The sequence below is a fragment of the Ipomoea nil genome, unplaced genomic scaffold (assembly GCF_001879475.1).
Source record: "Ipomoea nil cultivar Tokyo-kokei standard unplaced genomic scaffold, Asagao_1.1 scaffold2805, whole genome shotgun sequence".
In the NCBI taxonomy this organism is placed as follows: Eukaryota; Viridiplantae; Streptophyta; class Magnoliopsida; order Solanales; family Convolvulaceae; genus Ipomoea; species Ipomoea nil.
This window is the reverse complement of record NW_017619233.1, coordinates 802,868-874,956: the sequence shown is the minus strand read 5'-3', so window position 1 is coordinate 874,956 and position 72,089 is coordinate 802,868. Positions and strand designations below refer to the sequence as shown.

The following is a 72,089-nucleotide window of genomic DNA, read 5'->3' as shown; positions in this document are numbered from 1 at the left end:
TAGTATACCTCCCCAAGAAACTTCCCTAAGTCCTGTATTCTCATATTTGAAGTAAAATTGTTTGAATGATCTATAATATGGTTATAAACCTGTGGATAAGGCTTTAAATTTGGGTAAACTAGAACTTCGATTTACTTTATGTGCTTTATAGCTTTAGAAAGACACGAGCGGAGCAATAACCGAATGAGTAAACTAACATGCTTAATCTATCCTTAAAAGGCACTAAATTCACCTAAAAGACACTATAACATGCGTAATAGGCATATAATTCAGACCTAAAGGCACTAGATTCATACTTAAAGAACATGTTTTTCTAACATATGCATAATTATAACAATCAAATAATTAATGCAATAAACAGTAGTACATGCTCAGATTATGAATATTATAACTCATGCTCCACAATTAAATTGTAATACTGAATATAATTTAAACTGAAATTCAATATTAAATTAAAATTCAAACAAATTGAGACATAATAATTTGTTCAAAGGAATTATAATTTAATATCAACTTTAGGCCAAAAAAAATCAATTGGATAAAACCCATTAGAAGAAGCCAAATATGATGAATAATAATAAAAATTTCAAGAAGCCCAAATGAGTACAGGCCCAGAACCAATTTTTTTTTTTTTTATAATGGAGCCTAGGTCTGGCCGATTTGGGCCAGACCCGGCCCATTAAACCACTTAAACCATCATCTTCTTCATCTGCTACTGCTTTACACAAAACAGAGAACAGAAGTGGAGAAGCCGGACGCGGAAACGGAGAAGCAGTAGCGGAGAAGCCGGGAGGACCCGACTCCACCACCACCGCCGGACCGCCGCCACGCCGTGCCCCTATCTCCGCCGCCGGCCACCACCGATGGAGGCAGCCTGTGGCGTCACCACCGGGAGCAACCCAATTCCGCCACCACCGCCGTCCTCTGCGGACAGTCAGCCGATGCCACCAGGACACCGTCCATCACCGGCGAACACAATCCGGCGAAGACGTCCATTACAGGCGAACAAACACGGTAAGAACAATAGCAGCCCGGACGGGAAAAAAATAACCAAGTGTAATTTTTTTTTTTTTAAATTCTAAATGCGGAAAATATTACACAATATTTCCAGCAGCCCAACATAATTGCACATTACATATGTATTCTAAATTATACAAAGAAAGTATAGCATATGTAAATGACTGTATTATGCAATTGAATCAAAGGCTAGGCAGAGATAAATTGGCACTGATACCAAATGTAAGCACATAATCCACGTGATAATTAATAAATACGTGGCTATTAAAACAGAGTTTAGATCACCAATCTCCAGCCATAGCTTTAGATCTTGATTACAAGGGACTCGTGGTCTGATGAACAGAAGTTCCTCGGGCTGCTGTAGAATCTCCGTAGGTTTTAGTTGTGTTTCTCTCACTTCTCTCAGTGACTCTAGATAGGTGTATGATACGTCAACCGGGCAGTGAGAGGACTTGGGAGTCTAAATAACCTACATCCCATCAATGTAGGTAACTAATTACCTAATGCTGACTAAGTTCTAATACTTAGTCAGCCTATTGATTTGCATCACTTAAATATTATTGTTATTATATAATAAAATTAATAATAATAATAATAATAATAATAATAATAATAATAATAATAATAGAAAAGGAAAACGTTACAGCCACAGCCGTATCAATCTGGTATTTCATTGAAGGTAATGATGGCGCAATCCCCTTCCAAACAAGATCGTTACGGGTATTCCATATGATCCAAAGACGCGCCACCAACCGCAACATATCCATAACTTGAAAAGAGCAAAGTGCAGAATTTAGGATCTCTGGGCATGTAGCATTCGATAAAGAGACACCATTCCATAGCTGAGAAGTCACCTTACAATCACAAAAAAGGTGATCAATCATCATCTCATGATCATGAACACAGAAAGGGCATCCTCCTCCCGCCCAAACATGCTTAGTGATCAAAATCTCACGAACTAGGAGGACATTCCTCATACATCTCCATATAAAATTTTTTACCTTAGGAGGTACAAGTAATTTCCATAACTTGTTCCATTCTACGAAGATGAGTTACGGATCAGCCGGAAATCGATGCTTCGTTAAGATATGATAAACATGGTGTACAGAATATTTGCCATTAAAATCATCCCTCAAATACCATTCATCATTGAAGTCAAGTGATAGGTGTAGCTTGGGACATCTGATGGTTCGAAAATATCGTGTATAACCTCCAGATCCCAGCAACCCCGCCACCTTTGCATCCTTCCGCTCCTCTATCATGGGAGTTGCTAGCGTCGGATTACCCTTGTCCGCCAGCCAAGGTGAAACCCAGATTACAGTGTCTTTCCCATTCCCAATCCGTCTAGCCAAACCCTCCTGCAGAACTTCTTTCCCGGCCAGTATTGATCTCCAAATATAACTTGGGTTGTTACCCATCCTGCATCTAAAAAATTAGAAGAAGGAAAGTATTTTGTCTTTAAAACCTTGTTGACCACTGATTCTGGAGTAGTCATTAAACGCCAACATTTCTTTGCTAGTAGGGCTAAGTTGAAGTCGATCATGTAATTTTCTGAAGCCCATACCACCACTGCATTTTGGAGAACAAAGACGAGACCAACTTAACCACGAAATCCCTCTGCTAGCAGTGTTAACAGTTTCCCACCAAAAGCGATTCATTAGTCGTTCCACACTGTCACATGCATTCATAGGCAACAAAAAGACAAACATGGTAAAAATTGAGAGAGCTTGGGCAATACTTTTTAGGAGAACCTCTTTTCCTACTTTTGAAATGAACTTATTCCGCCAAGAATTTAAACGTTCTCTCACCTTTTGTTAACTTTTTATTAGTTTTAATGAAACCACACAAAATTTGAATTTAAAGTAATAAAAAGAGTTAATAACTGAAATGGTTCATCGACTATGTCATAATTACTAATTTGGTCCTCGATTATTTCTCTTATCTAATTAAATTCTTAACTATGCAATTTTTACTCAATTTAATCATCCGTTAATTTATTTGTTTGTTGTCTGTCAGAATTAGAGTAAAATTGTAATTTTACAAGCTTTCTACCTTCTCTCCATTTAGCGATGCCAAACGATGCAACGGTACTTCATGGCTTTCATCTTAAGCTATTGGGACCGTGCATGACTCTCTGGCGACCCCGGACTCACTCTGAGCTAGTCTGTAACATATTTAAGTTATTGAGTAAAAATTACATAGTTAAAGACTTAATCAGGAGGACTAAATTGGTAATTACGTACGGCATAACCATTTTGGTTATTAACTCTAAGGGGGCGTTTGATTCACGGAATCTTTGATTACCCCAGGTAATAGGATTACCTGGGAGTAAGTAACGTGAGATTTTAGGAATGTAAGATTAGCTGATGTGTTTGGTTAAAGTTGCAGTAATGTAACATTAACTTGTTTGGTTGAAGGATATATTTTAGGGTATATTACATCAATTACTTAAATTCCCTCATATAAATTTGATAAGAGTCTAAAAGTTTATAATTTCACCTTGCATTTAAGCTTATTTTCCTTGTTACTTGTTATAATTTTGCCCAAAGTGTCCTCATTTGATTCATTTGTGTGCTTATGAGTAATTCTTGATGATTTAGATGAATTGAGTGATTTTTGGAGCATTTCGGATGCATGTAGAGTCAATGGGAGACAATGAGAAGCTATGAAGATGGGGAAACACCTTTTAGAGAGCCAAATTATGGCGTGTTTATTGGTCTTGGTCATTTGGACAAACAAAGGCAAAAGTGGAGCAAAAGAGCAAGAAGTTGAAATTCCCGCACAAATCGTCCACTGCTCGGTTTTTTGATCATATCTCTGCGTAGGATTGTCCAAATCAAGTGATTTTTATGTCATTCGAAAGCTAACTTGAAGGGTTACAACTTTGATGAAGACCACAAACGTTAATTCAAAGTTTTTGTGGGTGAAAACTTGCGTAAAAGATGAATGCAGTGCACAGGCAGTGCACACTGCCTGTGGCCACGGGTGTGGCCACGGCCGTGGCCACACCCGTGGCCACTGGGCAGTGTGCCCTGCATTTATGGCCACGGGTGAAGCCACGCCCGTGGCCAGCCCTCTGCAACTTTTTGCAGCGCGTTTTGACCCCTTTTAAGAGGATTTTTCCACCCCAAAACATATCTTTCATTTCCCTTTCATTTCTCTAGTTAGGGTTAGTTTAGAATAGCTTAGATTAGTGTATATTTGTGTTTCCTTTCCATTTCCAAGCTCATGAACATTGCAAATCTTGGATTTCAAGACTTCAATAGATAAGTTTTCTTATTCATCTCTTCTCTTTACTTTTCATCTATGCTTTCAATTTCTCTTTTAATATTGTGTATATATTGTTATATTATGAGTAGCTAAGTGTTTTGGGACTAGGATTTTGTTTGATTTCTTGTTATTGATGCCTATTTGAGTTGTATTGCATAAAGGGGATTATTTGGGTGATCTAAGGTTGTTGTGTGATATGGGCTTGTTGAGAAATTTGTGTATGATTGTTGGATCCCAATTATATGCTTGATTTGGAGTGTGTTTGTTGCTACGAGAGTAGAGCTTGTACACTAGCCACACATTCACACACTTAATGCCCAATACGAGAGTATTTCGGGTGTTATGGAGAATTTTTGCCTTGTGTTCTTGTTTGGGCATTCTTGGGTTGAATTACCACGAGAGTGGAGTTTAATATGAGGTTGCAAGTCCAAATAGCTACGAGAGTGGTATTTGGACACTTTTGTGCATCTCACTTACCCTATGCCTTGTTTAATTCCCTAATCTTAGTGTAATATTTGGCATCTTAGCTTGAATCAACCAAATCCCGGTCCTTTGTTTTGCTTGTCTTATTTGTTGTTAGTCTAATCATATCAAACCAACTCCTTACCAATAGGTCTAACTTCTAAAAGAATAGTTCTAGCTTGTGTTTAGCTTCACTTTGCATCAATACCTAACATTACAAGAGCCATCTCCAGTGGAACGATATCTAAACTCTATATTGTGATTTGATACTTGATGGATGCTTGAAAAACGTCCTCATCAAATTTGGCGCCGTTGCCAGGGATGGCTTGGTTTTGATTGTTTTGTGGTAGTTAACATTAGTGAATGACTAATCTAGGAGACTAGACCAATTTTTTCATCTATGTTTTTATTTTCTTTTTATTTGCCTTATGTGCTCAAGTGCTAATTGCTCAATTATGTATGTATATGAGTTTCAAGGATCCTTACCACCATTCCAAATTCCTCCTCATTGATATGAAATGAATTGGAATATGAGTCAAACATATGGAGGAATGGAACAACTAGAACCACATCTCAATCTTGCCTACATGAATCAAGAAGCTTTTCAAGGAGGAACACCATCATTTACTATGCCACAACCTTTATGGTGTACCATTTGTGGAGGAGCACATGATGCCGAAAATTGCTATATATTGGCTCCTAACTACCAACATTTGTGTCAATTTCAAGAGCCCTCTTACCAAGAGCCTCAACAAGGATATCAATCCCTAAATCAAAAGCCCGAGATGATGTCCAAGTTGATGAGTTTGATAATGTAAACGTCTTCACGAATGGATGAGTTACAAACTCAATCAGAAAACATGATGGCTCAAGACAAAGTTGGGCAACTCAAGAGCCGATTCAAGATTCATTGTCCAATGAAGAGGTTCAACAAGAGTTTCCCTTATCTAATGAAGGGGATGAGGTTGATGGAGATGAGAATGTAAGGGAAAATCTTGAAAATGAAGTGCTTGAGGAGTGTCTTGAATCCAACCATTTGAATGAGAAAGAAGACAAGATTGAGACTCAAATTGAGATTCAAGATGATGGTAGCAAGGAATTTTTGCAAAGCACCCCATTTGAAGAAGAAGTAAATGAGAGTGTAGTTGATAACATACAAGGTGAATTTGATGAATGCTCTCCAATGGATGATACTCTCATTAGTGAAGACTTTAGAAGAGTGTGGGAACCGGGAGGAGTTGATGTTCTTGAAAGTGGAGGCCCGCATTGGCCTATATTTGAATCAAAGGATTCCCACTTCTTATTGGTGCATGAGAAAGATCCAAGACTCTCCTTATTTGCAAATGAAAAGGAAAGTCAAGAAGAGAAAAGAAGTGGAGACCAAGGAAATGATCAAGCTCTTGAGTATTATCAAGACCCAATCTTTAGGAAGAAGACCCCATTTGATTTATGGATCAAAAATGGATTTGAGGAAGAGATATTCTTGGAGTTTGATTTGTATGAGCTTAGTGTCTTAAACTTTCAAGTGGTGAAGATGAGCTTAAGGGAATTTATTGATGGCCACCACTTGAAGAAATACCTAGAAGCAAAGGTTGATAGAAAGATGGGAATTTTTCTCCTCCAATCCATTGATGGTTGAACACTTGAGAGGTTGAGTCGAGCTAGCGACGTTAAACTTAGCGCTTCATGGCAGGCACCCCATGTTATCTTTCACTTTATTGCATTTTATCTTATTTTTTCTTTATATTTTGAATTTTGATTTATTATGCTTTCATGTGTACATTCCCTTGACTCTAGGAGTGACACTAAGGAGTATGCTCAATTCCAAGAAGGCTTCATGATGATTCTTTGGCACAAGAAGATTCATTAGGGGAGTCTCATCTACCTTCTCTACTTTCTTAAAATGTGTTTAGTGCTTTATTTAATGTAGATAGTAGAGATTGTGCTCCTTGTGCTTATTGTGCCACTATTTCCTCCCCTCGTGCTTTATTTTCTTTCACATCGAGGACGATGTAGCCTTTAAGTGTGGGGGAGGGGATAATCTTGGTGTTTTTTTTTTTTTTTAAATGAACTTTTTGAAACCTTGCTTGGATGACTCATTGTGCTTTGTGTTGAATAAATTGCCTTTATATACTTGAATTTGTGATTACTCCCCTTTGTTGGTTTGTGGTTTGCTTGGTGGAACTTGTTACAATGCAACTTGTGATTGATGAGTCAAGGTGTAACACATGATTGATCTATTCCCTTGCCAATGACCTTGTTAACCACCTAATAATTGAATAAATTCTTGATCTTGTGTGTTGTGCATTGCTAGTGAAGGCTTATGTGAGATTCCGGTAATGGTTGTTTTGCTAGAACTTGCCTCATTACTCTCTAAGTGAAATCTAAGATTTGCATGTTTTGAAATGATTTAGGCCATTTTTGTTTAGCCCAAGCCTTTAAGCCTACCTTTGTACACATATGTTTACCCCTAGTTATCCCCGTTGAGCCTTTTTTATTTTTTCAATAAGTGCTAAGCACCTAATCCCCTTTGTGTTTGTTCTTCTTGTGTTAACCCTTGTCATTTAACCCTTAAACCTTAGCCAAAATGTTTCCCTCCACCCTTGAGAGAATAGTGCACTTGTTCTTTTTGTTGGAAGTGATTCTTTTTCTTTTTGGAGCTTGTTTTGTTAGCAACTCTCTCTATAATGTTATCTAAGTGTGATGGTCTAGATTTATTAAAAAAGTTTCTTTGTTGATTTGAAAAAAAAAAGAGAAAAAAATGATGAGAAAAAAAATGTCATGAAAATGTTGAAAAGAGATGAAGAAATGAAAAAAAAAAAAAAAAAAAAAAGTTCAATGAAAGTTGGATAGTTTGCTTTGAAATTTGTTCTCAACCTCCACAACTTTAGAGTGCTGCTTTGTGTTCAGATGTTAGTTGCTCCTTAGTTCTTTGATGCCATATCTCTTCCAATCTCAATTGTGAATAAGTGTGAAGTTCTCTCTTTTGTTCGATTTCCTTACCCGTTCTTTGTAAACCATTCACCCTTAGCCCCATTACAAGTCTAATAAAAGTCCTACTTGATCTTAGCATGCAATCTTAGAGTTGAACTAGTGGGAGTATGAAGGGCAAGCCTATGGAATCTCATTCAAAGCCAAGTTTTGCATAATCTCAACTTAGTATTTGTGCACACTTGATCCTCACATTCTATAATAATTTTGGTGCTTGGTTATTGGCTTGAGAATGGAACTTGTGTGGAATACAAAGATGATTCTTGAAACAAGTTGTGTTGTGTCGAGTTGGATTGGGGTTTGTTAAGTTGTGCAAAGTGGGAGTATGATCAACTTCGGTGCTATATTGGTGATTTAGTTCTTGTTTTTGCTTGAGGACAAGCAAAGGTTTAAGTGTAGGGGAGTTGATAAGAGTCTAAAAGTTTATAATTTCACATTGAATTTAAGCTTATTTTCCTTGTTACTCGTTATAATTTTTCCCAAAGTGTCCTCATTTGATTCATTTGTGTGCTTATGAGTAATTCTTGATGATTTAGATGAATTGAGTGATTTTTGGAGCATTTCGGATGCATGTAGAGTCAATGGGAGCCAATGAGAAACTATGAAGATGGGGAAACACCTTTTAGAGAGCCAAATTATGGCGTGTTTATTGGTCTTGGTCATTTGGACAAACAAAGGCAAAAGTGGAGCAAAAGAGCAAGAAGTTGAAATTCCCACACAAATCGTCTACTTCTCGGTTTTTTGATCATATCTCTGCGTAGGATTGTCCAAATCAAGTGATTTTTATGTCATTGGAAAGCTAACTTGAAGGGTTACAACTTTGATGAAGATCACAAACGCTAAATCAAAATTTTTGTGGGTGAAAACTTGCATAAAAGATGAACGCAGTGCACAGGCAGTGCACACTACCTGTGGCCACGGGTGTGGCCACGCCACACCGTGGCCACTGGGCAGTGTGCCCTGCATTTCTGGCCACGGGTGAAGCCACGCCCGTGGCCACACCTGTGGCCAGCCCTCTGCAACTTTTTGCAGCGCGTTTTGATCCATTTTAAGAGGATTTTTCCACCCCAAAACATATCTTTAATTTTATCTTTCATTTCCCTTTCATTTCTCTAGTTAGAGTTGGTTTAGAATAGCTTAGATTAGTGTATATTTGTGTTTCCTTTCCATTTCCAAACTCAAGAACATTGTAAATCTTAGATTTCAAGACTTCAATAGAGAAGTTTTCTTATTCATCTCTTCTCTTTACTTTTCATCTATGCTTTCAATTTCTCTTTTAATATTGTGTATCTATTGTTATATTATGAGTAGCTAAGTATTTTGGGACTAGGATTTGGTTTGATTTCTTGCTATTGATGCCTATTTGAGTTGTATTGCATAAAGGGGATTATTTGGGTGATCTAGGGTTGTTGTGTGAAATGGGTTTGTTGAGAAATTTGTGTATGATTGTTGGATCCCAATTATATGCTTGATTTGGAGTGTGTTTGTTGCTATGAGAGTAGAGCTTGTACACTAGCCACACATTCACACACTTAATACCCAATACGAGAGTATTTTGGGTGTTAAAGGGAATCTTTGCCTTGTGTTCTTGTTTGGGCATCCTTGGGATTGAATTGTCATGAGAGTGGAGTTCAATGTGAGGTTGCAAGTCCAAATAGCTACGAGAGTGGTATTTGGACACTTTTGTGCATCTCACTTACCCTATGCCTTGTTTAATTCCCTAATCTTTAATACAATATTTGGCATCTGCTTGAATCAACCAAGTCCATGTCCTTTGTTTTACTTGTCTTATTTGTTATTAGCTTAATCATATCAAACCAACTCCTTATCAATAGGTCTAGCTTCTAAAAGGATAGTTTTAGCTTGTGCTTAACTCCACTTTACATCAATTCCTAACATTACAAGAGTCATCTCCAGTGGAACGATATCTAAACTCTATACTGTGATTTGATACTTGATGGATGTGTGAAAACCGTCCTCATCAAAATTGAAAGGTGTAAATTGCAAGTCTTTTTTTTTTTTTTCATAATTCAAAATTTAACAAGATGCTTCTTCTTTTTTTTTTTTCATAATTCAAAATTTAACAAGATGCTTCTTCTTCTTCTTCTTCTTCTTCTTCTTCTTCTTCTTCTTCTTCTTCTTCTTCTTCTTCTTCTTCTTCTTCTTCTTCTTCTTCTTCTTCTTCTTATTATTATTATTATTATTATTATTATTATTATTATTATTATTATAATAATAATAATAATAATAATAATAATAATAAATATTATTATAATAATAATAAATATTATTATTAATAATTATAAATTAATAATTATAAATATGCAATTCAATAATAATAATAATAATAATAATAATAATAATAATAATAATAATTAATGGAATGCTACTGTAAATATGCAATTAATAATTATAAATATGCAATTCAATAATAATAATAATAATAATAATAATAATAATAATAATAATAATAATAATAATAATTAATGGAATGCTACTGTAAATATGCAATTCAATAATAATAATAATAATAATAATAATAATAATAATAATAATAATAATAATAATAATGATGATGATGGAATGCTACTGGAAAGATGCAATTCAATAATAATAATAATAATAATAATAATAATAATAATAATAATAATAATAATAATAAAAAAAAAAGATGCTTCATTTCACAATCCATCCAGATTACATACTACTTCACTTCACAATCTATCCAGATTACAAACTACTTCATTTCACAATCTATCCAGATTACAGACCACTTCATTTCACAATCCATCCAGCAAAATAACAGCCCCATATACAGCCCTACAAACTATCCAATTACAGACATCCAACAAATTAAAATTTACATTAACATAGCATATCCATTATCTGCACCAAGGTTGTAAAACTCGGCCACCTAGCCGCCTAGGCGCTAGGCGGCACAAAGCCTTGGAGTTTTGGCCTAAAGGCGGCCAAAACTCGGCCGGCCGCCTAGGCGGCCAACTCGGCCCTACTCGGCCAAACTCGGCCCTACTCGGCCGAGTCGGCCAACTCGGCCAACTCGGCCCACTCGGCTAAGTCGGCCGATTTCGTCCGATTTTGTCCGATTTTGTCCTATTTTGACTAATTTTGTTCAATTTTGACCGATTTCGTTCGATTTCGTCTTTCATCAATTATTGATTTTAATATTATTATGATTTTATGATTTATAAATTATCATTATTTCATTTATTTGGACGTGTTATTTGATTGAAAGTTGAAAACAGGCTCATTAAAATTGTCAAACTACAAGTCTGTCACTATTTTTTTTAATTTTTTTGGTGCCCGTCTATCGCCACCTAGATTCCGCCTAGGCGCCGCCTAGACCGCCTAGGCGCTGCCTGGCCGCCCGACTAGCGCCTAACGCCAATGCAACCTTGATCTGCACACAAAATAACATCCCCATATCCATATTAATTCGCAAAAAAAAAAAAAAAAAAAAAAAAAAAAAAAAAAAAAAAAAAAAGCTACAAGGACAACAAGCAGTTTACACACCATCTCCACCATGAAAATCAAAGGTTGGATGCTATGCATTGATCTCAGATAGTTGTTTCACGACATAGTGGCTCCTAAGCTCCTTTGACAAAGCAAAGAACGTATCAAGCTTGTGTGCATCTTTCAGAATATGTTCACCAACATTCATGACCTCTTCTGTAGAAAATCCTGGTAGTTGCATTTTCTCTTCAAAGATCTTCATCTTCATAGTGTTGTTCTCATATTCATTCTGAAAATAGGTACTTCAATCTCTATAGGGTCAATTGACATTTCAGACCTAATGAAATTGTGGAGAATGCAATAAGCAGATATAATCCTACATTGAGTTTTGATTGGGTAAAATGATGTATCTCTTAAAATACTCCATCTAGCCTTTAGTATGCCAAAACACCTCTCAATGCAATTTCTTGCTTGAGAGTGTTTCATATTGAAGTATTCCTTAGCTGTTGCAGGTTGGTATCCTTGTCTCCATTCATTTAGGTTATATCGTTGACCTCTATATGGTGCCAAAAATCCATCACCATTTGTGTATCCAGCATCACACAAATAGTAATTCCCTATATATTCAATTTTAAGAATTCATTAATATTTAAATCCAAATAACATAATTTAAAACCTATGATGAGATTAATTACCTTGAGGAACCTTTAAGCCATTCTTCCTACTAATCGCATCCCTCAAAACTCTATCATCAGCAGCAGATCCTTCCCAACCCGGTAATACATAGATAAAATATATGTCTGGTGTGCAAACACCTAATACATTGGTAGCAATTTCACCTTTCCTTGTTCGGTATCTAGGTCTATCAACGGTTATACATTGGTAGCAATTTCACCTTTCCTTGTTTGGTATCTAGGTCTATCAACGGTTTCAACATGGACCTTTATAAAAGTGCCATCTAATGCTCCCAAACAACCCTGAATCCCAATAACTTAATTAATACTTGGTTTAATTTATTTTTAAGTAGATAAAAAAAAACTTAGTACTTAATTAAAATTCATACCTTAAACCACTTCCACCTATCATCCGTTGAATTATCAGGTATAGGCTCAGGCTTTCTTAACATTATGTCGAGTAGCCTTAAAACAGAGTTCAAAACAGCATGAAATTGCCTGCTAACAGTCTCACCAGACCTTGCTATTTGGCGTTTGAGTACTATATTCTTAATGTTGTACCCAATTATATGAAGAAAGGATATTACCATCTCATGTACTGTCATATTCCTATTATCTTTCAACTTACCATGAGTCTTTAACAAATAACATCATTTTGTTAAAGCTCTTCTATCTATTCTGCAATTTTCAACACACTGGACATCACTGTCAAAGACCATTCTATTTAAATTTAAAGACCTAATATTTTGTATATATGTTCTTTGATGAAGATATGTAATGGTCTTTTTAAACCTTCTTGTCCGTCTCCTAACTAGTAAAGCCAAATCAAGGAATAGAAGAATATTAAAAAGGTTGTCCATCATTTGTAGTTGCAAAATGAGGATATTCTTCTGTCTTAGCGACAATCGTGCCATAACACCCTATAAAAACAGTATCATTAAAATAAATTAACTCAATAATAACATAACTAATTATATTAGTTGCAAAAAAAAAAAAAAAAAAAAAAAAAAGTGAGAATATGAAACAAATTATATACACTGCTATAATCATTCTTTCCACACTGCTTTGCAACAAAAAATGACAAATAACTAATTATATATATATACACACACACACACACTGCTGCAATCATTCTTTCCACACTGCTTTGCAACTATATATACATTGATGCAATCATGATAAAGGCTACAACCATATATACACTGCTACAACTATATATTTTATACAAATTGATAAAGCTACAAGCATATATACGCTGCTACAATCATGATTAGGTAGATGGTTGTAGCATTTAGTTGGCATTTGGTGAGGAAGCCGTATGACTCTTGTGTGTTGTAGACCATAATTTAGTCCTGAATTTTGTATCTTTTTGCAATAATAAATGCATATAATGTTTTCTTAATTAAAAAAAAAAAAAAAAAAAAAAAAAACTATGAAGGGACATCAGATTGCACTAAGCGAAGAAGAAATGAGCAAATTTTACACGAGTAAGCAAAGTTATTCGAATACCTAGGGTAGATCAACAATTGATTTTCAAAAAATCTAGGATTTGCAAATACATAAATTGATAGAAGAAAAATAGTTCATACGCACAAATATATGAAAAACGCATAACAAATTAAGCTTTAGATTACAAGAAAAAAAAAACGTACCTTTGAAGACCTTCAATGAAGAGAAAAATGGAGAAGCGATGCAATAGGATGGAGTTTCGCAGCTTGGTGGAGAGTCTCTCGTCTGATGGAGCGTCTCTCGTCTGATGAGTCTGATGAATCTTGTGAATAAAAGAAGAATAAACAAGGATACTTTTGGAATATTGAAAAGTAATCTCACATTACCTAATAAAAATTCGGTAATTAGATTACCTCCAACATTACCATATTTGTGACGTGACAATAATATTGCATTACCTTCCCTCGCAGATTACCAGGGTAATCCAAGATTCCGTGAACCAAAGCCCCTTAATAAAAATTATATATATATATATATATATATATATATATATATATATATATATATAATCTTACCCCCATTTGTTGGGAAATCCTACCCAAGTTTTTACCTCTGCAAAAATCATCAAGAAAAAAAAAAAAAAAAAAAAAAAAAAAAAAAAAAAAAAAAAACTACTGATGCTGAAAGTAGCATGCCACCTTAGTGGAAAAAAACCTTCGAAGGGTTTACATTCTCCGTCTGGAAAATCTTTCAATGGCGAATCATAGATTTCTCCGAGGTGTGAGGTGGTGGCGCAAATTGACCAAAAGAGAGTGGGCAGTCTTCTCTGCTGCGCTCGCCACCGTCATCCTCACGGTATCCTTCGTCTCTCACTCTCACAGTGGCAGATACGTCAGTCTTCCTGCTAATCATGTGGTACCCTTTACTCCTTTAAGCAATGCCCACAAAAAAGCTGCCTGTAATTTCTTCTTCCCAAAAGGATTCTTACTTTATGCCCTCTTCTCTTCTTCTTATTTAGTTATATTTGTTTTTTGGGGATTGGGGGTGAGCTTATTGTTTATTGAAATTGCAGTTTGTTTGGATGGAAGTGTTCCGGGTTATCATTTCCAGCAGGGTTTTGGATCTGGGTCTGATAATTGGCTTCTTCACATTGAGGTTGGTTTTTTTTTTTTTTTTTTTTTAATGATTCGTGAAGAAAGAATTTTGGCCCTGTCTTTTTCAAGCTAAATAAAAAGATGGGGAAGAACTATTGGTTTACTTCATTTTTTATAGATCATATCTCTAATCATATCAAATAAAATTTGGCTCTTTTCATTTAATCAGTCATCTAATGTCATTATTTTGCTAATTACTGAAGTTTTCAATTTGGTGATTCTGAATTGTTAGTTTCTTCCTCTCTTAATACTTTGTATTGGTTTTTCTCTCACAGGGTGGAGGTTGGTGTGATTCAATAGAATCATGTTCTTCAAGGGCAACAAGAGCATTAGGTTCTTCAATGATGATGGAACATGAAGTTTTGTTTTCTGGGATTATGAGCCACGAACCTTCACAAAATCCAGGTAGTTGTCTTTTTGACTGGTTTCTAGCATATATGAACTTCCTGATACATGGTCTTACTCCACAAATTATGCTCTTATGTCAATGCTATGGCATTACTCTTTCCTAGAATTTATGATTGGTTGTTTTAGCATATAAAGGGATGCTTTTACGAGGGATAATTCCAATAAGCATACGGTTATGGCTTCTTAGAAGCTCAGAAAGAATATACCTTTTATCTGTTAGTTCTAGGCTTCTAGCCATGACAGTTTTGGTACACATGTTTAATTCCTGCCAATTTTCATCCTCGACTATTATTTTAGTACCAATTTTCATCCACAACTATTATTTTAGTGCCAAAATTTATCAAGCCAGTCACACATCCGTTTAAGACATGCCGAAATCTAAAAATTTTTAGGGTATTTTCGTCCTTTTCAACTTAAGATCCCAATTTGAGCATGAATAAAGAGATTTTAAGTCCTAAGATCGATCCTAATTCGCAATTCTCCTCCTCATCCTACCCTAATTTGAGGAGAACTGCAAATTGGGATCGATATTTGGGCTTAAATTCCTTTATTCATGCTCAAATTGAGATCTTAATTTGAAAAGGACGAAAATACCCTTCATAAATTCATATTTCAGCATTTCTTAAATGAAGGGGTGACCGGCGCGATGAATTTTGACACTAAAACAATAGTCGTTGATGAAAATTGGTAGTTTAACAATAGTCGTGAATGAAAATTGATAGGAATTAAACATATGGACCAAAATTGACATTTTGTTAATACTCGTGGGACCAAAATTGGTATTTGCTCTTTTCTGAAACTATGCATCTGCCTGAGCTCCTTGTAACAATTGCATGTTTGGACTTTGAATTACATTATTAAGGATTCATTCTTTGATATCTGATCCACTCTCCCTTCTTCAGATTTCTTCAACTGGAACAAAGTGAAGATACGATATTGTGATGGTGCATCTTTTGCTGGGCATCCTGAGAGTGAGCTTAAAGTAAGTACAAGAAGCTTTCTGGGAACTATGTTGACTATGTCCATCATGCCTCATGTAGATAAGAGTGGAAGATAAAGCAACCTTTAGGTACATATGTTTACTATCATTTATTGCAGAATGGGACAAAGCTCTTCTTCAGAGGACAACTTATCTGGGAAGCACTTATGGATGAATTCTTGTCGATAGGACTTTCCGAGGCTAAAAAAGTAGTACACTTTATATTTCAGTTTCTGTTACTGTATATCATAATTGCGTTGTTCTTCATTTTTTGACAAAATCGCATACTTTTTTTTATCTCCCCTATTTCTGAGTGAATAAAGAAATGTGGTGTTCTTATTTCATACATTGCATAAATTTGCAGGCTTTTCTTACAGGATGTTCTGCTGGAGGTCTGGCAGCCCTCATACATTGTGATAACTTCCGGGAGATTTTGCCTAAGAATACAGATGTCAAATGCCTTGCTGACGCAAGTTTCTTTCTCAATGAGTATGTTCTTGTACCTTTATGTATAGGTTTAAACCCTAAACCGGACCCCACTGCCTTGGGGATTGTGAGAGGAGGTAAATCGCGGGATGTGCCTCAGTGTCGTAGGGTCTGAATGTTTGCTTTTTGCCCCAAGACAAACATAATATTTCTTAATTCTAACTGTTAGATTTGTTTGAGCATATAAATCCCTTTGTTTCTTGCTAATGATTCTTTACGTGCCATCTTTCTTAGGAAGGATGTTGCAGGAAATCCAACCATTGAGAATTTTTATCGTGATGTTGTTAACCTCCAGGTTTTGCTAAAACATTACAGAAGCTGTCTTCATTTAATCGCATCTTTATGTGCTTTTTGAAGAAGTAGGTTATACCATGGTCCACATTATTAATATTATACTGTTCTGTGATCGTGTTTTGGTTCCAGGGTGTAGCGAAAAGTTTAAACAAGGATTGTGTGTCACGAACTGATCCTTATAAGGTGCAACTTTTAGCCCACACTTCTTCGATATTCTGGTGTGGTTCTCTCCTATTTTTCAGTTCCGTGACCCTTTTTTGAATTTGTTTTTTATTATATGTAATCATAGTGCTAACTGTCATTTCAGTGTTTCTTCCCTCAAGAATTTATTAACAACATTAAGACTCCAGTTTTCCTTGTCAACCCATCATACGACTTTTGGCAGGCAAGCTTTTTCCTTGTCTCTGAATTTATGCATTATTACATTTACAACCCAATAAATTATTCTTAGTTTTCATTTAAATTTTTAGATACGGCATATACTGGTTCCTGAGAAATCGGATCCTCATGGCAGCTGGCGGAAGTGCGCGCTAAATATTAACTACTGTAATTCTAGCCAACTTGAAGTGCTGCAAGGTGATGAATCCTGCTTTTCAATTTTCATTAGCGAATAGTGACCATTATATATGGTGGAACTAGGGTGGGTATAATTTGAGACCTGCAACCCAATTTGTTAGCAGGGTTAGAATGCACCCGATTGGTGTTTGGTTCAGATATTTGATATATTGAAATTATATGTGGGTTTGGAGGTCGTGGGTGGAAATGTCATCCATGCCCAACCAGTGTTGTAAAAATCGGCCTAGGAGGCCCCGCCTAGGTTGAGACTATTTCAGCCCTAGACGGCTTTTAGTCCGCTGTCGGCCGGCTGACTAGGCACCTAGGCGGCGAGTTGGGTGCCTAACTTGGTTGAGTCGGTGCCCAACTCAGCCGAGTGGTTTTTTTTTGCCTGCTTGACTACTGTTCTATATTCCTCCGGTCATGTATTCAACTAACCATCTAACATATGTAGTTAATTAGTTTGGGGGATTATAACAGTCTAACAACTCCCAACCTGAGTGGGAAAAGTGGGGATAATATATTCGGATTACTCGGCTGCCTAGGCGCTCGCTAGGCTCCCCCGAGCACCCGATTAGCGCCTAGCACCTTCTGCAACATTGCACCCGACCTGAAACTAGTATTTAACTTAAATGGGAAAAGATAAAGCATATTGAAAATCTTTTAACAAAATACTAGATAGTATGGGGATTTCTCTGTAAGTGGGGGTGAAAGAGGAGGGCATCTAGCAAATACTCCATTGGGATGCAAATGTGATGTGTTGGGCGGGGGCCAGTAAGGGTCAAATCCAGCACCATGTGGCTAGGGAGGTTGCTGGGTAGAGGCCGGTGAAGGGCCAAGTCCAGGACCCCGCCTCTCATTAGGTTTTTACAACTAATAAATTAAATTAGGCTTTCTCAGTCTTTCCCTCACGAAATTTTCCTTGTGGTTGCAACAGGTTTCCGAAATTCATTGCTAAGCACTCTAGGTGAATTTCAGAAAAACGCAGAAGGGGGCATGTTTATAAACTCTTGCTTTATACATTGCCAAACGTGGATCACCGATACATGGCATTCATCCACTTCTCCGAAAATCAACAGTCGAGTAAGTAAGCTATTCTATGAAGTTTCTTCACTTCACCACAACGAACCACTGCTGACTATCTTTCGTAATTTCCCTTTAACCAGACAATCGCAGAGTCCGTTGGGGACTGGTATTTCAACCGTAAACCAGTAAAATATATCGATGTTCCATTTCCAGGAAACCCTACCTGCTATAACATGGATCTAACTAGCCGGCCATAGGCTGCCTATTCTTAGTGTCGCCCACCAGCTCGTGTCTTGCTGGTAAAGTGCTAAAGTTTACGCTTTTTTATGTTCTCTCAGAGTGTGATTTACATGTGTACCGGAATTCATGTACAGTATCAGATGACACGGTTTTTAAATCCATAGAATACCCAAAGACTGGACTCGAGGCCGGGGAAATAGTTTGTTCAGATTAGAGAATAATTAACAGTATTTTGTGTTTGAATTTTCACAATACCAGCTGAAAGAAAAGGTGGTTTGTTTGGTGAATTTTGTGTTTTGTCAATCACAAATGATGTCAGATTTTTGGTTTCTTTCTTCCAACTTGGTTTTAAGGGGAAGGGAGACTTATTAATTCAAAATCTTCAATTGGGAAAATGTCCTTTTTCCCAGGATTATATATTTATAGCGTTTTTTCTTCATAAGTTATTCACGTAATCACATTAGCCTTATTTTATTATTATTATTTTTTTTATATATCCAACAATTGTTGCTTATATACAAAAATCAGAATAAATACGAAAAAAGAATATATACCATTTGTAAATATTATAATTATAATTTTAAGCTAATATTTGTAACAAAATTAAGACTTAAACACAAATAATTTATTAATATTAATTAATTATAATAATTATAATATTAATGATACTAGCATTGACTTGAATCACAATTATAATTATAATACTTATGAATGGTGTTTGCTTTTTTCTCCCTATTTATTTTGATTCTCACATATAAGTAGAAATGACTGTGATTCAGTTTTGATTATGAACTGTCGGTTCATGGTTCCTGTTTCAGTTTGAACTATTGCTTTGAACTTTTTTAAAAATTCTATTTTTTATTTTAACAGTCTAAATTCAACAATTAATTTTTTTCCCAGTTTGAAACTGGAACTAACAATTTCGGTTCGCGATTTTAATACACTAAAACCCAAACATTGGATTCCGGTTCTGAATCGTAACTAGGACCTTTTGGCTTAGTTGCTACAATATCTGATTCGATTTGAAATTTGAAATGAACCATGACAAATTATATTGTGCACCGCGGTGCACGCCAGATACTACAGTGTGTCTAAACCGACATTGTCAAAACGACGTCGTTTTATTTAATGAAAAGAAACAGAATATTCGCAAAAAATAACTCTGTTCTTCAGTTTCATTTTGTATACATTGCAGTTTCAGTTCAACACAACTACAATTTCATTTTGATATAACTACAGTTTCATTCAATATTTATACACTCAAATATGTGAAAATGTTATTTAATTTTATTTTATATACACTATAATTTCATTAAAATACAACTACATGATCATTTGAATATAATTACAGCTTCATTGTACGATATATACTCAAATATGTGAAATGTTATTCAGTTTCATTTTATATATACTGTAGTTTCATTTCACCACAACTACAGTATCATTTTGATATAACTGTAGTTTCATTTGATAATATAAAAATAATATGTGAGCCAGTGTCGATTTAGACACACTGTAGTGTTTGACGTGCGGTGCATAATCGATTATGCACCGCGGTGCACGATATAACGACCCATGAACCATGGTCATCCCTACATATATAAAATAATTTGTTAAACAAGAAAAATAATAAAATACTTGTTTTTAAAAGTAAAAATGTTTATTTAACATAAAAGAGGGAAAAATTGTCACTTTTAAAATAATTGAGGTGTTAATATGAATACATAAATAAGTCAAGGAGAAAAAGCATAATAAACATATAATTCCGGGAAAAAATAATTTCCATTTTTAATTGTAGTGCCTTTTTTATTAATTAAATTTTCTTTCATTCACAAAATTAATTTGAATGCTTAACTGTAAAAACTAAAAAGCAAAATCTCATAACCTATTCTCGAGGAGGACAGAGGCACGGAGAGCTGTTGCCGCCGGCCGAAGACCGCCGCCTGTCATTCCACACTTCCACAACGCCCGACAGGTCAGAACGCAGAGCCTCCAATTTCATGTTAAATGAAGAAGTTAGATTAATGTATTGGTTAAATTGGGAACTTAATTTGCGTTTAATCAATAAATGTTGTTAAGTAGAGCTTAAATTGGTTAAATAGATACATTTTAAGCGGATTAAGAGAAGTTGGTACCAGAATTCAGCAATAAGAGTAGTGCTTTCTTGTATTTTTTTTTTCTTTTCTTTACACTATGCTATATATTTTTCTGTTTATATGCATTTTTTAGTCATCTTTAGGGTTTAATTCAGTTTTTATGCTTCTATTCTTGTATAAATCTGGGTTTGTGAAAATTTTCCAACATTTTGTAGTCATGTTGGGATTAGGATTTAAGTCCTTTAGACTAGGAAGGATTTTCAGGTTCACTTGTTCTATTGTTTGAAAATGGAATTAGTATATGCTAAAAATCAAGCTTCTATGAAAAGTGGAGCATATTTAGTGTTTGCTATTCTGCCACCATTGAATTGGGAGCTAATTATTGTGACCGTCTATTGGAGATTTTATACTTGTTTGTGCTTAATTGCTCGGAAATATAAATTTCTTGTTAGATTGTTAATTTGTTAGGAAATATGATGCTAGGCATTAGAAAACAATTTCGTAGTTCTTCATGACTATTGAGTGTATTTTGATTTGTGTGTTTTGTATTTCGTGTTTTTTTTTTTTTTTTTTTTTACTACAGAAGTATCAACATATCATATAAATGAGCCAAATATTTGAACTTTGATGAATTGAGAGAACTTAAAAGCCGGATCTTTAAATCCAGACCACTTACTAAAAGAGTAAAAGGTGATGAGAGAATAATTACATCTAAAATCATGTGGACAGATGTTATGAAGCTAAAACTGAAGCTAACGGCACATATTTTCTGTTCTTTCTTGTTCCCTTTCATTTTTGCTCTTAATTGTAATGTCAAATCATATTGCAGCAAGGATTTAATCTTATATGCACCTATTAAATTACAATTAGTTCAAAAATTTAAGTAGACACCTGACCCTCCACAGCTTCGCCGGCGATCGAACAGCCGGCCTTATCTCTCTAAGAAAATTGTATGGTTAGAGGTGAGATTTGCGTGGACAGAAAGAAAATTGAAGTTTTTGTGGGGAAGACCGGCGTTGTGATATCTTTTCTAAGCAATTTCATGTAACTTATCTGTCTGCATTTTAGCAAGATGAGTGAAATGTTGGGCGGAAGCGATCCTTCAGTATCGACGGAAACAACGAAGGGGAGTAGTGCTTTAGATGCGAGCCGAATTGCAGAGGTAAAATCGTGGCTAGTTTCCCAATTCGACGCTGTTGGGAAGGACGTCCCTGCTTTCGAGTACACTGCACGAAGCGTTGCGCATTTGCACAATATTGCGACCATTTCTCAAGCCAAAAATCAAGCCGCTGGGATTGTAGCCAATGATTTCCGTCAAAAAGCTGCCGAGTATAGGTCTCAAGGTACTAGGATCTACCATCTCAATGTTTTTGGATGATTTTATGCCGCCCTATCCCTATTTTTTCTTATATATAGTTTGATCTATTGTGCATCGGCCTAAACTAAACTTTTCCACGGGCTGGTGTGGCGAACTGAATCTGTCATGATTGTAGCTGCGAGGATAAGAGAGGTATTAGAAGATGTGGGATTGGCCCAAGAGAGTTTGACCCCGAATGTGGTTTCATCTGCACAAGTGCTTGCCAGTATGGCAAATTTGTTGAATATTAGAGACACTGAATTGAGTAGGTGGGTTGGCTTTGTTGTTTTACATCTTCTTTGCCTTTCTATTTGTTTGGGGTTTCATAGTCTTACAAAAGAAAAAAAAATTGTAGCTTTCTTGTAGCAATGGCAGATCTTTCTCTTAGGAAAACAGCAGTAGAAGAGAAGAGGGCTAAAGTGCAACAGGAATCCAAAGTTCTGCTTGATTACACTCGGAAGGCAATAGCAAGATTGACTTACTTGAAAAGGTAAATCTAGAAACAGTCAGATTGAGGGCTTTTGATCAATACTTGAGGCAAATATATGTTTTTGAATGTCAGAAAGGTTAACCGGTATCTGATTTTTCTATTACTGCTTTTTAATTATTTACTTGGTAGAACGCTTGCTCAGCTTGAAGATGACATTGCTCCTTGTGAAGCACAAATGGAAAATTGGAAAACGAATCTGACAATTATGGATTCCAAAGAGAGGCAATATTTTCAACAGTATTCTAATTACAAGGTAACTCCATTTAGAGATCAAAGGCCTAATTTTTCCAACCATCTCTGGCTTGATTTATCCTATTTTTTGTTAAGGAAAAAGTTGTATGAACTCTGCATTTTTAGCCAAATGCTTTGTCTGTATACATCATTTACACTATCAAATCCACAGTTGGGGCTTATTTTTAAAGAAAAGTATTCCGTTTGCTTGGTACTCTTATGTGCAGGCAATGCTCAACCGTGTTGGCTATACCCCAGAGATAAGTCATGGAGTGCTGGTCGAAATGGGCGAGCACAGAAGGGATTTGGAGAACAAAACAAAACCAATTCTTGATACTTTGAGAAGCTACCAAGACCTGCCTCCGGTAAGATCGACTGAATTCTATCTGAACCTTTTAAATTGGCTTGTTCGCCATTGAATTCTGGAGCTTATGATGTAGGATAAAGCCTTGGCTGCATTGGCAATTGAGGAGAAGAAAAGGCAGTATGGTGATGCTGAGAAGTACCTTGAAGATGTATTGCAGTCAGCTCTTGCTGCTACAGATTGAAAATGAAAGCCAGTTCTTGAAAGCTTCTGTAGTTCTGTTGTCAGGATTACATCCTAGTTTTTACTCTATTAGGAACATTAAGGCAAGTTCTATTTGGCCCAATTTTATTTTTATTTTTTAAATTGGCCCAAGTTCGTTGCTGTATTCACTCCTTTTTTTTTTTTTGGTGCGTTTTCATATAATGATGTACCAAGCTTGGAGAAAGTTGTTAATAGGATGAGCTCGATCCACAATTAATCTATTAATTTTTTTTAGAGTAAATCTATTAATTTATTGTTTTACTATTGGATCTCATGAGAACACTCACGGGAAAAAATTAAGAATAAATCTCAATCTTATATATGTAAAAATTCGATGATTATGATCAGATTTTTGAAAAATGGTGATATTTTTGTAATTATCATTAATTTTATTAAGCAAACTTGAACTGTTGAACACTTATATGTGCAATATTTAACAACTAAATATGTAAACATGATAAATTTTATAGGAAAAATGGTCAAATAGACCACCCAACTGTACCCAATAATTCAATTAGGCCACTGAACCTAAAAAATAAACAATTGGGTTCTTAAACCTAAAAAATAAACAATTGGGTCCCTAAACTAACCAATTTAAACCTAAAAAATAAACAATTGGGTCCCTAAACTAACCAATTTCAAACAATTCTTCTAATTTGAAGGTTTTCAACAGGTCATCCTTCAAAATTAATTATTTTTTAAAAAATAAATTTTTAAAATTAATTATTTAAATTTAAAAAAAAAAAAAAAACAAAAAAACCAGGACTGGCCGGAGACGGTTGTCGCCGGTCGGAGTCTGTTTTTTTTTTTTTTAAATAATTATTTTTTAAAATTTATTTATTTAAAAAAATAATTAATTTGAGAGGATGACCTGTTGACCTGTTAGAAACCTTGAAATTGGAAGAATTGTTTGAAATTGGTTAGTTTAAGGACCTAATTGTTGATTTTTTAGGTTCAGTGGCCTAATTGCATTATCCTGTGCAGTTCGTTGACCTATTTGACCCTTATTCTAATTTTATAAAAGGGAAAATGACACTTTTTCCCCCTGTGTTATATGCTTATAGCACTTTTTTCCCCTGAGTTATTCATGCATTCATATTTGTCCCCTCAATTATTATAGAAGTGGCGGTTTTTCCCCCTGATAATATTAAATGGACATTTCTACCCTTAAAACAAATATTTTATTTATTTCTCTTCTTCACCAAATTATTGCTTATACGTAGGGATGACCACGGTTCGGTTCGAACTGAACCAAACACTATAGCAATCAAATTAAAAATTTTCGGTTATGATTCATAACATAACCCAATATTTGGGTTTCCATTTATTAAAATCATGAACTGGAAAAAATGGATCCTGAACCGTCGTGAACCGCAGGTTCAAATCGGAACAACTACTAGTAATAGCTTAAATTAGAATTATAATATTTGCAAATTAGCAAATAGTGTATGTTTTTTTTTTTTTTTTCGCATTTATATTGACTCTCACATATAAGTATATATATAATCGCGATTTGAGTTTTATTTTGAACCGTCGGTTCACGATTTTGGATCCAATTTGAACGGTTGGTTCAAACTTTCTTTTAAAATTTTATTTTTTTTATTTTTAAAATATTCTAAATTTAACACTTAATGTATTTAATTTTTTCAAATCGTGGTTATAATTTGTTGGAGAAGAAAAATAAATGAAATATTTATTTTAAGGGTAAATATGTCCATTTAATATATCAGGGGGAAAAACTGCCACTTAAATAATTTAGAGGGAAAAAGTACTATAAGTATATAACAAAGGGGGAAAAAGTGCCATTTTCCCTTTATAAAATAATGAAAAAGTTAAATTTTAAATCTAAAACGTAAATAGTAAAAAGCAGTTAAATCCACCAGAGGTCCTTTGTCTTTGGTGACAATTCCAAATTTAGTCACATATTATTGTTTTTGTCATTTAACATCCAATGCTATTATTTTTTGGACACTTTTAGTCATTCTCATGATTTTTCTTATTTTTTGTAAGGGCATTTTTGTCTTCTTTCTGCTGAAGCTGTAGAGAAAAATTGGGGAAGAATGAACTCAATGAAAAGGGTATTTGGTTTCATTCTGCTAAGGAACATTTAATATTTTTAGATTTGACGATATAAACCTTATATTTGACATCCATTTAACATAAATTATAACGGAGGACTATTTGTGGTAAAAAATGAAAGTCAATGTATACTTTTTGGTCGAATTGAAGGTCGAGGACTAAAATGAGTACTACCCCTATAGTCAGAGGACCATTTGTGATATTAACTCTTAAGTTTAATTATCAATTACAAGTTAACTCTAAAGGACGTTTGGTTCGAACATTGAAATTGGAATTGAATACTTCATAATTATTGTAATGAGTTTAAATAGAAGAAGTCTTTTTTGTTAGGGAATAAATAAGAATTAAAATCAAAATAAATAAATTAAATTAAAATAAACATATATATATATATATATATATATATATATATATATATATATACACATACACATGTTTTAATATAATAATGTTCCATATTGAATAATATGATAGACAGATAGTAAAAATAACAAACAAACATATTAATAAGTATCAAATTTGATAATATGGTACAAAAGTTGATCTTAAATCACAATTTAAATAAATTTGCGCTGAAATTGAGGAAGTAACTTTGTGGGTCCCACCGGTTTTGTATCCAAACACTGAAACACTCAAACCCTTTTGCCTAAACTAAACCTAAACCATGTGGGGTTGGAAAGAAAAGACCAAATTACCATATATATATATGTTACCAATTTCAACTTTGGATTTTGTCAAAATCCTCAAATGTCAACCCTCACTTGTTTGGTTGTTTCATTCTGTTTTTAATGAATTTCCATGGGAATTGAAGGATACAATCCTCAGATATTTTGGCTCTTTTTACGTGGACCGACCATCACAATCAGGCATATATCAACTCCCAACTTCCCCCTGCAGCCAAAATAAATAATATAATAAAGTAAATACTACTCCTATGCTTATTTGGTGAAAGTGATAGTGAGATAGTCGAATAAATAAGACCAACTCCTTATTCAAAAGTGGTTCAAATCCACATGTTATACATTTAATTAATTTCTATTCAAAAAAAATTATATGATCAAACACACTCTATAAGAAATTAGAAAGTGGTCCGCACGAGCTTAGTTCAATGGTTCAGTAAGTATTTGAGATAAGAGATCTATGTTCGAATCTCAGCGGCGGCAATGTGAGGATTATGTCAAAGTGAGCACGCAGATCCCTTGTGCGCACCGACATTTAGCCCTATCTACTGAGTCATTGAGTCACCGTGATTTACATCCTCTCAAATGCTCTGTCGGGCCGAGTGTGGAGGCCTTTGGGTTGGAGATTCAACCTTTTGAGATAAGAAATTAGAAAGTGATATTTAAATTGATGAGCGAGCTAACTTTTGTGTAGTGAAGTTAGTGTCTTAATATGCGTAATTGAGTATATCATATCATTTGGTGCTCTAATTGCGATGTCATTACTTGTTACCAACTTAGTGGAGGTCTAGAACAAGCACAAACGATATACGACCTCACCAAATACCAAAACTGAATGAAATATTTTGATTTGATATCATGACCAAACTAAAACCAATTAAGCTTGAAGGTTCAGTTTTAATGAAGTTTGAACACTGTGTGAAAAAGAATTCTACCAAATTTTAAACAGTAATACAAAAACTTTCATCCACAAATTTTTTACATGACTTTTTGCGACCCTTATATAAGAGTTGCATATTATGGAGTTGTAAAAAGTCTTAAGCTTTCCGCAACGCTTGTTGAAGGGTACACTATATAACGTTACAAGATATCTCATTGGATCATGAAACTTGGAGGTCATACCAAAACCTCAAGCAACATTCAAATGCTATTAGGTCAGAATGTATGACTTTGTTGAGCTCCCAAGGACCAAGGTGAAGTAGGTTCAAATTCAACTGGGAAATGGATTGGCTTAGCGTAGAGTAGTGATGCTAAAAAACGCGTAGGCAGCTAATGCCAATAGGTATATATCATTATCGAGTTTAATTGACCACTTCCATTCACCAACTACTGCTTCCCATACAAGAGAGGGGATACAAAATTATTATAAATTTTGAAATCTATTTTCTTGAAAAATTTATATAATGATGCAATATAATGTCACACCTGACAAACACCTCAATTACCACATAGATAACCAACACTTACAAAAAAAAATTTATATGAAAAATTAGACAACACATAATATCAAGTTAAAGATTCTGATCTGACCATTTATTTCAATTAAACTCGAGACATACTATCAAGTTAATTAAACACATATTTGGGGTTTAACTTTTGCCAAGCTTGATGTGCAACTTGGGTGTTTGTGAAGCATGAATAAATTTTGTATGCAAACTTTGGGCAATATTTATTTTATAGATAAATCTTGTATGAGATTATCTTACGTAGGACACACTAGACTAACTATTATTTTATTTTGTATTGTGAATCGAGTTTATTTGTAAGAGTTATATATATATATATATATATATATATATATATATATATATATATATATATATATATATATATTTAGGTTCTCGTACGGGTGAGGGCTTCAGGTGCGGTTGTGCAGTTTAATCTGAGCCATCCATCTCGCTTTAATCAACGTCCAGGATTATCAAAGTTTAAAAAAAAAAATGCGGTGGCAATTTTGTAATTTTTGCATCTAGGTCAAAATTAAGGTGAGCGGATTTGTGCTTAATGTGCGTGTGTTTTGTGCTTAATGTGCGTGTGTTTTGTGCTTAATGTGCGTGAGGTTTGTGCTTAATGTGCATGGGGATGTGCTTAACGTGTATAGTTGTTAAAACTTAAAGTCTGTGAGTGAATACTTAAAGTGCGTGAGTTTTGTGCTTAATGTGTGTGGATCTTGTACTTAATGTCAGTAGTTGTTGAAACTTGAAGTCTGTAAGTTAATATTTAAAGTGAGTGGGTTTTGTGCTTAATGTGCGTGAGGTTGTGCTTAATGTGTGTGTGTTTTGTACTTAAAGTGCGTGAGTTTGTGATTCAGATCTAACACTTAAGGTGCACCTTAGCTTATACTTCTTTGTTCCAGGCACGCGTTTTTTTTTTTTTATTTTTTATTTTTTAATTTTCATTGATTTGAGCCATTGATCTAAATTTGATCAACTGCTCAGATTTAACAGCACAACTGCACGGGAAGCTATACCCGCACCTGAACCCTTCCATATATATATATATATATATATATATATATATATATATATATATATATATATATATATATATATATATATATATATAGGGAAGGGATCAGGTGCATTTGTGGCTTTCTGTGCGGTTGATTAATGTGGGTGAGTTTTATACTTAATGTGCGTGAGTCTTGTGCTTAATGTGCCTGAGATTTGTACTTAATGTGCGTGAGTGTGTAATGTTAATGTGCGTGAGTTTTGCACTTAATGTGCCTGAGTATTGTGCTTAATATGCGTGAAGCTTGTGCTTAATGTGCGTGACTTGAGTTCAGAATTACGAGCTGAGAAGGAAGCAGAACAGAAAGAGAAGGTGGGTGAAGCTTTTCTGATTGTGTGTGAATGGGTGGATATATGTAAACGCACATATGGCTTTTCTGATTTTATGTTTTATCTGTATAGGAGGGAGAGAGAAAAGATTGAGAATGAAGGAAAGAAAGAAGGGTGGTGGCAGCGAAGCTGCTAATGAGAGCGAAAATGTTTCAATCTGTGAGAGCATAAAAGACATTGTGAATGAGGCTGAAACAAAGGAGACTGGGGAGGAGGGTGGTAAGAAAACTCAAAAGGCCCCCCAGTATGCAAAGAAAAACAAGACAAAATCTATTCCTCCACCACTTCGAAACAAAAACAAGAAGAAAATGCAGCAATGGATGTGCATAATTTTCACAGCAGTGGATGAAGAACATACTCACGCACATTAAGCACACAACTCAAGCACCTTAGGCACAAGACTCACACACCTTAAGTACAAAACTCACGTATATTAACATTACACACCCACGCACATTAAGTACAAATCTCAGACACATTAAGCACAACACTCACGCACATTGAGTACAAACCTCACGCACATTAATCAACCGCACAACTGCACGGGAAGCATTCATCCGCACGGGAACCTTTCACTATATATATATATATATATATATACTATATATATATATATATATATATATATATATATATATATATATATATATATATATATATATATATATATATATATATATACACACACACACACACATACACAAACACACACACAAACACACTCTTGTGAGAACTGGCGCATAAGAGAAAACTATGAACCAATTATAGTTGTCCATCTAGAAAGAGCTAATGGATCATAAGCAATTACGGAAAAATGCGCTGACATTTTTGTAAATAACTTCAATTTTAAAATGAAATTAATAGCACTATAAAGTGTAACTTGTAAGAAATATTATTTTCCCTGTCTTTATTGATTTGTTTTCACGCTCATATATACAACTTTGAGTAACGGTCCTAATGCCTAAATAAGGCAGAGAATAATACAACAAATTTATAATATTCTAAGAATAATATTGTTTACAGATTTATTTAATTATCATATTTCAATACAACCCGTAATCGAAACAGGAGATTTATGCACATTGAGACTATCTTGAAAGTCATCAAAGAGTTGTAGTGGGAGTCCTTTAGTGAAAATATCGGCAATTCATAGCGTGAAGGTATGTGTAGGACACGTACTTGACCTCGAACGACATTTTTACGAACAAAATGTATATCAATTTCAATATGTTCCGTGTGTTGGTGTTGTATGAATAAAGAGTGATTTGAAATGCTGTGAGCGAATCCCAATGTAGCTACATAATCAGTAAAACGTTGGTACTATATAAGAAATATTATTTACCCTGTTTTTCATTAATTTGCTTTTCGGCTCATATACAACTTTGCGCAAATTATGCTGTGCAACCGAATGCACCATGCGCATGGTGCATTCGATGCAAAACGACGTCGTTTTGGTTAAAAAAAACGTGCGTCCCACTCAAAGAAGAAATCAAGTTCGATTCCCGGCAATAGCATTTTTATATATCCATAAATTCATAACTATATATCCACAAATTCATAACTATATATCCACAATGAATGAATGAAGTAAAAATCCACAATGGATGAACTAAATATTCACAATGAATGAACTAAATATCCACAATGATTGAACTAAATATCCACAATGAATGAACTAAATATCTATAAATTTATAACTATATATCCAGAAATTCATAACTATATATCCATAAATTCATAACTATATATCCACAGTGAATGAATGAAGTAAATATCTACAATGAATGAACTAAATATCCATAATGAATGAACTAAATATCCATAAATTTATAACTATATATCCAGAAATTCATAACTATATATCCAGACATTCATAACTATATATCCACAATAATGCTATTGCCGAGAATCGAACCTAATTTTTTTTTTTTTTTTTTTTTTTGTAAATGGGACGCGCGTTTTTAGTCAAAACGACGTCGTTTTGCATCGTATGCACCATGCGCATGGTGCATTCGGTTGCACAACATAACTATTGACAACTTTAAGTAATGATCATATGCCTAAATAAGTCAGAGAATAATACAACAAATTTACAATATTCTAAGAATAATATTGTTTACATATTTATCTAATTACCATATTCTAATATAACTTTCAACATTATAGACATGCAAGTAAACTACACAATGCGTATGTTGCTAAATGAAGAAAATTAAATCTAAATCTAAACAATAAAATTTAAACTCCTAAATACTAAAAGGTGAACCAAATTAAAGGAAAATTCTCCTATGAGACTGTCTCATGAATCTTCATCTATGAGATGAGTTAAGTTTTTTTTATATATATTACACTTTTCCACATAAGTATTATGTATAATTTTCCTTATACGTAACCCTTCAACTCCTAACATTAAATTTTGATTTAAAAGTATTACATTTTTAATCAAAAGTATTACATTTTTCTCATAAGTATTACACTTTCTCTCATAAGTAACAATCAATTAATTTATTCATGATTAATATTACATTTTTTCTCATAAGTAACTGTTCAACCTCTAAATATTACATTTTGATTTAAAAGTACTACATTTTTTTTTCAAAAGTAATACTTTTTCCCTTATAAGTAACAAATAATTTAGAGAAAATTGTACTTTTCCTCCCTAAGTTATAGAGTAATTGTAAAACCCGATCCTATTGTTGGTCATGTTCACTTTTCGCCTATAAGCTATCATTGGTGTTGAATTTTTCATCTTTTTATTAACTTTAATTTTCATGCTCACTTTTCGTCCCTAAGCTATACTAACGTTGCAATTTTTTTCCTTAATATTTTGTTAGTAAATGGACGAAAAGTGAGCACGACTAACGAATATGAACGAATTCTATAATTACCCTATAACTTAGAGATAAAAAATTTAATTTTCCCAATAATTTATTTATGATTAGTATTACATTATTTTCCAGCATAAGTATTACATTTCTATCTTGACCTGGCCTATCTCACGGAGAAGGACTCGTGAAACGGTCTCAATGATAAGGAGTCGTGAGACGATCTCACAAGAGACTCACCCTAAACCAAATAGAAAATAACTAAACTATAAAGTTTAAATGATCAACTATAAGAACAATTAATAACTTCCACATTCGGTGCAACTAATGATAATGTTATGTGCATTTTATATTGTTAAAAGGTAAACCATAAGTGTAATTAACCTTTGCATTCAATGCAATTAATAATAATGTTATGTGCACTTTATCTTATTGTTGGGTGTATTTTATATTGTTGTTAAATTAGGTACACTGTAAAGTAAACTTCTAAACCAAATTAAAAAGCTAAACCATAAACTAAACAAAAAATAAATTAAACCATTAATTGTAAAAGGTAGACAATATCATTACACCTATACGTATTACAGGATGCACTCTATAGTGTTACTAAGCGCACTACATAGTGTTGTTACTTGCACTTAAAGTTCAAGTTATTTACGAAAATGATATTGCTTTTATTTTTTCCTCTCTTTGCTTTAAAATCGTTAGATCTTTCTAGATATAGATGGCTCTAGCTGATTCCTAGTTCTTTCCTGTGCTTAAGTTCTTATTTGATCCAAATCGTATATATTGAAATTTGAATGTTCGCAAAAATTTATAATAATTATAAAATTAATCTTGTATTTTTTTTTACTAAATAAAGTTCAATTCTCAACCATTGATAAATCATGATAGGCGACCGGCCATTTGAACCTACTCCGATCCTATATATAATACATATAACATATTTAGTAGTCAACTCTAGAACCTGGCCACAACAATTGACTTGTTGTTTGAAACTATGAACCAAACAAATTACAGTAACAATTTCTTGGCACTTGAGATTAGTTTAATTTAGGAATCTTCCTGATTCCCTCCAAAATTCCATGAATTGGTTTGAAACTAGAAGTAACTAAGAAACAAATGAATTAATCAATCTTTCCTATCATCTCTGAGGGGACCTCAGATCAAGAAACTTCAGCATCTACCTGAACTAAGACCCTATTTGTGAACTGTGCAAAAATGGGGGTCATGGAACAGTTAAAGCAGAAAAGCAATTATCAGTCCCAGAATTTGGATCTCTCAGATGGATGACTGCCAAATCCTTCCATCGAAAGAGATGACAATGATGCAGACATCATCATGGTACATTCGCCGCTGTCCTTGTGGAATATCAAGCAACTCATGGAAGTTCATCCCTGCATCATTAGAAGAAATTAAAGGGGTAGTGCCAAAATTGTTAGACACAACTTTATTTTCTTATATTGTCACAAATTTTCGAGAGCCAGGCACTGGACTTGGCCTTTAACAACTTCTACCCAACAATCCCCTAATCACATGTGCTGGACTGGTCCTTTATTAGCAACTTCTGCCTAACAATCTTCTAGCCAAATGATGCTAGACTTTGCCCTTACTGGCCTCCGCCCAGCAAGAATCAGATTGTATTTTACGAATATTATCGATTTCTTGAATGAAATAGAACCTAGCTAGCATGGTAATTACATATATATATACCTGCTTTGTTAGCAGCTTTGAAGATGACTTGTTCGATTAGGTGCTGAGCGGGATCTCCATCAGGGAATATAGACATGAAGGTCTCAACCTCGGAGACAGCTTCTTCATTGGTGAAGTACTGGAAAAGACCATCTGAAGACAAGATCAACAGTTTGTCTCTTGGACTTAGCCTGTGGTGTTGCACTGAAGGTATGCAGTTGATGTAGGGTGATGTTCCAACGTACTCGATCTGGAACGCCTCCAGAATCGCATCATTCCATTTTGGCTGTATGTAAAATCACACATAATCACCATATATATATGTAAAATAATAATGGCTAGCTCACAATTCAAGATCTTTACATTTTTCAGAAAGCCTGTCCCAAAAGCTCTGGTCACTTTTAAGGAACCTTTCACTCTATCATTCTTGATTGCACAAGCATCATCCGGATGTTCTTTCTTAATTCTCACAACTTCCTGCAAATTAACTTTTTAGTTGAGATGAAATACATGCTATTAGGTAACCCCATGCTAAAGGTCAAAAGTAATATATAAACAGAAATGTGCAATTCAACAGTCAGCTTAACTTTTTAGTTGAGATGAAGCATTTACTATCAGAATTTAACACATGACAAAAGTGTGATGGTCTTGGGATAACTCCAACTAAACTGGTAACCACAAGGTTAGGAGTTCAAATCTAAATCCTCTTGGTTTGAGCTAATCAACTATGGACAATTAAGACAGGGTTCACCCCCGCATGCACAAACTTGTAACTATAAGGTCACAAGTTCGGATCTCATCCTCCTTGGTTTGAGCTGATCAGCTATAGAAACCATGACTGAGTTGAGTTTACCCCGTGCATGCACACCCTCGAACAGGTCAACTATGGACAACCAAGGCGGGATTTATCCTTTGCACAGACTCGGGTAGTGGTCTTACCTCTGTAACAGATGTGCTGTGATCAAGAGTGAGTTGCAGAGGATGCAGATTGTGTTTGCGGTCAGACAGGGCTTTGTACAGTGCCTCCTCCTTGGCTATGGAGTGATCACATTCCTGCTTTTGCCCTAAAACCGCCCTGCTATCTCCAACATTCATCAAATACACATCTGTACCCTTCATCAGCATCACAAGAACACAAGACCCCATTAAAGCCAACTCAGGATTCTCCTTCAACATCAGATCAGATATCTCCAAATAGCTCATTTCAGTTTTCCTCAATCCCTCCGAAAGACCCTTCAGAACATCACAATGGTTAATCACCAATGGAACAGTAGTGTTTTTCGTCTCTGGCCTTTCATTCCATAGCACCCCCTTGAGTTCCTTGAACACATTTGTGTAGAGGTTTTGTAGCAAAAAGTCTGTGGCATCTGGGCCGTTGAAACCATCATAAATCCCCACAAAAATCAACCCATGTTCCTCGGAGATCACCACGTGGACCCTGTCCTCTCCTGCTTTCCCCTGAGCCCACTGCACATTTTCAGCCATCAACGACTCAATGCCTTCATCTTCTTCATCAATAACATCATTGCCGAAACTACCCTCACTGCTCAAACAATTTCCGCCATTGCTATTTGACATAAGTTTCTTGAAATTCCGAACAAGTTTTGATTTCTTGGATTTGGGTTTGAACCTATGGAGTTCATGATTATCCAGAGGGCCGGAGGTGAAACTCCTCTCTATGGGGCCGGACAAGAACCCGCGCTCAACCGGCCCGGAGATGACCCCCGATATGCCCGGAACCGGGCCGGACCGGACGGAGGAAATGGAACTCCGGGGAATCGGCTGCAAAGGGATGGAGGAGAAGAACGGGGAGCTCTCGAAAGCCGCGGCTTTTTCCATGTACGGGCCGAGGTCGACGAGGGCGGTGGAGAGCGGGGTGGAAGTATTGGCGGAGATGGAGGCGCCGGAGATGGTGAGAAACGCCGTCGTAATGGAGGAACTGGTGGTGGAAGAGCAGGAGTCATCGGAGGAGGAGAAAGGGTTAGTTTTCGACGACGGGTCGGGCCTTACGTAGCAGAAAGAATGGCCCAGACCTTCATCCATAGGATCAGATATATACACAGCGATCTCATGGCGTCGCCGGGAAACCTCTCCGCCATCTCCGGCGAAACAGTGCTTCAAGTTTCCGACCCCGTTGCCCATTTCTGGAAATTTATTACTTATTGAAGATGAAAAAGTGATAGATTGAAGCTACTGAACATGCATATATATGATAGAGAGATGAGAGAGAAAGAGTTGGAAGATTAGTTGAGAGAGCGTAGGATTGAATTTAAATTGTGGGGGAGAAAGAAGAAAAAGTAGAGGGAAAGAACGGAGATGACGACAAGTACAGAGAGAAAAAGAAGAGTTGACTTTTGAACTAATTAAATTTATTAAAAAAAAAAGTGAGAATATATTTTTCAGTGTATTTCCTCTTTTTATTCGACGCCCTTTTGGTGGGCAGATCAATCCGCAGTACAACGTTGGCCTGCTTTTATTATTTCTCAAAAATACATGTATTTGTAAGAGGACAAATGTCAAAAAAATTCTTCAATTATTTTTTTTCTTCTCTCAAATTGAATCCCCAATCCCAATGACCCCCACATTCCGACCCGACAGAACATTTGAAAAGATGTAAATTACGGCGATTCAATGGTTCAGCAAATAGAGCCAAATGTCGGTGCACACAGGGAATCTGCCCACTTTGATTCAATTATTATTTTTGGTTAGACCACAGCTCTGTGGACCACGGTCCAAAAATGACGTTGTTTTGTGAAATTTTATTTTTCACGCTACCATCTACAATAATATTCATTTTTATAACTCATAATGTACATTATTCTAAAGCATAATGTACATTATTCTAACTCATAAATTACATTATCTTATGCAGAAGTTTCATTATTGTAACCCATAATGTACATTATTCTAACATATAAAGTACATTATTTAAACACATAAAATACATTATTGTAACTCATAAAATTTAATGACGTCAATTAAAATGTAAAGTGCTAGCGAAATTGATTTTTTCATACAAGAGGAAGTTCAAACTCCCGACCTCTCTTAAGCTGGTTATTCTTCAATTAATTTGTATATACAATTTACGTAATGATCTACCGCACAAATTTAATTATTTTAGATTATATATGTATAATTCTAATTACTACTATTGGTTAATTTACTTACAATACACCGTAATTGGCAATATTCATTATTGTTGTTTTGTTGTATTCAAACTATTTTGATTAATGGCGATATTCATTGGTTTCTCAATCCTAACAAAATTTTCTGTATACGATAGTATGGAATTTTGAACAATATTGAATTCTTATCATCAAAAATTAAAATTTCATTTTGTAATATTTATAATATTTATGTGTTCCTTTATTTATTTTGATCATTTAATTTTACTAACTTTTTCTTGTTTATTGGACATTCTTTTGTTCTTATAATCTTTTTTGTGTAATGTTAATTTGATCCCAATTTCCTCATAAGCTTTTCATTTTTAAATTTTTAAATGGGCATTCTATGTTCGCTATAATGCAGTAATGCAGTAATAATGTCTTTAATTATGAAAATTTACTTATTTTAACCATCCAGCTGATTAAAATGCTCAAATAAGTAAAAATAATTTTTTTTTTTTGAACAAAATAGTATATCCAAATTAAAGGACTAAAATAAGTATACATTTAATAGTATATAATATTGTTTAAAATTGAAAGTGAATGATTAAAGTAGTAAAATTATTATAGTGGAGTAACCATAATTTTAGTAATTTACTTGTGTCATTGAATACGTATAGAGTTATATGGATTTGTGTAATATTATTTTACGTAAAAATAAAAATTAACAATCAATAAGCCATAAATGTAAATTATTAGAGTACTTGCTGGTCCACCCTCTTTTAGGTGGATTAGGACCAACTAAAAAGTTCTTAAACTTAAGATGTAATGAAGTGATTATCTACCGCATTTGTGTAAAATATTTGCTACAAATTCATTATATTTAAATAGAGTTAATACCTGATTTGATCTCTCGACTATACACATTTACTTAATTTTAATATCAAGCTGTGAAGTTATAATATAATTAGACAAATTATGTTGTGCAACCGTGTGCACCATGCATGGTGCACAATGTTCTATGTTTATAATTACTGAACTATATATTCATAATTATAAAGCTATATATTCATAATTTTTGAACTTTATATTCATAATTATTGAACTATATATTCACAATTACAGAACTTTATGTTCATAATTTTCGATGTTCATATTCCCAATTGTTGAACTCTGTATTCACAAATCACAGAACTATAAGTTCATAATTTGATAACTATACAGTTTAGAAATTATGAATCTACAATACAGAAATTATGAATCTATAGTACAAATATTATGAATCTGCAGTATAGAAATTATGAATCTACTGTATAGAAATTATGAATCTACTGTATTTAAATTATGAATCTACGGTTTAGAAATTATGAATCTACAATATAGATTTTATGAATCTACAGTATAGAAATTATGAACATATATTATGCATTAAAAAAAATGAATCTATAATATAGAAATTATGAATCTATAGGCTCTGTTTGGCAGACCTAGCTGAAAAGCTATAAGCTGCTGAAAGCTAAAAAGCTATAAGCTCGGAGCTGAAAACTGAAGAGCTGTTAAGCTAGCTGTTATGGTTGAAAGTGTTTGGTAAAAATAGCTTTTTGATAAGCTGATAAATATAAAAAGACTAAAAATGACATCTTCATAAAATTTAAATTGGGTTTGTTTACATATTAAAATTTAACATTTTGTTTTTTAAAAAAAATTAACATTTTGAAATAAAACTATTAGTATAATCATGATCTAGCATCTCATAATGAAGTAGCAATATTGTTGCAAATCTCATAATAATAATAATAATAATAATAATAATAATAATAATAATAATAATAATAATAATAATAATTGCGGTGAAAGTTGCGGATAAAGGAGAAGAGAAAAAAAGTTTTAATTGGGAAGGGTAAATTATGTCATTTCTTTAAAATAATAAGGATAAAGATGGAAAAAAAAGTTAGGAAGCTAGGAGCTTATTTTGAAACGCTACCTAAAGTAGCGTTCCAAAATAAGCTCTTATTTTAAGCTACGAGCTTATTTTGGGAATATTACCAAACAGAGCTTATAGCTTATTAGGAGCTTAAAATAAGCTATAAGCTCCTAAATAAGCTCTGCCAAACAGAGCCATAGTATAGAAATTATGAATTTGGAACCGTGTACACACGATTGCACAACATAATGTTCCATATAATTATTAGTGTGTTCCATTTGAGCAATTAACATACATTTATTGCACAATTTTAAGCCATACAATATAAAATATTTAGAAAAATACAATAGGATGGCTTTGGATAGTTGATAGTCGAGTTTGAAATGAGTTCGAATAGTTGTGAAATTCTCGTGCCCCATACTTTATTATTATTGTGTGTATGTGTACGGGCATGCATGTGATTTAAATAGGTTTAGGGGTTATTTTGCGTATTATATGGCCTGGGAATTGTCAAACGGCTTTGGAATATATGTATGGGTAATATTCATTTATGTTTGAGTAGTTCTAAATATTTCTGATTCAAATTTGAAAATGACCAAACAAAAAAGTACCTACCTATATATTATTATTTCTAATAACATGGGTAGAGTAAAAATATAAAATATTATATGTAGTCATAGTGGTGAATATGTAAATCATATGAATAATGTGGTGATGCTAATTTGTAGATATAGGTGATAATAGAATATGTAGGTGATGGTAGATGTATATTGGTAGGTGGTTGGATAGATGATATGAGTAAATAGATAACTGAAGTTTGTATGTAATAATAATAGTGATTATAAATGAAGTTTATTTGCTACATATTTTATAATTCATGCATAGAAATACAAATCTTCATATGTTTTGTATAATTGCACTCGACATTGTATAATATTAGTTCTATTTTACCGATAATAAAAATGTACAATTAGTGACTTTATTAAAAGGAAAATATATTGTTTGAAAAAATAACATAAAATGATATGGAAAGTGCCTATTTTGTGGTATAAATATTTGTGGTGTCCACTTTCAATTTGAGTTGGGTCGGAGTGGATTCGGGTTTTTCGTAGTGAGACGAAGAGATTAATATATTGTACGCTTCAAACGGATAACGGGTAGACCCATTTAAGTTGGAAAAAGAAGGTGGAAAGACTTTAAAGTAATCTTTGTCCCGCATTGGTTTAGGAAGTGGGTTTGCACCACTATATATACAAGAGCCTTTTTAAGGCATATTGAACTGTATAGCATAGAGGCTCTCTCTCGCGCGCAAGAGGAGAGGTGCAAATCAAATTTCAAAATGAGTCTGAAAAGGCTTGACTCGTGTATGCGGACACGAATGTTGTACGGATGGTTGTAGTTCTCGAACCATTTTCTCGGTTGGAGGACATACCATTCGGAATTTGGAGTACCGAACTTGTACCACTCGGTTGGAGGACATACCATTTGGAATTTGACCGAATGGTAGTCTTTGAGTCCTCCGAACTTGTACCACTCGGTTGGAGGACATACCATTTGGAATTTGACCGAATGGTAGTCTTTGAGTCCTCCCCTCCCGGGTACCTCTAAAACCACTCTCTGGAGTACCGTTCAGTGGTCGTCGATTTATACACATTGAAAACAGAGCTTTTTTCCTCTCGAAACTCTAGTGCTCAAACATAGAACCGTAGTACGTTTTATCTTTTTATCTTGAGAAACCTAGGCTACAACGCTCCTAGCACCTTTGGAAGGTAGCAAATAAGGTTTTAATGATAGTGTGGGTATCACACGACTCGTACAGTCGTACTAACAACCCAAAACCTTTTTCCGTTGCTTTGTGCTTGTTTTTTGTTTCAAGAAATATTATTTTCGTAGTAATATTATGCAACATATATATGATTTGGATGAGCATTTGCCAGATTGGATCAAGATTTAATTTGATTAATTAGATCACTGATCAATTAATCAAACTAACTATGTTGGATAAAGCCTAATTTTGAACAAGTTAATTTAAAAGATGACATAGATTAGAGTAATTTCATATTTATTTATATGTTACCTAGTTTAATGAAACACCACGAGTTATAATTTTATAAAGAGTAAATACTCAAAATGGTCCCTCGACTATAGCTAAATTCACAAATTGGTCATTAACTTTCAATTTCAACCAATTAAGTCCTTAACTTTACAATTTGACACGATTTGGTCCTCCATCTATTTGACCGTTTGTTGACCGTGATTGACAATCTCCAGATGAACCTTCAGCTCTCGTCGGAGCACGTGGAGGCCTCCAGGATGACGTTGCATCGGTTCGGAAACACGTCGTCTTCTTCGCTCTGGTACGAACTCAACTACATTGAATCCAAAGGGAAGATGAAGAAAGGCGACTGAGTTTGGTAGATTGCTTTCGACAGTGGATTCAAATGTAACAGTGCGGTCTGAAAATGCAACCGAAACCTTAAAAAATCGATGATGGACCATGAAATTACATATATATCCTCAAAAATCACAGTCAACAAACGGTCAAATAGACAGAGGACCAAATTGTGTTAAAATTACAAAGTTAAGGACTTAATTGGTTGAAATTAAAAGTCGAGGACCAATTTGTGAATTTAACTATAGTCGAGGGACCATTTTGGGTATTTACTCTTTTATAAAGGTAGATAATAAAACTTGGGCATGCTAGTTAGACTAATGAATGAACAAAAGTTTAGATGAAATTAACAACACATATATTTCCATGTAAGTGAAAATCTTGAAAATATATATATATATAAAATAGACACACAATTAGTGTTTGATAATTATTTTTCTCCAATTCAAAAAATCAAAAAAAATGTCATATAAAAAAATTACAAAAGAGTTAATTCTTAAATTGGTCCCTCGACTATTAAAATAATGTAGGAAAGAATCCCTCAAGGCCTCAACTATCCCTTCAAAAAAAGAATCCCTCAACTATTAAAATTTCAATTTTTTTTTTTTTATTATAAGGGAAGTGGGATACCCACACATACAAGCTACTACATCAAATATATCACCATAATCACCTCCACCAAAGCTTAAACCCACCACCTCCCACATAGAGGAGCAACTTGGTACCATTAGACCATAAAGTCCTTGACAAATTTAATTGTCATTTAACAGTTTTCCTAATGGATAACCAAATTGGGTACAAAAACAATAGTCAAATGACTAAAATAGATAACTTTTAATGTCAAAGATAAAATTAAGTAAATGTGCATAATCAAGGGACCAAATCAAGTATTAATTCTATTTAAATGTCATTATAACTTATAAGTTTAGGGAACATTTTAATTAAGATTATGTTATAAGATAACAAGTTTTCACCAAAATCTTCTACCATATGATGTGACAATAAAGGTAAATTTCTTTTTTAACACAAAGTGAGTTTGACCAATTCAAAATACCATACCCAATGAATTTTTTTTTTTATTACCATGTCAAAATTTTTTTTAGATCATGTATCTTTATCCCAAAAATAATATGATGGACATTATTACCATAAGTGTTTTTTTTTTTTTTTTTTTTTTCATTTTTCTAACCCAATTAATATGATTAAAATATTCTATTTTTTTGAGAAGTAATATAGTTACATAATCCTAAACTCATATAGTATATAGTTGTGTTTTGATGGATTTACTTTGTTTTAAAATTTTTTTTTTCACAAAGTTGACTTCAGAGATATTATTGATTATGTTGACAAGTAATACTAAAGTGAGATCAATAAAATCTCATTAATTAAAGAAAGGGAAAATGACATTTTTTCCCCCTAAATTATATACTTATAGCACTTTTTCCCCCTCAATTATTTATATAAGCACATTAGCCCCCTCAATTATTTTAAAAGTGGTCGTTTTTCCCCCAAATATATTAAATTGACACTTCTACCCTTAAAGCAAACATTTTATTTATTTTACTTCAACAAATTATTGCGTATATGTAGCGATTCCACGGTTCAGTTCGAACTGAACCAGACATTATAGCAATCGAATTAAAAGTTTTCAGTTATGATTCAGATCTAGAACCCAATATTTGGATTTCAATTTATTAAATTTAAGAATAAAAAAAACTGGATCATGAACCGTGAACCGGCGATTTCGGATCCAGTTCGCGATTTTGAACCGTCTTTATTTTAAAATAGTCTAAATTCAACAATAAATATATTTTATTTTTTCAGTTCAGAACATGAACCAACCATTCAGGTTCGCGATTTTAATAAACTCTAAATATCGCGTTTTGATTATAAATTGTAATTGGAATATTTTGGTTTGGTTGCTATAGTATCTGTTTGGTTTGAACCAAATTATAGTAATAATTTGTTGGAGAATAAAAATAAATGAAATATTAATTTTAAATATTTATTTTAAGGGTAAATATGTCCATTTAACATTTCAGGGGGAAAAAGAGCCACTTAAATAATTGAGGGGAAAAAAGTGCTATAAATATATAACTTAGGGGGAAAAAGTGCCATTTTCCCTTAAAGAAAAATATAATTATAAAGTTACTATTTATTAATTTTGACCCGACTAGCAAGCATTATGTGTTGGACTAACCACCAATTCTCCATTAATTACACTTTATAGCGTTTAGTTTTAATAATTAAAATCTCAAACACTTGCTCATGTGACAAAAATTTTGGCGTGAGGAGACCAATATTCGAAATTCAGCAACAAAAGTGTGGAAATTATGATTAAAATAGACAGACCCATTATACGTACTTACATTTGGCCTTGTTTACTGAGCTACTGAGTTACCGAAATTTACATCCTCCTAAATTTTTTGTCGGGTCTAGGTGTGGTGGGGTCCTTGGGGTTGGGGATTCAACGACTTAATTTATACGGAATATTTTTGAATAAATTGGTTGGTTCTATAAACTCAAAATATATGCAGCCACCTACAAGTGCTAGTTGGTATGAAAATGTGTATGTGATTAAATTAAAATATTAGAAATTAAAATTAAAAAGACAATGAAAAACAAATAATGATGTTTGGTGATGTTTTTGGTTAACTGTTAAGCGAAGCAAAAGCGTGGAATGCTCTCATAAATCATAATGTCATGTCTCATAATATCAAAGCTGATTTGGTATAGTTAATAATAGCTAAGTCCAACACTCCATTGACTTCTCATATCTTTTTTTTTTTTTTCTTAATTTTTTTTTTCCATAGAGCATCTGATATATCCCACGACTGTAAAATCACCACAAACAACATATCTATACATCTACTATCTATCTATCTACTATACTAATAAGAGCCCAAGGGAGTTAGGCTTATAATGGATAGAAAAAATGGCGGTCAAATTTTTTAATCAAATGAATAACTTAGATTGATCAGATTGTAATTTTTCCTTGAGATTTCCTAATTTATCCTTAATGAATATGATTATCCGTTAACTTTTACGTTAAATATTATCTTTTCTGTTAATTTCTATTAGTTCACCGTTAACTTACTCATTGATTTCAATAAGAAAGGTCTTAGTTCAAATCTCATCCCATTCAAAGTTAGCATAATTAGTACTCTATTTTACGTACTCTTATTAAATTAAATAATAATTTAGTAGCTACAACAAAAAATAATACATATGCATTTCTTTAATTTAGAATTATGTGTCTACAATGTCTTTATTCAAAAAAAATTATTCATTATCAATAAATTAAATAAGAGAAATAATTTCATTAGTTATATTGTCTTTATTTTTCTCCAATATAAAAATTCTTTACATTCAAAATTGAAATTCATCAGTTGATTATATTCGCTACATTGTCCCTAGAATGTCTTTATTCAAAAAAAAAATTATTCATTATCAATAAATTAATTAAGAGAAATATAATAATTTCAATTGTCTTTATTTTTCTCCAATGTAAAAATTCTTTACATTCAAATTCATTAATTGATTATATTCACTACATTGACTATTATCTTTTTTTGTGCACTAATTTTTAATTAAATATCAAAGTTATAATACAAATTAATGTTATATATTTATTTACCAAGTATTTTATTAATACCATGAAAAAATTAAAAAAATATAATTAAGTCAATCATATTAACTACTTGAGGGATTTGTTGACAAAGAGAGTATTCAAATCATACAACAAATTGAAGTGGGAAACTATCTCGCAATGTTCTTGTTTGGCAATAAAAAATTAGCGGTTAGCGTTAGCGAATTTGACCAACGAATTATATCAACGGTTGGTGAAAAGATATTTCAAAAAATTAGCTATTTAGATTAACATGTAAAATGATCTAAGGTTATACATAATAATAATAATAATAATAATAATAATAATAATAATAATAATAATAATAATAATAATAATTATTATTATTATTATTATTATTATTATTATTATTATTATTATTATTATTATTATTATTATTATTATTATTATTTTAAATAATAATAATAATAATTTAATAAAAGAAATAAAAAAAAAAAAAATAAACATATGGAGAGCTGAACGTTCGGCTCCCCTTAGTTTTATCACTTTTTCCACATTGGTGAAAAAAGTGGCATGGGAGCCTTGAGGCTCTTATAAAAGGGGCCTTAAGGTTCCAATTTAAAAATTAAACTTGCCCATCTGTTGATGGACAAACAGTGAGCCAGCGAAACATACTCTTGTTATTGAAGGAGTCGAAATGGCTCTACAGTAAATTTAAAAAAAAAATAAAAAATATAGAGGTATTTTGGAAAAATCATTCTAAAAAACGCTAAGTGAAAATATTATAAATTGCAATGTTTGCATTTTCACTGGCTTGGAACAAATTGTTGCTTTAAACTGTTGAATAACCAAACACTTTCTTTAGCATTTTGATCTTTAGGTAACATCATATTTACCAATCGTCCAATATCTTTGGATTCCATTATAATTAAAAATTTTAAATTTTTACTACTTCATCTAAACTCCTTAAATTATGAATTTCTTTATCCATAATAATTTATTCAACAATAATAGTTGAACTAAATGAACACAGAGCAAAACACCTAAAGAAGTGGTACCGTTGATTCATTAATTGATCTTATATATATATATATATATATATATATATATATATATATATGTATGTATGTATGTATGTATGTATGTATGTATGTATGTATGTATGTATGTATGTATGTATGTATGCATGTATGTATGTATGTATTCATTAAATATATTAAACCCTTTGCAACAAAAATACTTGGTTACTATTTAAAAAAAAAAAATAGTAACAATTATAATGAATCTCCTATATTACATTCTATTCATATACTATGGGTTACATATTTAAATAAAAAAAATTCAACATTAAATTACATATGTATGAACTTCTCATATATAATATTGCATTGATATGCTTTAAAATATTTATTTAATTGTAAACATTGGGCATTAACTCATTCGCGCAATGCGCGTGTAAAGCTAGTATATAAAATAAATATACGTATATATAAAAATACACACGCATATATACATACATATATATATATATATATATATATATATATATATATATATATATATATATATATATATATATATATATATATATATATATATATGTGTGTGTGTGTGTGTGTGTGTGTGTGTGTGTGTGTAACTATAATGAGGGTATTATAACAATTGATCAATATAATCTAAAATATAACATACGACCAAACATGTTAGTATTACATCATTACAATTTTAACAGAACATATAAGATAATTTTATGTTTTTCGTTATCTCATATTACGGCTCTGTTTGGCAAATATAGCTGAAAAGCTATAAGCTAGGAGCTGAAAGTTGAAAAGCTATAAGCTCGGAGCTGATCACTGAAGAGCTGTTAAGCTAGCTGTTATGATTGAAAGTGTTTGGTAAAATTAACTTTTTGATAAGCTGATAGATGTAAAAAGACTAAAAAGGATATCTTCATAAAATTTAAATTAGTTTGTTTACATATTAAAATTTAACATTTTACCTTAAAAAAAATTAATATTTTGAAATAAAACTATTAGCATAATCATGATCTAACATCTCATAATGAAGTAGTAATATTGTTGCAAATCTCATAATAATAATAATAATAATAATAATAATAATAATAATAATAATAATAATAATAATAATAATATAATATAATATAATATAATAATAATAATAATAATAATAATAATAATAATAATAATAATAATAATAATAATAATAATAATAATAATAATAATAATAATAATAATAATAATTGCGGTGAAAATTGCGGATAAAGGAGAAGAGAAAAGGGTTTTAATTGGGAAGGGTAAGTATGTCATTTCTTTAAAATAATAAGGATAAAGATAGAAAAAAAAGTTAGGAAGCTAGGAGCTTATTTTGGGAAGATTACCAAACAGAGCTTATAGCTTATTAGTAGCTTAAAATAAGCTATAAGCTCCTAAACAAGCTTTGCCAAATATAGCCTACAACATAATCAATAAAACAAATTAAACACTTATGGTTTATGAGCACAAGGTTGTTAATGAAATTTAAACTTTTGACTTTGGAATATATCATAAGACAATATTATTGCCATTTGAATTTTTGTTTGTTTGTTTGTTTTTTTTGGTTACACCAACCAAGAACTTTAAAATCCTCAAATAAAAACTCATCTAATGGTATTCGGGTTGGACTTTCATTTGGAAGGTTATGAGTTTGAGCCTCAGTGGAGGCGTTATTGGCTCTTTGTGTTTCAATAGGTTGAGAAAATATATGAACAAATACTACATTATAATAGAGCTAGTAACATTCAAAAAAACTATTTAAGTTATAACAAAAGAGTAAACTACATTTATACCAACTTTTTGTTTCAATTTCTTTTGATTAATGTAACGCGCCATTGAAAATTGAGGGTGCGTTTGGTTCACACATGAAATTATAATTGGGATAAGAATCAAATATTTGGTAATGGTAATCGGTTTTGGTGAAAGTATTTTGCATGTTTGGTAGTAGAGTAAAATTAGAATGATTATCAATATTGATATTTGGTTATATATGATCCTATAATAGGAATAAATGTTTTAAAAATACAAAAATAAAAAATAAAGGCAATTGATCCTAGTATAATGACATCCAAAGCAACAAAATGAATCAAAAAAAAAAAAAAATCTAAAAGTACGAATCCAAACTTAAAAATCATATATTACCAATAAGATGGAATAATACCCGTTTTTAATTAGGGAGTGATGTTTTTAATTAAAAGGGTAATCAAATCCAATAGTTGTGTTTTAAAAAGTTGTCAATCAAACACTAACTATGATTTTGATTTTCATTTCTAGTGTGTAAACCTATAAACCAAACACACCCCACCAGAAATAGTTTTATATGGGAAATTTTAATATCAGGGCTTAAGAAAATTTAATTCGGGTTGCAAAAAAAAAAGAAATCGAATAATTGATTTGTTAATACACCACCGATTATATTAGTATTTGTACACGCAGTGCGTGTAAAAAAAAAATACAATGTTGATGTCCAATGTTAAAACAATGGCATTTTTGTGTGTGCGCGTATATATATATATGGGTTGGTTCCTGTGAGGTCAGATGCTCTCGTGCGGTCAGTGCGGCATACACTATTATGTATGCATAAATGCACCACACAATGTTTGTAAATACACCATTATGTGTGGTGTATTTTGTTTTGTGTGGTGCACTTTTTGACATTTCATTCTGGTGTATTTTCGAACACTGTATGGTGCATTTATGCATACTTAATGGTGTATGCCGCACTGACCGCACGGAAAGACGACCTGTCCTCACATGAACCAAAATATATATATATATATATATATATATATATATATATATATATATATATATATATATATATATATATATATATATATATATATATATATATATATATATATATATATTAGGACGTGCATGGTTTAAGTGCGGAGATGCTCCCAGGTGAAAAATGAGGTGAGATCTGAGCCGTTGATCAAATCTAGATCAACGGTTCAAATCAATGAATTTTTTTTTTTTTATAAAAAACGCGTCCTAAGTTAAAGAAGCAAAGTGTAAAAAATGGCGCACCCTATGTGTTACAAATACGCACCTTAAGTTGTAGGACGACGCACCTTAAGCTATGGAAAGATAAACTTAAAGCTTCAACAAAACACGTACCTTAAGTTCTCAACTGAAGAACTGACGCACCTTAAGCACAGAAACCATGCACCTTAAGAAGGAAAACCATGCACCTAAAGTTTTACAGCGACGCACCTTAAGTTTCAACAACTGAAGCACCTTAAGCACACAAACCACGCAACTTAAGAAGGAAAACCTCACACCTTAAGAATGAAAACCACGCACCTAAAGCTTTAGACCATCACACCTTAAGTTTCAATAAAAACGCACCTTAAGTTCTCAACTGAAGAACTGACGCACCTTAAGCACAGAAACCACGCACCTTAAGAAGGAAAATCACGCACTATAAGTTTGACCTAAACACAAAAAGACTAAATTGCCACCGCATTTTTTTTTTATAATATGTGTTCAATCTGGATTGTCCTTTTTAGCGAGATCAATAACTATCATTTAAAATTGTGTCTAATTGGCTAGGAAAAAAATTTAAGTGGATAATATAAGAAAAAATCAGATGCTTAGCATTTCAGAAATAATTGTACTTTTGAGGTTCATGTGATGAGCGTTTCCATAGTATGTCAACTTATATATATTTCCTTTTCATATTTTCATGTTTACATTTTTGGATGCCGGGGGGGAAATTGGGATTTGGGGTAACGAGTTGACCATGTGAACAAATCAAACATTTTGTTTGTAAGTTGACTATATTATTATTCTTATTCTTATTATTATATTATTTGCAATTTGACTTTCTTATTACAGGAAAAAATAATAATAATAGCCACCAAGGCACTACAGATAGTCTTTCCAAAAGAAGAGTTTCACTTTTCGTATAGTGGGGGTAAAGTCAAAGCTTTGCTAAATTAAATAAAGGCAATCTGCTGTACTGCGTGAGGGAAATGGTTGCCACCATGCATTCATTTCGACCGAATTGCCTAGTATTTGACATTATATATATATATATATATATATATATATATATATATATATATAGGCGGGTTCAGGTGCGGCAGTACCTTACGGTGCGGCTATTTCTTACGGTGCGGCAACACCAATAGTTCACCAAATATGCACCATCAACGTTAGGAAATACACCACACAAAACAGAGTAAACAGAGCCCTGCATCACCAAACACACACCATTAGGTGTGAGTAAAAACACCATACACTGTTCGGAAATACACCATTGGGGGTGGTGAGTTATATGGTGTATTTTTTTGAGTCTGTGGTGTATTTTGTGATGTTTTATTACATTTCATTGGGGTGTGTTTTTATTACACCGTTGGTGCATATTGTTAACACTGTTGGTGTATTCTGGAATTTGACCGCACCGCCGCACGGTAAGACCCCGCCGCATATGAGCGCTCTTCTATATATATATATATATATATATATATATATATATATATATATATATATATATATATATATATATATATATATATATATATAGATTTTGGTTCCTGTGAAAATAGGTCTTCCCGTGCGGTCAGTGCGACATACACCATTAGGTATACATAAATGCACCATACAGTGTTTGAGAATACACCAGAATGAAATGCATAAAAATGCACCACACAAAAAAAAAAAAAAAACACCGCACATAATGGTGTATTTTCAAACACTGTGTGGTGCATTTATGCATACCTAATGGTGTATGCCGCATTGACCGCACGGGAAGACATATATATATATATATATATATATATATATATATATATATATATATATATATATATATATATAGGTACTGGTTTAAATGCAGACAATACTTCTCGTGTAGTTGGTGCGAATTCACCATTAGGTATGCAAAAATGTACTACTGAATGTTTAATAATGCACTATAATGAAATGCACCAATGCACAACACCAAAAAATGCATCACACCTAATGGTGCATTTTTGAACACTTTGTGATGCATTTATGTGTACCTAATGGTAACTGATTGTACAAAAAAGGGGAATATGACTATATGATATATATATATATATATATATATATATATATATATATATATATAAGTTGACATAATATGGAAACGCTTTTGTTTTGGATATGCATATCTGTGTTAGTGGAAGGATCAGTTTCAATCCTACATGGCTTCCATGGAAACAAAATGGCAGACTAATGTAGGGAAAGCTAAGGGGGTCCAGCAGTCGGAGAATAAAGTCGCAACACCCAACAGCTCTAGGCAGGAAGTACACATCAATGTAAATACAAGAAAGGCGAGACAAGGGCCTATGCTTTCATTGTGACCAAAAATATTTGCCCGGTCACCGTTGTAAGGGTTGATTCTTCTTGCTTATTAGTGATGATGAAGACGAGGCCATACAGGGAGAACTAACTGCAAGCGAGAATGGTATTTTTTATGAGGAAGTCATCTTAGGGGATGCCTCTATGCTCAATACTATGACAGGACCAGGTAGTCCATGTTCCCTGCGACTTGTGAGCAAAATAAAGAGTTCCCCGTATGTAGTATTGATTGATAGTGGGAGTACTCACAATTTTATAACTCAAGCTATCGTAGAGAAATTGCAGTTGCCAACCAAGGCCATCAAACCCTTCAAAGTGTATATTGGAAATGGCGATACACTAGGTTGCCAACATGTTTGTCCAAGCGTGGAGATTTGCATGTAGGGATTTACCTTCACAGTGGACTTACAGGTGTTAGGGATCGTAGGGCCGGATGTGGTATTCGGTGTCCAGTGGCTCCAGAGCTTGGGGAGTGTGACTCATGATTATTCAGAGATGGCTATGACCTTTCAAATGTGTTCAAAGAAAGTCACGATCAAAGGGAAATTCGCTCTAAATAATCAACCCGTCTCATTTAACCAATTGCAAGCCATGACAACCAACAGTGATATTCAGGCACTTTATGAGATACACCACATAAATACCCCTACCAACACCCCGCCAACTCACAAACAGTCCCCGCCAACTCACAAACAGTCCCCTTCTCCATCCTTAATTACCAAACCCTCTCAAAAATTTACTACTCGAATTTTCATATATTTTCTAGCCACCGGATACCCTACCCCCTCACCGCACTTTTGATCACAAGATTCATTTTTTGCCTAATACCAAACCAGTAAATGTGTGCCCATACCGTTACCCATATTTTCAGAAGTTAGAAATTGAGAAATTAGTACGAGAGATGTTGGAGCAGGGAATTGTGTGATCGAGTCGAAGCCCCTTCTCCTCACCAATTCTATTAGTCCAAAAAAAAGGATGGGACTTACCGATTTTTTTTTGGATTACCGGGCATTGAATGCGATTACAATTTGGGATAAGTTTCTAATTCTGACAGCAGATGAGCTATTCGATGAACTAGAAGGAGCCTCCATTTTTTCAAAGCTAGATTTGCGAGTTGGAAACCACAAAATAAGGGTGGCAGATGAAGATATATTTAAAATAGTTTTTCGTACTCACGAAGGGCATTATGAATTCTTAGTTATGCCTTTAGGGCTCATGAATGCACCATCGACGTTTCAAGCGGAAATGAACACAATCCTGGGTCCTTTTTTGCTGAAATTTGTGATAGTTTTCTTCGACAATATATTAATTTATAGTTCGTCCATGGAAGCTCATATGAGGGTGTGTGAGGTATTTCTCTGCTTACAAACAAATAATTTCTATCTGAAACTATCGAAATGTGTTTTTAGGCAAGATTCCATCGAATATCTCGGTCATATCATTCACCACGGGAAGCTTCAAACGGACCCCAAAAAGGTTGAAGCAATTATCGTTTGGCGTGCACCACTGTCCATGAAGTAATTAAGAGGGTTCCTTGGGTTGGCAGGATATTACCGATAATTTATAAAAAGATTTGCGGAGATAGCTGCTCCCCTTATTGATCTTTTGAAAAATGATGCTTCTGAATGGGGAACCCATTGCAGACCAAGCCTTACAACGACTCAAGGAAGCTTTGGCTTCAAATCCTGTTTTGCACCTGCCAGATTTTTCCAAACCATTCGAAGTGGAAGTAGATGCATCGGGAACGGACTTGGGAGTATTTCTCATGTAATAAGCCCACCCAGTCTCTTATTTCAACAAGAAAATGGAAGGAAGGTGGATGACAACATCAACATATTTAAAAGAGTTACAAGCTCTAACTATTGCCGTCCAGAAATAGCGCCATTATTTGCCCAGGAGTTCATTTATTATTAAAATTGATCGTTTTAGTCTTATGGAGCTCCTGACCCAAACAATCCACACTCCGGAACAACATAAATTCATTCACAAGTTACTGGGGTATGATTTTCGAATCGAATATAAGCCCGAAAAAAATGAAGGTAGCTGCAAACACTTTATCACACATGCATGAGGCTACTTGTGTAATGTTGATTGCTAGTTGACATGTACCGGAGTTTTTAGAGATTTTGCATTGGGAAAACACTGAGTTAGAGGACCTTAAAGTCCTTCATCAACGCATGGATGCTAATAAATCATCGACAGATTTCTTGCGAATGCACGGTATTTTATTTTACCGTCAACGCTATTATATTAGCGCTCAGTGTCTTTGAAACCAATTCTATTGCTGGAATTTCATGCATCCAAGGTTTTCGGGCATTCTAGAGTGAAGTGCACGATGGTCCGATTGTCATCTTTGTTCTTTTGGCCGTACATGCGATGTGATGTTGAGGCATTCGTTGCCTCTTGTTTAACTTGTCAACAAACCAAACTTCTGACTAATGCTCCAGTTGGGTTGTTGCAGCCACTTTCGGTTCCAGAGACTGTGTGGGATAAGCTCACAATGGATTTTATTTTTTGTCTACCCTCTTCACAATGGTACACTGTTATTATGGTGGTGGTTGATCGACTCACAAAGTATGCCCATTTTGGGGCTTTACCAACCAAAAGAACGGACTAACTTTTTGTTGACATTGTTATCAAACAGCATGGGTTCCCAACGTCAATTATATCCGACCGAGACCCAATTTTTACATGCACATTGTTCGAGTTGAGTGGTACGAGACTTCGACATAGTACCTTGTATCATCCCCAAACTGATGGTCAAAGGGAGGTCGTAAACCGGGGAGTTGAGCAGTATCTTCGAGCATTTATAAGTGATAGACCGACAACATGGGTCTCGTTACTAAGTTGGGTGGAGTTTAGTTAAAACAACAGCTACAACCAAAGTCTAAAAATGTGTCCATTCAAAGCTTTGTATGGTAGACTTCCCCCAGTTATTTCCCATTATGCTCCAAACTCCACCAATATCACTGCCTTGGATGATCCCTTGAAGGACGGTAATGTCGAATCGAATGGTGAAAATGGTGAATCCTAAGCGCCGTGAGGTCAAATACCAAGTGGGAAATATGGTGTGGGTGAAACTCCAACCTTTTCGCCAGGTTTCGGTTGCAAAACGTCCATTCCCTAAACTGAGTGCTCGTTACTTTGGACCATTTGCAATTGTGGAATGGATTGGCCCTATTGCCTACCGTTTGCAGTTGTCGCAGTCTTTGAAGATTCATCCAGTCTTTCATATCTCTCTCTTTAAACCTTGCCGGGGTAATGCCATGGAATTACACAACCCGACTATCCCAGTCGTCTTCCTTTAAGATATGTCCTCGGCGCCGGTTCAGATTTTGGACACCCCCACTATTCTTCGTGGGGGGGGGGGGGTACTTGAACATCAGGCTCTAATTCACTAGGTTGATTTGCCTCCTGAAGAGGCAATATCGCTTCCTGCAAATGTACTTTCTGACCTTTTTCCTAGCATTCATCGGGTATTGATACAACATTGCTGGTGCTGAGTTCAAGTCAAAAGGATGAGAGAAATGTCATGCATGCAGAACGTGGAACTAGTAATACCAGGCCGATGAGGATGCACAAGATGCCGATTCGCTTTGCGGATTATGAGTTATATAAGCGTAAACATTAGTTAGTTATGATCCATGAATTTAGCTTATATTGTTATTTCTCTATTCTATTTAAAGCTTTATAATAAGTAGTAATGCATACGTGAAATACATTTGTTCTTGAGTTTTATTTATTTTCTTGGGAGTTTGGTTCTTGCTCGAAAAGGACTACCGATATGTTTGCAGGGCGATCACATCAGTGAGAGAAGAGAAGAAGAAGAAAATAAAAAAGTGCCAAATTTACCTTCTAAGTACAATAAATAGTGCAATTAGACACCCTAAGTGAAAAATTTTCAATGAGCGAGGTTTATAATTAAATTGATAAAATAGTGCAAGTAGTCCCTAATATGAGATATTTAGGGAGTTATTACTGGTGCGGTGTTGGCCAAGCTAACACAACATTTTGGGCATAGGTGGATGCTAACAGTTTATTATTATTTTAATAAAATAAAATAATATTATTTATTTTAAAAAATCATTGGCTATCTTTTGTTGATGGACAATTTTTTAGCTCTCCATTAACCAGGGCTAACAATCATGGTTATAAGCACGACTGTCTAGCCAGATTTGGAACTTCTTAGTGAAGGTGGGCTGACAAACTTTAAATCCCACCTATGATGAAAGGGGCACGAAGATAACCTATTCACCTCGATCTTAATATTGCCTCTGATAAGAAGGGGTGAAGATTGTTATGGGTTTCTGTTATGTTTGATGAATAATCACACAATGATTAGAAGACAACCACTAGCTGTTAGCAAAAACAACTAGTGTCTAAGTAATGCAAATAATACCAAAATTGCTAAAAGTTAAAATGAGAAAAAAAAAATGGGTAGCCTCTATTAGACGAGATTTCCCTTATGTTGGAAAATAACAAAAGCTTAAACACCTCTACCAATCCCTGGCAACTGTGACTTTTGATGATGAATATTTTTGTGTTGGTGAGTATTGTCATTCTCAAAAAATTAGAGATGGATTTTAGAGCCTATCTCAAATACAAGGTATTAAATCTTCTTATGGAAATCTAACCCTTAATAAAGGATAGTTGATGCATTAACAAACTCAAGTAATGAATAACAATGATAAGAGAGGAGGAGGGGAATAGAAATTAAGATTAGGTCTAGGTAATGCAACCAAACCGAGAATAAGAGAAGAGTCAATTGTCTCGATAACGAATGCCTTGTAACTGGATAGAAGCCTTTCTTAAGGTCATTTCACACTCTTAGAACACTTAAGGGCATTCTCATGACTCATAAGTGGCTAAGAGGCATTTCATCAAACACATTGATCTTGTCATCCCATACTCCCGTTTCCTCAAAGGTGAAGTAAGGTTAATTAACTCTTTGAGTCAAGATTAGGTAATCACTTCCTAATCAAAACTTAATCATGTTAATCAACATCATCAAATACAAGTCTCATATCCCCTACTCAACCAATTCAAGGTCACATCTCCATGAACCAAATTTACATCTCTGTATCCCTCCAAAAGAGATTACTCACTCACAATCACAAGGAAAATAACAATGAATTCAAGATCACATAAGTAACCCATAACAAACACAAAATAGTATATCAAAGTATGAAAAGCAAATAAGGAAATTGCAATGAAGAGAAGTAGAATTGACTTATCTATTTGATGAATGTAAATCTAATCTTCAATCCGTGCTCCACAATGAAAATGAAATTGAATCTAACTAGGACTTTGAATTGAAATTGCAATGTAATTGAAATTAAGATTGAAAAGTAAATTCTAGTGTTGTAAAGAAATTGGTCATTAAATTCTACTAGATAGTAACTAACTAATGTCTAAAAATTTAAAGAAATGAACTCCCAAAATAAAATCTAGTTTCTCTTATTTATATTCTCTGAAAATCGCTACGTCACGAGGCCCTCTCACCCGTAATGGAACCTAGTGACAGTCTTGACCACCTTGTAGAAGTTTGTTTCACGCCACCATGTCATGCATGATGCTAGCTCAAGGTATCAGAAACTACCTCTCTAAAGTTGTCCTGACGAACCCAAACTTTGCGCAATAAAGTTGTGTGATAGCAGAAAATGCTTCTCAAAAGTTTTCTTCGAGAACTCCAGTTACGCATGATGACCAATCGTGATAGCAGAGTCGCAGAGATTGGGTTGCTGAAGTTGTTTCTCACGAGCTGCGGCGGTTATGTGTAATACCTTTGCATGACATCGTCGTTTTTGCTTTCATCATATTTTGCTCCTTTTCTCCATTTTTCCGCGTTTAGAATTGCCCTTTTTATCTACAAAACACAATATTGCTTCCATAAGCCTCCCTACATACTTTATCACATAATCACATAATTGGCCTTTGTTTTTTAATCACAATTAAAGTAATACTAATCCAAAATTGACCAATAAATGCATAAGAAAAGTAGAACATGTAATTTTGCATTTTCTCTTTTTTGATAAATTAACAGAATTAGTCAACTGTCCGAGATTACTGATTGATTCAGTTACGAAGATAGTCAGTAATAATCAATCATGTAGAGGATGTAAGAGAAAGATAACAGCACAAACTCAACGACACAGAATATTTACCCAGTTCGATACAGTGTGTATCTACGTCTGGGGGACGATCACACAGGCGTCCAATCCACTAAATCATAATCCAATGTACAAAGGTAGATATACAATAATCTTACCCAAGTGCCCCACACAAGGTACATACCCAGTCTACACAGGTTTAGTGGATTGTTGAAGATGGAGAGTCATGCATACAGAAGTCCAATGAAATCCCTTCACTTGGAGAGCCCACTCTGATGCAGTCCACTTCAATGATGCGCTTTAATGTTGTTCCCACAACAGTGTGATCACAGTGTCCTTTCAATTAAGCAGCAGTGATTCTTCTCAAGTTCATCATCTTAATCACCATGAACATATTGTATTGAGAAGATACATGACAATCAAAGATCTAGTCTCATATAGTAGATAGGGAGTGTTTCTTCTTACTTTCGGCGTAACCCTAAATCTCTTCGAGTGATGGTACTTATAGATTCTTCAATAAACTCTCTCCATAAAAGACTTTGATTGTAGAAGGTAGGACTATAAAAGAGGAATGTAATCTCAGAAGATTACGTCCATACCTTTCTTGAAAATATACGCTGATCTTCTTTCCAAATTTGTCTGATAATACCGCGTAAGACTTTTAGAAATCAGCTTCCTAAATCAGATCTTCAGTGTCAGTCCTTCTGTTGTTGCTTCTGATTGATCAGTCGACTGTAGAGCTGGACGGACAAACTCTAAACCTATCTTAGTATGTGCCATAATAATATTGCCAATTATAATATGGGGTTTTTGAACAATTTAAAAACACTAACAAACTCCCCCTTTGGCTATTATTTGGCAAAACAACTCGACTATATAGATAGACAAAATATAAAGAACTAAGATAGGTTATTATAAAGAAGCAATCCATGAGTCTGATCCGATTACATAGAACTAAAACAAAAACATAAGATCCAAGTAGTGGTGCCATAAAAAACAACGCCCAGCCAGGGCCAGAAGGTACACAAACAAAAAAACTCCCCCTGAGTTCATACTACTTCCCCTTTTTGCCAATGATAGCCAAAGGTCAAGCATTGGAGGGAGTGTCACTGTCAGACATCGCAGGATCAGCAGCAGCAGCAGATTCAGATTGGCTTAAACGAAGAAGTACGGTTGCCAGCTCAGTACGGGCCCCTGTCAGTTGCTTTGCAATAATGCTATGTACTGTCTCAAGATCAGCGACCCTTGCCTTCAATTGTATGGAAAGCTGAACATCCTTAGCATGAGGAGAGTCATCAGACACAGCATCAGGTTCAGTATTGGATAGGGCAGATACAGGGACAACATCCCGAATGTGATCTCCAGTCAACAGACGTTTATCAACAGTATAGAGCAGTGTTGGGCTGATCACCTCACTGGGCATAGGCTCAAGACCCTGAGTGGTAAGAATGCCAAAAATCAGATTTGGGAAGGGTAGTCTTACCTTCTGTTCCCGTGGATGAATTAAGGTAAGAATGTGATAGTAAATCCATTTTCCCAGATCAATTGGCATCTTCGTTCCAATGCGAAATAAGAAGCCTGCCAGTAACTTGCCAACAATGTGGAAATGGGCTGATGGGAGCCAATTGTGAAGGGCCAGCCGATGTAGAATCACATATCTGGATGTGAGATGCGAGCTCTGCAGATAGTCCTTATCTCCTGTAGGCCATGATTTTGTCTGTCCACCAGTAAGAGTTCTGGCCACCAAGTTCCAGTCAGTGACAAGGTCTTCTTGCACAGCAGTCAAACCATAGTATTCATTGATCATGTCCAGCCCAAAAACGTACCACCTTCCTCTGATGAAAATCTGCATCGGTCGTGGCCCAGATAGGCTGTCAATCTCGTCATTGAGATTGCAATAGAATTCATACGTGAGAAGCTTAGAGTATGGGCAGATGTTCGTGACAGTCTTCAACAATCCGACTTCATTCAGCAAAGGTAAAATGTCACATACAGAATTCAGCTGGTTCTCATCCACAGATCGTTGAACAATAAGATCCTTTCTAACCATGGTAGACCATTTGGTCTAAGCAGCAGGAGAAACAAACTGAGGCCTGTAAACAGATGGATTAGTTTCTTCGACAGGTTGAACTTCAGGAGTAATGCTTCGTCCTCTTGATCGTGTGAATGGCTTCCCTTTTTTGACAGATGGTGCAGGTACAGAAGTAACTTGAACAGCAGGCCCCTTTTGCTTAACAGACGATTGCAGAGTCTTGAACACTTGTTGAACAGGCGGATTTTCTTCCGGCTTAACACCCTCACTCGACTTCCTTTTCTTCTCAGGCTGATCCACATCAGCACTGTCATCACCAGTCTCAACAACAACCTTTACTGGAACATTCTTCCTTTTAGACCTTCTTGTTTCTTTGGATGGGGATTGAACAGGAGTCACAGAATGACTGGAATCAGAAACATTGGCAGATGAGCTCCCAATAATATTCGAAATTTCTCGAATTTTGAAGGTCGTGGAGTCAGGATGAGCAGTGGCCTCAATAGTTGGAATGTTAGATGGAAGTGTTTGAGATCCATACACTTCAGCCAGTATTTTATCATCTTCGCTGGAAGATTCGGAAGGGTGAATCACTTGATACGGTTGAGGGATTGAAGCAGATGGTAGACCAGCAAAATGTCGCACATGTTCCAAACTTTCGCCTAATGATGTGGCAGTGTAGACTGGGATTCCACCTGTTTTCTCATATTTTTGGGGACTTGATGGATCAACAGATTCAACATTAGCAGGTAAGACAGGAGTGTCAACGACAGAACAAACTTCTTTAGGGTCATCAGCAATTTCAGCCGGAGGCAGAGCGATATTATCAGAAGCATAAACAACTAAAATCAATTTATTTGGCTCATCAGAGGATTTTTCTTTCTCATCAAACACAGGCAAGACATCAGTTTTCACATCAACAGACTCACTCAAAGGCAGAGATGTAGAATCAACATTCACAGGGGGATTCTCGGAATCCAAAACAGTTAAATTTTCAGAACAAGCAGGCACACAAGATGGGGTAGCAGAAACATCAGGTTTATCTGGTGAAATTTCAATAGGAGTTTCAGAATTGTTTGACCTGTTTCGGAGGATCTCCTATGTGTGTTTTGCCTCTTTCTGAGCAGCTTCAAGATACAGAGGGTGCGCCTCTGCTTGCCGTCGAGAGACCTCAACTAATTCTAGGGCTCGATGTGCAAAGTATTGAAGGAATGCCCCGGCCTGATTTCCATCCGAGGGTTCTGGAATATATACTGGAGAAACTTCATCACTGGCTTCAGAAACCATCATAAGCAGTTCAGTCGCATCATCTTCAGACCATTCTGCATAAAACTCTGGGTAATAGGTCATCACAGTTACTAAAATCTCGTCGCGAAGCAGAGGATCAAGTTTGAGCTTCTTCTGCATAGCAAACTGCAATAGCGTCTGAATGTGCTTAAGGGCCACCTCCGGAGAATGTGTCTTGCTTCCGAGCTTGATGATGATATTTCTTACCGGGTCCGCCATTGGAGAATTTTTTTTTTTTTTTTTTTTTTTGAGAGAGGAGAGAAATACAATACTGAGAGCAGATATGCTGAGAGAGAAAGGGTTTGAGTGCTGAGATGCTTGAAAGCCTGTTCTCTTCTTGGCCTGGTATCAAATAGACTAAAGGGTGAAGAACCCTAATCAATGCGGCTTGTCAAATATCATGCAGACGCGATTGATTGACACAACGGTATAGCTTCTTTTTAGGAAGGAAACGGAACCCAAGGACATTTGAATTTTGAAAAAAAGATTAAAATCTTTTGAGATATCATTAAGGCCAAAATAAAACCACTTAACAAAAATAGAGAGGAGTCTTCAAATAAAGTCAAACCAGTGGCTTAGTCAGAATATCCGCCAGTTGTTTGTCAGTTTGAATGTATTCCAATTCAATTTCCTTGGATTCAACCAAGTCTCTGATGTAATGATGCCTGATGTCAATATGCTTTGTTCTGGAATGTTGAACAGGATTCTTGGAGATATTAATAGCACTGACATTGTCACAATAGAGTGTCATTATCCCTTGAGAAAGACCATAATCCAGAAACATCTGTTTCATCCATACCAACTGAGTACAGCATCCACCTGCAGCTATGTATTCTGCCTCTGCGGTGCTTAGTGAAATTGAATTCTGTTTCTTGCTTAGTCATGATACTAAGTTCTTTCCAACAAAGAAACATCCTCCAGAGGTACTTTTTGGATCATCAATATTTCCTGCCCAATCAGCATCACAGTATGCAACCAGACTCAGTTCACTGTCCTTGGAGTACCAGAGGCCATATTGCATCGTTCCTTTAACATATTTCAGAAATGCGTTTTGCAGCTATCAGGTGTGATTCCTTTGGGTCAGATTGATACCTTGCACAGATTCCAACACTGAACATTATGTCTGGTCGACTGGCTGTTAGATACAACAGACTGCCTATCAAGCTGCGATAGACTGTGTTATCCACTGATATACCAATTTCATCTTTCGATACTTTTGTGGAGGTGGAGATTGGTGTCCTGGATGATTTACATGATTCCAGATCAAACTTTTTAACTAGATTCTTAGCATACTTCTCTTGTGAAATAAAGTATCCCTCAGGACTTTGCTTGGCCTGTAGACCTAGGAAGTATGTCAGTTGACCAACCATAGACATTTCAAATTCTTCCTTCATCATCTTTACTAACTCGTCAGTGTATTTCTGTAAGGTTGATCCAAACACGATGTCATCAACATAGATTTGGGCTATGGTTACATGACTTCCAGTAGTTTTTACAAACAGGGTTTTGTCAACACTTCCCCGTTTATACCCATGTTGAAGCAGATACTGTGTCAGTCGTTCATACCATGCCCGTGGGGCTTGTTTGAGACCATAGAGAGCTTTTCGAAGCTTATAAACATATGAAGGATGATCTAGATCTTCGAAACCTTTAGGTTGGGCCACATAGATATCTTCATGGAGATAGCCATTCAGAAATGTTGTTTTGACATCCATCTGAAACAATGTGAATCCCAAAATGCATGCGACAGCCAACAAAATCCTGATTGACTCGAGTCTAGCTACAGGAGCAAAAGTCTCATCATAGTCAATTCCTTCAATCTGAGTATACCCTTGAGCCACTAACCGAGCTTTGTTCCTTGCTATATTCCCTGCTTCATCAGTTTTATTTTTAAAGATCCACTTCGTTCCAATAACATTAACCCCATCAGGTCTTGAAACTAGATCCCAGACATGATTTCTCTCAAATTGATGTAGCTCCTCCTGCATTGCCTTGATCCACAGATCATCCTGTAAGGCTTCTTTAACATTCCTGGGTTCTATCTTTGAGGTATAACAAGCAGACCCAGATACTTCTGTCAGATTATTTCTTATTCTGCTCCTGGTCTTCATTCCATCTGATGGATCTCCAATAATGTTATCTGATGGATGGTTTTTCTGAGTTCTGGTGGGTTTGTCTTTACCAGTTTCATTTATGAGGTTTGTCTCCTGTTCCGAACTTTCTTGATCTTCATCTGACGATTCTTGTGATTTGGGCTGACTGTTGCTATCAGTGGCAGTTGGGTCACTGAGAGGAAGCTCTGTCACTGAATCTGTCACTATTGTGTCTACTGATTCTTCTGGACTGTCATCTATAACCACATTTACTGACTCCATCACAGATTGAGTCCTCTTGTTGTAGACTCTGTAGGCACGACTGTTTGGAGAGTATCCAAGGAAGATGCTCTCATCACTCTTTGGTTCGAACTTCCCTCTTTGTTCTCTATCAGCCAGCACATAACACTTTGTCCCAAACACATAAAAATACTTCAGATTTGGCTTCTTACCCTTCCAGATCTCATATGGTGTTTTGGTTGTTCCTGGTCTAAGATAGACCCTATTTATGGTATGACAGGCTGTGTGTACTGCTTCAGCCCAGAAACGCTGCGGCAGATGTGAGGCATGTAGCATAACTCTAGCCATTTCTTGTAAAGTTCGATTCTTTCTTTCCACTACTCCATTCTGTTGAGCAGTTCTAGGAGCTGAGAACTCATGTGATATACCGTGCTCGGAGCAGAAGTCTGAATATAGTGAGTTCTCAAATTCCTTTCCATGATCACTCCTCAATCTCTGAAATTTTATTATAGACTCATTCTTTTCCTTCTGAACTCTTATACACAGAGTTTTAAAGGCCTTGAAAGCTTCTGTCTTTACTCTCAGAAAGTATACCCAGTTGTATCGAGAGAAATGATCTACACACACAAATATGTATTTCTTTCCCCCAATGCTTTCAGTCTGTGTTGGCCCCATGAGGTCTATGTGGACAAGATCTAGGCACTTCTCAGTGGTGATGCCTTTTACTGCTCTGTGTGGAGTTCGGATTTGTTTCCCAATAGCACATGCACCACAGATTTTTTCCAGATCTATTCAGATCTTAGGTACACCTTTCACTGCTTCCAGTTTTATCAACTTATCCATATCTCTGAAGTTTACGTGACCCAGTCGTCTATGCCAGAGTTTTAATTCATCAGATTTGGATAGGTGACAAGTAGTTCCATTTGCCAAAACATAACAATTGTCTGAGGACCGAGTTCCTTCCATGACTAGTTGATTTGCTTTGTCACTAACTCTGCAGCAGTTACGATCGAAGCACACATTCCAATTTTGATCACACAACTGACTGATGCTAATTAGATTCGCTTTCAACCCACTGACTAGCAGGACTTCTTCTAATTGAGGTAAACCTGGTACATTTAGGATACCTTTCCCAACTATTCTCCCTTTTTGTCCATCTCTATATGTTACAGCTCCACTGCTGGGTTGAACAGCCATCAGACACTTAACATTTCCTGTCATATGTCTGGAACACCCACTGTCAAAATACCATCTAGCGTCAGTTGTAGATGCAGTCAGAACAATGGTGGGGTAGCAGATAACTTCTGACTTCCAGACCCAAACCTGTCTAGTGAATGGTGTAATGGTCTTATTCTGATATTTTTTCCTTCCTTTGATCTCTGTAGAAAAAATAACACTCAGGCCGAGTATGACCTTTTGTTTGATAGTAGTAACAAATAGGGGTGTAATATTTAACTTTGACAATCTTATTTTTAAACATTGAATAATGAGATTGATGAGTTAATCTGGCCAGGCCAGTATCAGCAGTCTGGTCGTACCTCCTTCCCTTGTTCTCCACTGACTGAGATGACTGGCCTCGTTCATAGTTGTGATCAGCTGTGGTCTTAGACATACCCTCTTTGATAAACTTAGGTGCATTATTCGAAGATTCACCTCGTTCAAATCCCAGACCCTTTTTATCATTAGGATTTCTGCCAGAGTCTAGAATCTTATCTAGGGTAGATGTGGTATCCATCATCTGGATATTTTTCTTCAGACTCTCCAATTCCTTGATCAGTTTTCCTTCTCCGGACCTTATCTGAGTGATGAGATCTTCTTTTATGACTAGATCTGTATTCAGTTTCTTTAGAAGATCATCTCTTTGCTTCAGCTCTTCATTCAGATTCTTATTCACTTTTACAAGTTGTTCCCAGCTAGCAACAAGTTTTGCAAATTCTGTTTCAAGTTGAGTATGTCTCTCTTCAAAATCATCAGTTGATATGTACGATTCTTCATCTGATTGATCTCCGTCTGACTGAAGGTCTGTAGCAGTAAAGAAGGCTACAAAGTTTCCCACATTATCATCTGACTGATCATTTGAAATTTCCTCCTCATCATCGCTTAAAGTAGCTACAGACATAGCCTTTTTCCTATTGAGATACGTTGCACATTCAGCCTGTATATGTCCATATCCTTCACATTCCCTACACTGCACTGACCGGTTGAGGGATTTACCTGTGTCTGTGGAACTGTTTCTGTTTTGTCTGGTTCGACCAGTCTGAGATTGATTGTTCTGTGAGAAAGGTGTTGTTTCAGCCTTTTGATATGAGGCGTTGTTGCCTTTGTATTGTGTCATGGTAGACTGACCTTGACCCTTTCTGTTGAAACCTTTTAAGATTTTCTTGAAATTCTTGGTTAGAAGCGCCAAGGTTTCATCATCTATGTTGTCTGTGTCAGATTCTCGATCAGCCTCAGTCATAAAGGCCACTGACTTTCCTTTTCTGTTGCTTCCAAGATCATCATCAGCAAGAACTTCTAGTACATATGTGTGTAAGCTTCCCATAAGTTCTCCGACAGTCTTCTTTTCCCAACGTGTGTGTTCCTAAATAGCAGTTACTTTCATTCGAAAGCGTTTAGGTAAAGATCGAAGGATCTTTTTGACCACTCTCTCATCAGTGAAAGGTTCTCCAAGAATTGAGGCTCGGTTCATAAGATTCTGAACCCTACTGTGGAAGGTCGAAATCGTTTCTTCCTCAGTCATTCTGAGTGCTTCGAATTCTGACATAACCATTTGTAGCTTTGACTGTTTGACATCACTAGTTCCTTTAAATCTAGTTTCGAGAATTTCCCATACCCGTTTAGCCTCTTTTTCTCCCGTGACAAGAGTAAAAACAGATTCATGCAAAGATCCTACAATTGAATTTAATGCCTTGTTGTTTAGATCTGAGGCATTCATTTCATCGTTTGTCCAAGTGGTGAGCTGTCGTAGGCTCCCAAATTAAAACCTTACAAACGTAGTAGCGGGAGTAAGGATCGATCCCACGAGGAGTAACTAGTTTAACTTTTGGAATATATCGAGAATAAAGATAAAATAAAAGAGAATTTAAATAAACAAGAAATTTAATTGAACGAATAAAGCAATGAAAATAATATATCGAAAACACTTATAATAGGAGACCTTGGTTAGTAAAGATCCACCACCGGAATTCAACACTGATCATTGATTAATAAAGTAATTAATATGCAATTGAATATTTGTCGTGAAATTATTTCATTTCTGTTTTCCCTTAGTTGTAGCTAAATAAAGCACAAGCGGTTTAATTACCCCTAACTACTAAATAATCTAAGACAAGCGCTATAGATTTAATTTAGTAGCAGCAATAGGAACTAGGAAAACCGACAAACTAAATAACACAAGCACAAGCGGTTGCATTTAATTTAGGAAAATATTCTATCCGAGACCAATTATCACTAAGCCGTCAATAATTAACCTCAGTTGCTACTGAATATTAGAATAATTTGTAGCACAACATTATCTAATATAGCAAATAATTATATCAAATAAATAACTAGTAGGCCTCCCTAGCAATTAAATGATACAACTATTCAAATAATTTAGAAGAATATTTAATACTCAAATGCATAAAAATATATATAATAAAAATAAATAAATAACCTTACAGCGTAATGAACTCCGGGGCTTCAATTCACTAAACCAAACTAGAAATTAGCCGCGAATGGACATTGATAACAACCTTAAAGAATATTCGAGAGGGGAAGAATGAACATTTTACAATAAGAAACTTCTACTATTTATAGCATTCTAAAAATAAACCTAAACTATTTCCTACCACTTGTTTCCTACTTTTGTGCCATATGTTGAAACTTCTTGTAATAACGCCTTGGAATAGCTCCAATTGACTTTATTTTTGCTGCTGCACCATACGTTTTGTTAGGAAAGCAAACAAATTAAAATATTATATATATATATATATATATATATATATATATATATATATATATATATTTATTTATTTATTTATTTACTAGTAGTACGTAATATATATATTAGTATGTATTCTTATATATTATATAATATATATATATATATATATATATATATATATATATATATATATATTATATTATATATTATATATATTTAGTATACAGTACGTAACATATATATATATATATATATATATTTATATATTAATTATTATATATATTATATATTATATATTATATATTATATTATATATAAAAAGAACTAATTATTAGATAATATTAAATAACCAATGCAAAATTATTATAAAAATGTACCTAAAATATGAGTGTAAAATGTGCATATCAAATTCCCCCACACTAAGACATTTGCTTGTCCCCAAGCAAAAAAATGTTATTTGCGAAGTAAATAGAAATGAAATTTCCAAAACTCATAACATATCATGAACAACAATCTGAAGCACCCTACAATTAATAAGTTAGCACCCTGTTTGAAAATGGAGAAAACTAAATAAGTAAGCCCTCACAGGAATATCACTCATCACTCAAGTGTTTGATGGGTGTAAATTTCACTCAAGTTCATTCCTATAAAATTGATCTACCATAGGCTTGCATATCTTCTCAATCACCACTACAAGAGTCATGCATGACACAAATCATAAGGACTTTTCACAGGTTGTAATGGGGTTAGGGTTAAAGTAGGGAATTTTTAGGAAATCAGCTTAAACAAAAGCTTCAAACTAGAGGAACAAATAAATACAAGTAATCCAACACCCTCAATTTCCAATAAAAAAAAAAAAACACATCCCATTGAGGTACAGAATGCTTCCTCAGTATTACCAGAATTTCCCCTTACTTCATTTATTTAGAAGTAACTTCAACTCAAAATCAATTGCTGATTCTTTTTCATTTTCTCATAAATTTTCAGCAATATTCTTCTTTTTCAAACGTATATTCTTCATTTTTCCATTTCATTTTTTCAATTTTTCATGCTTTTTTTTTTTTTTTTGAATCGTGAACTACTTCCTCTTTTCTTTTTTCATAGAAGACCAACGACATATTGGCAACGAAGATACAACTCACCTCACTCTCAATCATATTAATAAGAGTAAATGATCTCCCCCACACTTATCCTTCCCAACCTCACGTAGATTACAAAAATAATCCAAAATTTGCTCCACTAGTTATTCAGCTGGGTGAAGGCATTATTTTAGATATAAAAGGCTTGTAATGTGGTCCAAAATAAAGAAAGGAATGACCATAAAGCTCAAAGTGGTTAACAAAGGGAAATAAATCATAGGACAAACCGGTTATTTGGCTAGTGAGGCTCAAAGTCAAATAATGGCCTTAATCACATTTGAATCATGCATGGTCTAATTAGCTTTAAAAGAGAATCAAGGCAAGTTCTAGAGAAACAAAATTATGGAAGAAATCACACAAAAGAAAGAAAATAAGACCGAAGTGTCAGTCAGTGGCTCAAAACACTCACAGGTTTATTGCTTACTTAATATAACTACTACATATCAAACAGGAATTGCTAACAAACTAATCACAATTTGCCAAACTATTTATTCAATCATGTTATGCTTTTCAGGAAAGGAAAATATAGCAATTTTTCAAAATAATACTTATTTTGCATAAAATACTAGTAAAATATTTTTGAAAATTTTGAAATAAGAAAACAAATAATAATAATAAATTTTTTTTTTTTTTTTACATAAGCAAACTAATAATAAAACTAAATCCCTCCCCCACACTTATTACCAACATTGTCCCCAATGTTGAATAAAAAATGCACAGAAAAAGGAAATAAAATAAAATAAAATAAAAATGGAACAAACACACCTTAGGTTGCCTCCCAAGCAGCACCTTTGTTTATCGTCGTTGGCTCGACTTCTGATATTTCTTTAAATTTCCATCGTCTTTTTGAGTACCTTCGACGATTACGATTATTCAAAGAAATAGTCCCTTCATGCAGATTAGGACTCAAAGATGATTTATTATTTTTTTCTTCCGTATTTTCATTAGAAGCAATTTCATTAAATTTAACAAGTTTTAAAGAATCAACAAAAATTGCAAAATTATCATTACTAGGAGATTTCATGGTATCATATATATTAAAAGTCACAAGTTTACCATTAGACTCCATTGTAAGCATACCATTATGAATATCGATTTTAGTTTTTGCAGTTTTTAGGAATGGTCTTCCTAACAAAATATGAGAAATTTTATTATCATTTTCCATATCCAGTACATAAAAATCAGCAGGAAAAACCAAGTTATTAACTTCAACAAGCAAATCCTCAATCACACCCCTAGGATATGTAGTAGATCCATCAACCAATTGAATTACTATACTAGATTTACTCAGGGGTCCAAGATTTAACGAATTATAAACAGAATATGGCATCACATTAATAGAAGCTCCTAAATCTAACATAGCATTTTCAAGTTTCACACCACTTATCATGCACGGAATAGTAAACATACCTGGATCTTTGCACTTTTCAGGAAGATTGCCTTGACTAGCCATAGAGACATTCTCGTGCACTTTCACTTCATCAACTCCTTTATTTTGTTTCTTTTTCAATGTGCATACCTCTTTTAGAAAATTTGCATAGCGAGGTACCTTTTTCATAGAATCTAAAAATGGTTTATTAGCCTCACATTCACGAAATGTCTCATATAAATCATTATTTGAGTTTCCTCTTATTGGTTCCAAAAGAGCTTGAGGAAAAGGGGGTACTGGTTCATAATCAGAAAAAGAAGAAAGGTTACCTTGGGACTTCTCTTTATTGGCAATGTTACCTGCACTTATTTCCTTGTCTAAATCAACATTCTTTTCCAGCGACATACTTCTCACAGTAATTGCACTTACATTCTCTTTAGGATTAACGATCGTTTGAGAGGGTAATTTGCCAGAGCTCTGTGCTTCCAACCGACTTACCGTAGTTGCTAGTTGGCCCACTTGCCTTTCTAAGTTTTGAATACTAACCTTTGTTTCTTGAATACTAGCTCTTGTCTCTTGTTGGAATAGTTGTGTTTCTTGTTGAAACTGCAAAGTGTTAGTAGCAAGAGTTTTAACAATATCTTCTAGATTCATACCTGAGCTAGAGCTTTGGGCTGGTTGTTGGCTGGAAGGGAATTGTTGTCTATATGTTTGAAAGTTGGAACGATTCGGAACAAACTGGTTCCCTTGTGAGTTCCCATAGTTAAGGTTCGGGTGATCCCTCCATCCAGGATTATATTTATTAGAAAATGGATCATACTTACCTTGAGGTTGTCCAGGAAAACCTCCAGCCATGTTGACTTGTTCAATAGGTTCTTCTTGAAGAGTTGGGCAGGCATCAGTTTGGTGCCCAACTACCGAGCAAATTCCACATGCTTTTACAGTTTGCATATTGCCTACTGCTAATTGACGAACAAGAGTAGTTAAACCAGTAATTTGTTGTTCAAGAGCAGAAATATTTACCTCATTCACTTGCTTAGACGGTTGGACAAGTCTATTGCCAAACTGTTGAGAATTTGCAGCCATGTTTGCAATTAGAGTTCTTGCAGCGTCCGGTGTCTTGTCAACTAAAGCACCACCGCTTGCGGCATCAATCATGCTTCAATCCATTGAAAAAAGTCCTTCATAAAAGTATTGAATGAGTAATTGATCACTAATTTGATGGTGTGGGCAGCTTGCACATAGTTTCTTGAAACGCTCCCAATATTCATACAGGGACTCTCCATTGTTTTGCCTTATACCACAGATTTCTTTCCTAATGTTGGCCGCCCTTGAAGCTGGGAAATATTTTTCAAGAAATGATGTCTTTAAGTTATTCCATGTGGTGATGCTTCCGGAGGGTAAATAATATAGCCAATCCTTCGCTGAATCTTTCAAAGAAAATGGGAAGGCTCTCAACTTGATTTGTTCTTCAGTAACCCCTGTGGGTTTCATACTTGAACACACCACATGGAATTCCTTTAAGTGTTTGTGCGGATCTTCACCTGCAAGTCCATGAAAAGAAGGCAAAAGATGAATTAATCCAGATTTCAGTTCGAATTGTACATTGGCATCCAGAGCAGGGAAAGTGATGCATAATGGTTGTTGATCTAAATTTGGAGCTCCGAGCTCTTTTAAGGTCCGATTTTGAGCCATGGGTTCCTCTTCTAAATCAGAATTGGTAGAATCGGTAGAATCGGTAGCCAGATCACTAAACTCCAATTTTCTCAAAGCTTGTTTCTTCCACCTGCGTACAGTTCTTTCAATTTCTGGATTGTACGGCAAGATTTTTTGATTAGCAGATCGAGTTACAGGCATAAACAAAAAGATAATATATTGCAGCAATTTTATAAAAGTAACGAAAGAAAAGATTTTAAATTTTTTTTTTTTTTGGGACAAATGAAAAACAAATAAACAAATAACAAAATAAATAATTAAATAAATAAACAAACACAAAATAAGCTAGAAAATCTCCCCGGCAACGGCGCCAAAATTTGGTGAGCTGTCGTAGGCTCCCAAATTAAAACCTTACAAACGTAGTAGCGGGAGTAGGGATCGATCCCACGAGGAGTAACTAGTTTAACTTTTGTGCTCAAATTAAAGGTAGGGGGGTTTGGAATATATCGAGAATAAAGATAAAATAAAAGAGAATTTAAATAAACAAGAAATTTAATTGAACGAATAAAGCAATGAAAATAATATATTGAAAACACTTATAATAGGAGACCTTGGTTAGTAAAGATTCACCACCGGAATTCAACACTGATCATTGATTAATAAAGTAATTAATATGCAATTGAATATTTGTCGTGAAATTATTTTATTTCTGTTTTCCCTTAGTTGTAGGTAAATAAAGTACAAGCGGTTTAATTACCCCTAACTACTAAATAATCTAAGACAAGCGCTATAGATTTAATTTAGTAGCAGCAATAGGAACTAGGAAAACCGACAAACTAAATAACACAAGCACAAGCGGTTGCATTTAATTTAGGAAAATATTCTACCCGAGACCAATTATCACTAAGCCGTCAATAATTAACCTCAGTTGCTACTGAATATTAGAATAATTTGTAGCACAACATTATCTAATATAGCAAATAATTATATCAAATAAATAACTAGTAGGCCTCCCTAGCAATTAAATGATACAACTATTCAAATAATTTAGAAGAATATTTAATACTCAAATGCATAAAATATATATATAATAAAAATAAATAAATAACCTTACAGCGTAATGAACTCCGGGGCTTCAATTCACTAAACCAAACTAGAAATTAGCCGCGAATGGACATTGATAACAACCTTAAAGAATATTCGAGAGGGGAAGAATGAACATTTTACAATAAGAAACTTCTACTATTTATAGCATTCTAAAAATAAACCTAAACTATTTCCTACCACTTGTTTCCTACTTTTGTGCCATATGTTGAAACTCCTTGTAATAATGCCTTGGAATAGTTCCCATTGACTTTATTTTTGCTGCTGCACCATACGTTTTGTTAGGAAAGCAAACAAATTAAAATATTATATTTATTTAATTTATTTGTTGATTTCTAATATATATATATATATATATATATATATATATATATATATATATATATATATATGTTACGTACTGTATAC

At 34.4% G+C, this 72,089-nt stretch overlaps 3 protein-coding genes and 2 long non-coding RNA genes across 8 annotated transcripts in view; 4 read left to right on the top strand and 1 right to left on the bottom strand.

The window, feature by feature from the left end:
- Positions 1 to 6,181, top strand: part of LOC109158295 — a 13,032-nt gene extending 6,851 nt beyond the window's left edge. The window contains exon 3 of the long non-coding RNA XR_002050355.1: positions 6,009 to 6,181. This is a non-coding gene — a long non-coding RNA (uncharacterized LOC109158295). The remainder of the gene's footprint in view (positions 1 to 6,008) is intronic.
- A 7,862-nt stretch (positions 6,182 to 14,043) lies between these two features.
- Positions 14,044 to 18,757, top strand: LOC109158292 (pectin acetylesterase 5-like). Of its 2 annotated transcripts, XM_019306212.1 has the most exons (13): positions 14,044 to 14,292; positions 14,407 to 14,489; positions 14,764 to 14,893; positions 15,799 to 15,878; positions 15,995 to 16,084; positions 16,240 to 16,364; positions 16,596 to 16,656; positions 16,785 to 16,838; positions 16,963 to 17,040; positions 17,126 to 17,231; positions 18,148 to 18,293; positions 18,377 to 18,509; positions 18,542 to 18,757. In XM_019306212.1, exons 1-12 carry the CDS (start codon positions 14,088 to 14,090, stop codon positions 18,491 to 18,493), a joined length of 1,275 nt encoding a protein of 424 aa, XP_019161757.1. In that variant the 5' UTR covers positions 14,044 to 14,087; the 3' UTR covers positions 18,494 to 18,509; positions 18,542 to 18,757. The 2 variants fall into 2 exon arrangements, with proteins under 2 accessions (XP_019161757.1, XP_019161756.1); XM_019306211.1 differs by having other exon boundaries at positions 18,377 to 18,757.
- Positions 18,758 to 20,351: 1,594 nt separating this feature from the next.
- LOC109158294 (AUGMIN subunit 1-like) lies at positions 20,352 to 23,422 on the top strand. 2 transcript variants are annotated; one of them, XM_019306214.1, is made up of 7 exons: positions 20,352 to 20,451; positions 21,641 to 21,915; positions 22,066 to 22,198; positions 22,285 to 22,419; positions 22,549 to 22,672; positions 22,878 to 23,015; positions 23,091 to 23,422. In XM_019306214.1, exons 2-7 carry the CDS (start codon positions 21,645 to 21,647, stop codon positions 23,196 to 23,198), a joined length of 909 nt encoding a protein of 302 aa, XP_019161759.1. In that variant the 5' UTR covers positions 20,352 to 20,451; positions 21,641 to 21,644; the 3' UTR covers positions 23,199 to 23,422. The 2 variants fall into 2 exon arrangements, with proteins under 2 accessions (XP_019161759.1, XP_019161758.1); XM_019306213.1 differs by lacking the exon at positions 20,352 to 20,451 and adding an exon at positions 21,434 to 21,534.
- Positions 23,423 to 32,656: 9,234 nt separating this feature from the next.
- Positions 32,657 to 48,165, bottom strand: LOC109158291 (probable protein phosphatase 2C 23). Of its 2 annotated transcripts, XM_019306210.1 has the most exons (6): positions 48,156 to 48,165; positions 40,702 to 40,706; positions 34,274 to 35,478; positions 33,698 to 33,811; positions 33,356 to 33,620; positions 32,657 to 33,039 (listed from the first exon to the last, which is right to left on the bottom strand). In XM_019306210.1, exons 3-6 carry the CDS (start codon positions 35,474 to 35,476, stop codon positions 32,924 to 32,926), a joined length of 1,698 nt encoding a protein of 565 aa, XP_019161755.1. In that variant the 5' UTR covers positions 35,477 to 35,478; positions 40,702 to 40,706; positions 48,156 to 48,165; the 3' UTR covers positions 32,657 to 32,923. The 2 variants fall into 2 exon arrangements, with proteins under 2 accessions (XP_019161755.1, XP_019161754.1); XM_019306209.1 differs by lacking the exons at positions 40,702 to 40,706; positions 48,156 to 48,165 and having other exon boundaries at positions 34,274 to 35,551.
- Positions 48,166 to 54,213: 6,048 nt separating this feature from the next.
- On the top strand, positions 54,214 to 64,607 carry LOC109158122. The gene is made up of 3 exons (XR_002050310.1): positions 54,214 to 54,426; positions 59,623 to 59,628; positions 64,598 to 64,607. It is a non-coding gene; the product is annotated as an uncharacterized LOC109158122 (long non-coding RNA).
- The last annotated feature ends 7,482 nt before the right edge of the window (positions 64,608 to 72,089 follow it).

What these genes read in the sequence shown, in the direction of transcription:
- LOC109158292 (XM_019306212.1), top strand. Translation starts at nt 14,088, where the DNA reads ATGGCGAATCATAGATTTCTCCGAGGTGTGAGGTGGTGGCGCAAATTG. An exon ending in CGAACCTTCACAAAATCCAG is followed by an intron (nt 14,894 to 15,798) that starts GTAGTTGTCTTT and finishes TCCCTTCTTCAG; the next exon opens with ATTTCTTCAACTGGAACAAA. An exon ending in CATCATACGACTTTTGGCAG is followed by an intron (nt 17,041 to 17,125) that starts GCAAGCTTTTTC and finishes TTAAATTTTTAG; the next exon opens with ATACGGCATATACTGGTTCC.
- LOC109158294 (XM_019306214.1), top strand. Translation starts at nt 21,645, where the DNA reads ATGAGTGAAATGTTGGGCGGAAGCGATCCTTCAGTATCGACGGAAACA. An exon ending in TGCCGAGTATAGGTCTCAAG is followed by an intron (nt 21,916 to 22,065) that starts GTACTAGGATCT and finishes TCATGATTGTAG; the next exon opens with CTGCGAGGATAAGAGAGGTA. An exon ending in AGATTGACTTACTTGAAAAG is followed by an intron (nt 22,420 to 22,548) that starts GTAAATCTAGAA and finishes TTTACTTGGTAG; the next exon opens with AACGCTTGCTCAGCTTGAAG.
- LOC109158291 (XM_019306210.1), bottom strand. Translation starts at nt 35,476, where the DNA reads ATGGGCAACGGGGTCGGAAACTTGAAGCACTGTTTCGCCGGAGATGGC. An exon ending in GGACAGGCTTTCTGAAAAAT is followed by an intron (nt 33,621 to 33,697) that starts GTAAAGATCTTG and finishes TTTTACATACAG; the next exon opens with CCAAAATGGAATGATGCGAT. An exon ending in CAAAGCTGCTAACAAAGCAG is followed by an intron (nt 33,040 to 33,355) that starts GTATATATATAT and finishes CTAATGATGCAG; the next exon opens with GGATGAACTTCCATGAGTTG.